General features: G+C 49.1%; 1 protein-coding gene across 4 annotated transcripts; it reads left to right on the forward strand.

The window, feature by feature from the left end:
* Positions 1–18,912: 18,912 nt before the first annotated feature.
* Positions 18,913–51,226, forward strand: FBXO25 (F-box protein 25). 4 transcript variants are annotated; one of them, XM_073576450.1, is made up of 11 exons: positions 18,913–19,055; positions 24,701–24,829; positions 25,338–25,438; positions 27,343–27,392; positions 28,055–28,147; positions 34,771–34,864; positions 36,198–36,382; positions 36,461–36,643; positions 40,350–40,493; positions 41,492–41,518; positions 48,721–51,226. In XM_073576450.1, exons 2-11 carry the CDS (start codon positions 24,708–24,710, stop codon positions 48,808–48,810), a joined length of 1,089 nt encoding a protein of 362 aa, XP_073432551.1. In that variant the 5' UTR covers positions 18,913–19,055; positions 24,701–24,707; the 3' UTR covers positions 48,811–51,226. The 4 variants fall into 4 exon arrangements, with proteins under 4 accessions (XP_073432551.1, XP_073432555.1, XP_073432553.1 ...); XM_073576452.1 differs by having other exon boundaries at positions 18,922–19,055; positions 24,698–24,829; XM_073576453.1 differs by having other exon boundaries at positions 18,972–19,055; positions 24,683–24,829.
* The last annotated feature ends 20,489 nt before the right edge of the window (positions 51,227–71,715 follow it).

Raw genomic sequence — 71,715 nt, forward strand, 5'->3', positions numbered from 1 at the left:
ACGAAGGCCGGATGTGTCCTTTGCTCAGACTCTCCGCGATGTAGTCTTTCAGAGCTTGTCTCTCAAGACCAGAAATATTAAACATCCTGGCCTTAGGTAATTTGGCCCCGGGTTTTAACCTAATCGCACAGTCATAGGCTCTATGTGGAGGCAGTTCTGAGCAACCCTTCTCAGAGAAAACATCCGCGAAATCCTGCAAAGCCTCCGGCAGGCTGGGCGTCACGGCGGACACACATGTGGCCAAGCAATTGTCTTGGCAGAAACCACTCCATTGTACTATGTCCTGAGTTTTCCACTCAATTACCGGGTTGTGCCTGGACAGCCATGGAAAACCCAGGACCATTTGAGCTGGGAGATTACGGAGGACCCTACATGTAACCGACTCAGAATGTAGGACCCCAATGTGGAGTTTCACCTCTGCCACAAACTCAGTAATCTCCCCTTGAGGGAGGGGAACAGCATTAATGGTCACCACCTGTATGGGGTGAGGAAGTTTTTCGATCTTAAACCCGGCGGTGTGTGCAAACTCCTCATCTATGAGATTGGTGGCGGAACCGCTATCCACAAACACTGATATAGGTAGCTCTCTGCCGGCGATAATAACCTTGGCAGGGAGCATACATTGAGATACCATCATGGAGGATATGCATACGCTCAGTTGGGTCTCCTCCATACCCTCTGAGCTTAACAGTTTTCCGCCGGTGAGACCCTCTTAGGTAGTACCGGGCAAACGTTAACATAATGACCTCTTTTACCACAGTAGAAACATGCTCCGGGCTTCCGGAATCCCGGAGCGCGAGGCTGAACCTGTGCCACGCCAGCAATCAGCATAGGTTCAGGGGACTCATCTACTTCAACCACACTTGCATCTCTGCTTTCCCCCAGAGGTAGCGTCTCCTGTGCCCCCTGACGAAAACGGCGATCAATACGTATCACCAAACTCATGGCAGACTCCAATGATGCCGGAGTCTCATACATCAGGAGGGCTTGTTTCACCCTCCCTGATACCCCATGAATAAACTGGCTCCGCATGCTGGGTCATTCCGCTGTGTGTCTACAGCCCAGCGGCGAAATTCCGAACAATAGTCCTCTGCCAAGCGCTCCCCCTGGCGGAGGGCGCGGATTTTAGATTCCGCTAGAGCCAGTCGGTCAGGGTCATCGTAAATGAGCCCGAGGGCAGAAAAAACATTATCGACCGAATGAAATGTAGCAGAGTCAGCTGGTAAGGAAAATGCCCATGCTTGGGGGTCACCACTCAGTAATGACAACACCAGCCCTACTCGCTGGGCCTCATTACCTGAGGATATTGGCCGCATGCGGAAGTATAATTTGCAGGCCTCCCAAAATACGACAAATTTGCTGCGATCGCCTGAAAATCGTTCTGGCAGCGGAAACTTCGGCTCTGCACCGATACCTGCAGATGCCGTTTGCACCTTTGCTACTACCAGGCCCTGCTGCTGAACTGCCCCTTTCAACTCGGAGACCTGTAAGGACAGCGCCGCCAACTGGCGGGTTATGGAATCTAATGGATCCATGGACTCCTGAAAAAATATGGGCCGATTATAATGTCACGGGGGCTTAGTTCAACTAAGGCTGTTATTCCCGGGGCCCCTGTGATGTCCCTACAACTAGGGAAAACCCTGTCTGACCCTCAACCCAGGGTTTTTGCTGAAGGTGCAAATGCCTGAGCCTCCGACCTTTCCTTATCTCCTGCTCAGCCCTGCACTTAACCCTCCACCCAGTGAGAAGTCACCACCAAAGCTCCCACACAAATAAAGACAGACAGGGAGAACTTAAACCGCACTGCGCCGCACACACACAGGAATATACAGTAATGTGAACAGGGCACAACTAAACACAAATATGGGAAGGAGAAAGGATAACAACGGATCATACGCCACCAGATACGAATCTCTCTCTCTGCAACACCTCCACTCCAGACCGGAACCACTTGGTATGAAAACACAAGCTATAATCGGCAACGCCCATATGCCAGTATGACTATTTAAAGACCGTGGGCGTGACTAACCTTCCAAACTGGTCTCCAGCAGGATTAACCCCCGAGAGCCTGAAGATCAAGCCGGCGCCACTGAGGCTATAGTGGCTGGAGGTGGAACTACCTCTGCCTGCCGGACGCTGTGGTGTGAACAACGTCCGACATGACACTGTAGTTGTCAGGGTTCCTTTCAGTGGGGCGCAGCTTCCTGCTGGCGTAGGAGATCACTCTTTCTTTTTCATTCTGTACCTGCGACAGTACTGCTCATAGTCCCACATTGCTGGCATCGGTGTACAGCACAAAGGGTTTCTCATAGTCTGGGTAGGCCAGAACTTCGTCACCTGTGAGAGCCATCTTCAATCTGGTGAAGGACCTTTCCAACTCTTCAGTCCATTCAAAGGTGGAATTTTTCTGTTTGTTCTTTTTGGACTGCCCCACCAGAAGATTTTGCATAGGGGTGGCTATTTCAGTAAAGCCTTTGATGAATCTTCGGTAGTAGCCTACCAGTCCAAGGAATTGGTGTACTTCATGGAGGTTGCTGGGCTTCGTCCAGTCCCGGAAGACTGTGACCTTGTCAGGATCTGGTGCCACACCTTCTGCACTGACCACATGACCGATGTACTGTACCTTGGGCTTCAGGAGGTGGCATTTGGAAGGCTTCACCTTCAGGCCAAAATTGGACAGAGCCTCAAACACTTCAGCCAGGTGTTCCAGATGATCTTCATAGGTCTTGGAGAAAACAATGACATAATCCAGGTACAACAGGACCGTCTCAAAGTTCATGTGTCCCAGGCAGCACTCCATCAGCCGTTGAAATGTTCCTATAGCAGTGCAGAGTCCAAACGGCATATAATTGAACTCACAGAGACCCATTGGAGTGGTAAATGCGGTTTTCTCCTTGTCTGCCTCTGCCACGGGAACCTGCCAATACCCACTAGTGAGATCCAAGGTGGAAAAGTAGTTAACAGTTTTAAGTGCAGCTAAGGACTCTTCAAATCTAGTCAATGGGTAGGCATCTTTATGTGTAATGCTGTTAATTTTCCTGTAATCAACACACATTCTCATGGTACCATCCATTTTCGTTACAAACACTATGGGAGCTGCCCATGGGCTACAACTGTCTCTGATAACCCCTGCTTCCTTCATCTCTTCAGCATACTCTTAGCACATTGGTACTGTGTTGGGGGTATAGGTCTGTACCTCTCCTTTATGGGTGGTCTCCAGTGGGGATGTAGGGAAGGTGACCTGACGGACGGACGGACTAGTCAGAGTGAAGAAAGATAGGTTTGCACAGTGTAGGTAGGAGACAGTGATTACAGTGGGGAAACAACTAGAAAAGTGTAGTGGACGTGCAGTACCTTGGGATGACCATTAGATGGCAGGGTGGAGTGTGAGCAAAGGACTTTACAGCAGCTTAGGGCTTTAGAAACCGTTGGTCATGGGGGGCGTGGTGACAGTTAGTGACAGTTTCAAGGAACCGGGGAAGTTATAAATACTGAGGGAGGGTTCCAGAAGGTTCCAGTCCCCAGGGGGAGCCCAGGTGACAGGAGGACTTCGCCAGTCTGTGTGTCCTGAGGAGAATCCGACCAAGGGGACTGAGGAGAGGGAAACGTCAGGGGGTGGTCCTGACAGAAAGATACCGCAGAAGAGACGAGGCAGTGAGTGCCATATACCGTATTTGACACGACGACTGACCAGTGAAAGCGCTGTTGGTTATTGGGCCTAGGGCGGCCACAGTGGCGGACCTGGCAGGAGCGTCGAACAAGTGAAGGAGGGACAGTACGCATATGTACGTCCTTATTGTAAAAGTACGGTGTGTAAACGGCTCTGGAAACGGAGGGCCGATAAGTGAAGAAACGTGCGGTGTGCTGCGGAGGCCGTCAGGCGGACGGCAAGTAATGAAATAAACTTGGACCTGTTGCACCCAGAATCTGCCTCATCGTGTCTCTGTCATCATCTCTGCGCGGTACAAAAGTAGGACCACCCCCCCCCAGCTCGGCACCCCACCACCGACACTACATTTGGCGTAGTCGGCAGGATCGCCGCCGCTAATACGCTATCTTCTGCGGCAGGCCTGCAACTGAAGGACTGAGGAAAACTTGGACTGCTCTATTTCGGATTATAAACACCTGTGGACTAAAAATTACTGACCTGTGGATTACAAATTGGGACGCTGTGTCGGATCTGTGTTGCTTGCAGAGGATCCAAGGCAGTAGCTGATTCTGCCCAAGATGGCGGTATTACTTCAGCGCAGAGGAGAGGTCCGGGTGTTTGCAGTTGTTCAGAATGGACTGGGACCCCCTCCAACGTACCCCAAAAGGAAGCAATATATGCCCGGAGACCGACGTTTCCATATATTGGACCCTGGCAGATGGATGGAAAGGTCTGCCAACGCCCCACCCAGCAGGAGTGGCACAGAAGAAAAACTTGGCTGCGGCTGTCTGACGCCATTCGAGTGCTGCCCAACGGACGGTATGAGATGCTGTGGGTGTCGGGGCATCGGCCGCCTAGAGTGGCAATGGCGGCGAGAGATGGAGCTGCACCAGAAGTCATCTTCAGATTTACAGGCAGGCAGCGGGATGCTGAGCCGGGGAGCGGAGCCTGAGGGGAGTCAGCGAGAACGGCTGCCACCAATACCAGCAGAGGACTTCTCAGCGGAGCCCCCGAGTCCGGAGGGAAGGCCCGCAGGACAGTGGAGCAAGGAACGGAGGCTGCGGGGGAAACTGCGTGATGATGAAACGGAGGCCGCAGCGCCGGGGAAGGTGAGAGTACCCCCGGCCCTACCAGTGCCTCCGCAAGCGGCCCCCACCATTCTGCTGCAGCACGCGGCCCCCTGCGCACCGGAAGGTCTAGTTACCACGGGCCCCGTGGTGTATGCAGAGCTGAGCGAGGCCCCCGCTCATGTCCCCGAACTACCCCGCCCGGAGTCACCAGTGCAGAGCTCACCCAAAGAAGACGCTGCTGCGCTTTCCCTGCTAATAGCAGCTGCATCGTTGAAATCGGCCGTTACTCCAGCTCCGTTGGAAGTAGTGGATGCGGCCTGTCCTGAGGCCGCGGTTATGCCGCTGCTGGAGTCGGCTGCGACCGATTTAGCGGGCCCTGTGATTCCAGCCCCCGAGGACCCGGTTCTCCCCATTTGCCACCTGACCCCAGCGGCTGCTGGGCCGCAGAAATCTTCGGCCGTTTCTGTCTTGCGGTCTTTTTCAGCGGAGTCCCGCCCACCGGACTCCAGGGCCCGTGCTGTTCCCTCCGTGTGGGAAGCGGAGGTGATCAGGAAGAAAAAGGCCCGGGAGCAGGAAGTGTGGAACCTGCTCCACACTCAAGGAGAGGCCGTCATGGAAAAGAAGAGGACTTGAATGGACACCCTCAGTATCCCCGTGGAGCCCGCACCTCTGTCCATTGAGAGTGGTATAGACTGTCAGGAGTTCGATGCACCGTTGTGCAGATTATAAGGACAGTTGCATTTAGAAAAAAGTTTTGTTGTTGTTTAACTGATGCAACTATTTTCTCTCTCTCTTTCTTTCTTCTTTCTATGTTCTTTATATACGAAAATATGATTACCTGACAGAACGGGGATACGGAAAAGTGGAGGAGTGTCCAGGTCCAAGGAAGGGGGGGAGGAAGAAAGAGGAAATGCAATGTTATGTTATATTTTGGTTTTAAAAGCAAGAGAAAATGAAAAAAAAAAAAATTATAAAAAAATGGGGTACTTGTGCTATTATAAAGTTGTATGATGTATAATATGCAAAGTAAAATGCAACAGGTCCGGGTTAAGGGAAGGTCTGCGGGACCAAAGGAAAGTGTGAGATCCGGTAGGGATCTAAGAGTTGAGGTCTGGGAGACCGGGACGCCGACCATGACATGTAATTGAAAGAAGGAAAATGAATGGGAAGATGTGAGAAAGACAGCCGTCCTAGGTCAGGTCCCCCGACACCACGGACACCCCTGAAGAAGGAAAGGCGGGCGCCGGCAATGATCTGGTAGGTGAGTGGCCTCGATCATGGCGTACCGGATAGTGAAAGGTAACAGTAGGGGAGAGTAGGGGAAAGATACACGCCGTAGAGAGAATACGGGTGTACCTTGCCCAATTTGAAAGACGTTGTCATGTGGCATGCGCGCTGGTGAGTAGCAGTAGGCTGCTCAGAGCATAGTGCTCCCAGTATGGTTCGGCCCCCGCAGATAGTGGGTTTGGCTCAACTTCTGGTCCGACAACAGAATGTAGGTGTAGATTCAGAACGACGAAGGCAGGGATGACGATTGTCGAGGACGACAATGGACAAAGGAAAAGGGAGTGTAGGGAAGGTGACCGGACGGACGGACTAGTCAGAGTGAAGAAAGATAGGTTTGCACAGTGTAGGTAGGAGACAGTGATTACAGTGGGGAAACAACTAGAAAAGTGTAGTGGACGTGCAGTACCTTGGGATGACCATTAGATGGCAGGGTGGAGTGTGAGCAAAGGACTTTACAGCAGCTTAGGGCTTTAGAAACCGTTGGTCATGGGGGGCGTGGTGACAGTTAGTGACAGTTTCAAGGAACCGGGGAAGTTATAAATACTGAGGGAGGGTTCCAGAAGGTTCCAGTCCCCAGGGGGAGCCCAGGTGACAGGAGGACTTCGCCAGTCTGTGTGTCCTGAGGAGAATCCGACCAAGGGGACTGAGGAGAGGGAAACGTCAGGGGGTGGTCCTGACAGAAAGATACCGCAGAAGAGACGAGGCAGTGAGTGCCATATACCGTATTTGACACGACGACTGACCAGTGAAAGCGCTGTTGGTTATTGGGCCTAGGGCGGCCACAGTGGCGGACCTGGCAGGAGCGTCGAACAAGTGAAGGAGGGACAGTACGCATATGTACGTCCTTATTGTAAAAGTACGGTGTGTAAACGGCTCTGGAAACGGAGGGCCGATAAGTGAAGAAACGTGCGGTGTGCTGCGGAGGCCGTCAGGCGGACGGCAAGTAATGAAATAAACTTGGACCTGTTGCACCCAGAATCTGCCTCATCGTGTCTCTGTCATCATCTCTGCGTGGTAAAAAAGTAGGACCACCCCCCCCCAGCTCGGCACCCCACCACCGACACTACAGGGATATGATGTTGGACCCCTTTTGCCTGCCCAAAATATAGTGGGTGTTTGCTGAATACCCGCTCATACTCTTGTGTCATTCTGTAAACCCCATTTCTCTGGTATGAAGGTGTAGAGTCAGTTCCCACCTGCAGTTGCTGACACCACTCCTCTGGCTGCTTCACAGAACCATTGTCCTCCACCTGATCGGATGAGACCAAAGGCTCTGCTGCCTGCAAAGAGTTGTTATTAACGGTGAGCAGCTTAGCAACTATGGCGTACCGAGGTATTGTGGCCTTCTCTTCCCCACAGTTCAAAAGGCGTACAGGTACTCTCCCCTTACGTACATCAACCACCCCTCTGGCTGTCAGGACAGTGGGCCTACTATCAGAATATACTGGTTCTACCAATGCCTGGTAATCTCTTCCTCTGAAACCTATAGCTGCCCAACACCATATCAACATTTCACATCTGGGGGGTATTGCAATGGGGAAAGCATCACTCACTCTGACGCTGCCAATCTCTCCGCCAGAGAGTTCTACCTGCTGTCTTTGCATCAGGGCTCAGATCTCCTTCTGCAGAACTCGTTGTTCTCCGGAACCAGCAGTCTCAGCCATCTGTTGCAACAAGACAATAACCTCGGCCAGTTTTCAATTACAGTACATTGGTACCAAGAGTCATCATGGGATTACATTCACATCGATCAATATCAACTACTATCAGGCCCTGAGATTTCAGCTCTACCCGACCCACTTTAACAGTAACCTCTTTACATCCAATCTGCGGCAAAGTCTGACCATTACTGGCAACTACTGTCAGTTCATCAGTTGGGCCACGGGTGAGTTCAGAATCAGCCCAATATCTCTTATACAAAATATGCAGCATAGTGGTCACCTGGGAGCCAGTGTCCAGCAAAGCGTTCATGGGGACGCCGTCAATCACCACAGGAAGGATCGGTCTCCCTCCCACATACTTGGCTCGCCAGTTCCTTGGGCCTGCTGGTCCTACTCCTGGGGGTTGGCCCTCTGCCCCAGGGGTTGCTCGTTTAAAGGACAGTACCTTGCAAGATGACCTGCCTTGTAACAGCGACGACAGATGGGACGTCCGTCCTGGTCATAGCGATCGTTGTTCCTTCCTCGAAGTGACGGGCTCTCCTCCTCCGGAGCCACGGGACATCCTCTGGACTGGAAGCAAGCTGGATCTTTTTTTTGGAGGACACCTGTAGGGACTGCACGGTTTTGGTAAGTGCAGCCATTCCTTTGGTCAACTCCTGGACCTGAAGACGCAGCTCCCCAGTTGGATCTTTATCCAGAGGCTGGGCATCAGCCTCCACAGGGATGGAAGGGAAAGACGGTGGTAGGTGATCGCTGGGCGCCTCAGGGGCGCTGGACGGCTGTCAGCAGGTTCTTGCAGTGCCCGTATAGCCCTGTCCTTAAAATCAGCAAAGTCCAGATCAGGGTCTTGCAGGGTTAGGCTACTTTCACACATCAGGTTTTCGGCGTCAGGCGCGATCCGGCGTTGTGCCGGAATGCCGGATCCGTCAAATGTTTTGTAAAACCTGATGTGCCGGATCCGGTTTTCTGCCGGATCCGTCTTGTTCTTGACAGACAAAACCGGATCCGTCTCATCCGGTTCATCCGTTTTTCTATCCGTTTTTCGACGGATTACGCCGGATCCGGTTTTTAAAATTGACCCTCAAGGCAGAGTACACTGGCAGGATGACAGAGTGTGAAAGATTTGTGCCCTAACCAAACTTGTGTACCTTCTGGACCAACAGTATATACCTTTGCCAACCAAAGTTGGCTATCTTGTCATGGTCTACTATTTTTAGCTTCAGGCCACAGGTGTGTACCTGGTTGTGTTTTATGCAAAGTATTTCACCTTTTAACAAAAGTTGTGTACATTGTTAGGAAATCACCAACAATAAACACAACTTTTTAGGTGAAATACTTTGCTTCAAACACAACCAGGAACACAACTGTGGCAAAAAGCTAAAATTTACCCACAGTTATATACCTGGTTTTGAATACCTTTTTACCTTTGAAATACCCTGTATTTAACCTTTTTTTTAAACATAGTTCGCCGCAGAAAGAAAAGACAGACAACCATTGTGAAACGATAATTTAACTTTTATTTAAAATTTTTTTTTTTTGTAAAATGTTTTTAAAGTGCAAAAAACTTTTTTAATAAAGGTTTTAAACCCAATGGGCATTTTTATTAAAAAAAAAAAAATTACAAATCTGTGTAGTGTGGGGTGGAAATACTGCTGGAGGGGCTGCGGGACACTTCGACACTGGGTGTGTGGAGAGAGGACTGGGATCGTGGTGGGGAAGGAACAGTGAGAGGTGAAGGTGTGGAAAAAGCTACAGAATGGGTGGACATGTTGGAGGCAGAAGAGGTGGTGGGCGGTGGAGTGGAGGGTTGGGCAGGGACTGTAGGAGCAGATGATGTTGATGGAAAGTTGTATGGGGAAGGAGTTTGGTACGGGGAAGGAGTTTGGTACGGGGCAGGTTGCTGGAAGTGGGGAGATGTCTGGTACTGGGGAGGTTGCTGGTACTGGTGAGGTTGCTGGTATGTAATAGGAGGGGAAGGATGGAAAGTGGCTGGAGGGGGTGCAGATGTAATAGGAGGGGGAGGATGGAAAGTGGCTGGAGGGGGTGCAGATGTAATAGGAGGGGGAGGATGGAAAGTGGCTGGAGGGGGTGCAGATGTAATAGGAGGGGGAGGATGGAAAGTGGCTGGAGGGGGTGCAGGTGGAGGAACTACAGTGGTGGGAGGTGGAGGTTGGGAGGTAACCTGCTGTAGAGCACCGTGGCACGAATGCATTACATGCATCTGCTGGGTAGGAGATAGTGTTGCCATGCGCTCCACAACAGACCTGAAAAAGGTGTGGTTTGGCGAAGATCTTGCTTCTGAATGCATGGTTTGCAGAAGTGTCTTCACCTCCAGAATGCTGGAGTTGATCTGCTGAAAGCCTGCGGAGATTTGCTCTGACAAGACTTTTAGACAGTTCTGGAAAGATGCATTCAGATGCAAGAACTCTTGCGCATAACTCTTTTCCTGACCCCTCTGCCGCTGCCGCCCAGTACCCGCAGGTGTACTAGAGGTGGCAGGGGCAGAAGGGTGGGGTAAAGGGAAGGCGATCTCCTCACCAGCAGCTTCATGTAATGTAGGCGGCCACGATGCTCCTGTGCTGGTGGATGGGACAGATGGGTCGAATGTGTGGGAAGGCTGGGAAGGTGCAGATGTACTGGGGCGGTCGAAGTGTCCCTCGGTGCCGGTCTCCTCAGGGATCGCCTCAGAAGGGTCCAATCGTGCAGGCTCCCGAGTGCTGCTCACCGTGCTGTGGAATAAAGAGAAAAAAAAACAATTAAAATACTGACATGGTATGGCCCTGGCTGAAAAAAAAAAGTTACATCTAACATTTTTTTTCACATGTGGTGTGTAATATTTACCTTCTGGTGAGCATTGTTTCCCGGAGGAACGACAGGGCTTGTGCGTACTTGTACTTGCTCCTGCGTCCTCCAGATCCACTCGGGGCCCGCATCTCTTTATTGAACTCCTTCTTGAAACGATCCCTCACAGTCCGCCACCGATTCACAATTCTGTTCCCTGAAACGAGAAAGGAGTGGTTAGTATACAACATCAGTGTTTCCCAAACTCCAGTCCTCATGGTCCCCAGGGGTCATGTTTTCAGGATTTCCATAGTAAATAGAAATCCTGAACACATGATCCGTGGGGACCACGAGGACTGGAGTTCGGGAAACACTGGTTTACATCAAGCAACCGGTACTGTATATACTTACGCTCTTTAATCTGGGCCCGAACATCGAGGTCCTCCCAGCGGCCCACAAGGAGCAAACAGATTTCCTCCCAGAGTCGTCGGGTAACGATAAGGTCAGCGTGGCGGCGGTCAGCCATATTCCAGAGCGGCTCCCTTTGTCTGACGAGATCGATGAGGTGGTCCACATCGAGTCCTCCATCCTCACCGTCAGAGTCGGGAGCACGCTGTGAAGGCTGTTAAAGAAAAAGACAAAAATAACATTAGCCTCCACAAAAGAAATGAAATAAAAAGTGCAAAAAAACAAAGCAAAAATATTTATACTTACACGCTGGTGACCGCCGCGTTGCTGTCGCCGACGACCCTGGGAGGCACTGCGAGGACCTCTTGGCCGAGCACCAGATTGGGAAGACTAGAGAAGAAAACAAAAAATGTTATGTCTTTGGATGTAGGCATTTGTTTGCTGTGTGTGGTCTGCAGAACATTGTTTTCTATGTGTTGTGTGTAGTGTGATGTTGTGTTTCTGCGTTTGATGCAAAAAACTTACCAATTGTGAGCCCACTCCAAGTGTCTGTCCACCCCTTCCTTCTTCTTCTGGGAGCTCCTCTTCATCTTGTGATTCCTGTTTTGAAATAAAAGGCAATGAATAGACATATATTACAGAGATGATGGATTTTGGAAATAAAAACTTACCGTCAAACGCTGACGATGCGAGGGAGGGCTCCCAGAAGAAGATGTGCTGTCCTGTTGATGGCCAGACTCCATGGCTGTGGGTATTGCTGCTGCTGTTGCTGCTGCCAGTGATGCCATTTCTGCTGCTGCTGCTGCTGCATCTCTTTGGCGGCTGTTGAATAAAGAGAAACAAAGGGCCAATGAATATCTTGATATTCCATGGCCCTAGTTTGGAGGAATGGGGGATTTGATAATTATCGTCTCTCATCTGCTGCTGGACTCCCCTCCTCAGCATGTTCCATTTGCTGCTCCATTTGGGGTGGTGCTGATGGTGCTGCTGCAGATGTCTGCTGCCTTCTCCTGCTCCTGGTTCTTGGCTTGGGTGGCATGTTGGGTGTGGCTGAGGGTCCCATTGTCTTGCTTTTATATATCTCCTGTGGGCAGAGCTACTGAGCATGCTCAGACCAAAAAACCGGATCCGGCGCATTGCGGCGCTCATAGGCTTTCATTGTGTGAAAAAGCCGGACGCGCCGGATCCGGCGTGTCCGGCTTTTTCACCGGAGACAAAAAACGTTACAGTAGCCGTTTTTTCCAGACGCCGGATCGTGACACATTGCCGGATCCGGCGAAAACCGGATGAAACGCATGGCCATCCGGCGCGATCCGGCGCAAATGCAAGTCAATGGGGGGGAAACCGGATCCGGCATTGCATTTCGCCGGATCCGGTTTCTGTCAAAAGCGCCGGATCGCGCCTGACGGCGAAAACCTGATGTGTGAAAGAGGCCTTAGGATGCGCAAATGTCCTCTGTGTGTACTGGATAGAAGTCCTTCAATGAACTGCTCCTTTAACAGTTTATCTTCTTCCTTTACACTCTCAGGATCAACTTGCTTAACTGCTCGCAGCGCCTCCTGCAGGTTGAGAGCATAGTCCCTGATACTGTCTTGTGCCCTCTGTTTACAGCCAAAGAACCTCATCTTGATTTCAGCTGCAGTGTGAGTGTCAAAGCTGCTTCTCAGCTTGGCCAGGATCTTTACAACAGTCTCTTTATCAGTGTCCTGCCAGGCTTTCACTTCTCTCTGTGCTGCACCCATTAGCTGTCCAATCAGGATATTCACCTTCTGGCTTTCAGACAGGGGGTAAACTTTAAACAAACTGCACTGTCTCTCTTTAAATTCACTCAGGGTATGTGACCCACCCGAGTACTGCGGTAGCCAGGCCGCTCCCGGTATGTAGGGCATGGACAGCGGCATTATGGAGACCGCTGCTGCAGGCGCTCCTCCTTGCGGTGCTGCGGGGTTGGCGGCGGCGTCCGCCGCTGCATCTCCTTGTGGCGCGGAAATTCTCTCCCCCCCTAGTTAACGTTAGCCAGGGCCGGGAGTTGTGTGAGCTCACCGGCGGCCGCTTCGCAGGCCCGATGCTCCTGGCTGTAGGCCTCAGCTCCTCCTCTTCTCGCGCGTTGTCCTCTCTTCCCGCGCGGCACTTCACTTCTTCGTGCTCTGCGGCAAGCTCCGCCCAGAAAGGCCTGCCCCTTCCTATTCCCGCACGCGCCAAGCAGCGCGGCAACGGCGGCGATTGGCGCCAAATTTCACACACAGTCTTTTTTCACAAACACAGTCTATGGCACACAGGCCCCGGGGGGGGTACCGGGCTCCGTAATCCTGTTCGTGACGCCAAATTGGGTCACCCTCCCAGGGCTGTGGGGTACTCGGTACCGGGCCGGTGTCAGGGGGATGTATCACAGCAACGGTGACCAGGTCCGTGGCCCTGGGCGCCCAAATCAAGGGTGGTTTTTGTGGTTAATGGAATAGTTTGTGACGCCACCTGTGGTGTTCGGCAAGGGAGGTGTTAAGCAGACGCTGCATGCAGATCCGCTGGGACTGATAGTGTGGTGCAGGAAAGATGGTGTAGCTCCCCACAGGTGGAGCTGTAGTCCCAGGGCAGTGTAAATTGGTTGGCACGGGGATGTAGCACTGCCGACAGGGTAGGAAGCAGACAAGACACAGCGGAGTGCAATTTCTGTACCTTTACTTGATAACTGCAGTCCAGGGTCCTGATTACAGATGGTAACAGAGCAGGCTAGCCTGGAAGCAACTCAGGAATTCTCTCTCACAGGCGGGCTGTGCAGTCTCCTTCCTAGCGCCTTGTGGTGTGAAGCACTCCAGTACTTAGTTACTCTAGAGTTCCTCCTGTCAGATGTTCTCAAGAACCTCACTTGCACGGCAGACAGCTGTAGCCTATCTCAGGGGCTCTTCTCTTTTGAGTCCCGGCTCTCTATCCAAGCTGCTGTTGTGCCTCAAGTCTTAGATGGGAGTAGGGCATTTACAGCCTCCTACCCCTCTGGTATCTGTTGCAGGACCTTTAGTATCCGTACAACCATGGAGACCAGGCTCCAGTTCATGCGCTCTTCAAGCTGAGGGAGCTCTCCTTCCTGGCTCAACCTCCAGCTTCTCTCTTCACGTCTGTACACTTCACCCTCCGCAAACTAACTGACCACTCCTTTCTCCTGGCCCACAGAGAGCACTCCTCACCTTAATCCTGGTTCAGAGTTCCCCCTGCTGGCCTGGAGTGGAACTGTGTTGCATGTATGGATTGACTGTGAGAGAGACCCATCATTGCCTCCAAGCCTGGCATTACCCTCCCCTGGAGGAAGGCAAAGCCAGTGTGGCGACCATACTCCTGGGGGTGCCACAGGAGCTCATGTGGGGTCAGGATGGGAGCTCATATGGGGGCAGGATGGATGGGAGCTCATATGGGGGCAGGTTGGGAGCTCATATGGGGGCAGGATGGGAGTTCATATGCAGCAGGATGCGAGCTCATATGGGGGCAGGATGGATGGGAGCTCATATGGGGGCAGTTTGGATGGCAGCTCATATGGGGGCAGGATGGATGGGAGCTCATATGGGGGCAGGATGGATGGGAGCTCATATGGGGGCAGGTTGGGAGCTCATATGGGGGCAGGATGGGAGTTCATATGCAGCAGGATGTGAGCTCATATGGGGGCAGGATGGATGGGAGCTCATATGGGGGCAGGATGGATAGGAGCTCATGTGGGGGCAGGTTGGGAGCTCATATGGGGGTAGAATGGGAGCTCATATGGGGGCAGGATGGATGGGAGCTCATATGGGGGCAGGTTGGGAGCTCATATGGGGGCAGGATGGGAGTTCATATGCAGCAGGATGCGAGCTCATATGGGGGCAGGATGGATGGGAGCTCATATGGGGGCAGGTTGGGAGCTCATATGGGGGCAGGATGGGAGTTCATATGCAGCAGGATGGATGGGAGCTCATATGGGGGCAGGATGGATGGCAGCTCATATGGAGGCAGGATGGATGGGAGCTCATATGGGGGCAGGATGGGAGCTCATATGAGGGCAGAATGGATGGGAGCTCATATGGGGGCACGATGGATGGGAGTTCATATGGGGGCAGGATGGATGGGAGCTCATATGGGGGGAGGTTGGGAGCTCATATGGGGGCAGGATGGGAGCTCATATGGGGGCAGGATGGATGGGAGTTCATATGGGGGCAGGATGGATGGGAGCTCATGTGGGGGCAGGTTGGGAGCTCATATGGGGGCAGGATGGATGGGAGCTCATATGGCGGCAGGTTGGGAGCTCATATGGGGGCAGGTTGGGAGCTCATATGGGGGCAGGATGGGAGTTCATATGCAGCAGGATGCAAGCTCATATGAGGGCAGGATGGATGGGAGCTCATATGGGGGCAGGATGGATGGGAGCTCATATGGGGGCAGGATGGATGGCAGCTCATATGGGGGCAGGATGGATGGGAGCTCATATGGGGGCAGGATGGATGGGAGCTCATATGGGGGCAGGTTGGGAGCTCATATGGGGCCAGGATGGGAGTTCATATGCAGCAGGATGCGAGCTCATATGGGGGCAGGATGGATGGGAGCTCATATGGGGGCCGGATGGATGGCAGCTCATATGGGGACAGGATGGGAGGTCATATGGGGGCAGGATGGGAGCTCATATGAGGGCAGGATGGGAGCTCATATGAGGGATGGATGGGAGCTCATATGGGGGCAGAATGGGAGCTCATATGCAGCAGGAGCTCATATGGGAGAAGGAATGGAGCTCATAAGGGAGAAGACTGGGAGATCATATGGGGGCAGGATGGAAGCTCATATGGGGACAGGATGGGCGCTCATATGCAGCAGGATGGGAGCTCGTATGGGAGAAGGATGGGAGCTTGTATGTGGGCAGGATGGGAGCTCATATGGGGGCAGGATGGGAGAAGGATGGGAGCTCATATGGGGGCAGGATGGGAGCTCATATGGGGCAGGATGGGAGCTCATATGGGGCAGGATGGGAGTTCAGATAGGGGAAGATGGCAGCTCATATGGGGGCAAGATGGCAGCTCATATGGAGGCAGGATGGGAGCTCATATGGGGCAGGATGGGAGTTCAGATAGGGGAAGATGGCAGCTCATATGGGGGCAAGATGGCAGCTCATATGGAGGCAGGATGGGATTTCATATGGGAGGATTGGAGCTCATATTGGGGCAGGATGGCAGCTCATATGGGGACAGAATGGCAGCTCATATGGGGGCAGGATTATATGAGTGGGGAATATGTGGGGAATATCATTACTGTAGGGGCAAATTAAGGGATATATTATTACTGCAGTGATGTATTTTATATTTGGAGGATACTGTTTTCAATGAAGGGGGTCCTGTTACTGTACTGAGCGACACTATGTCGACTTTTTTCCTTCATCTGGTGTACTGTAGAAGTCGGGAAAAATTAATGTGCTCTGCAAGTGGTGCTCTATATAACTGTGTTATTTCCTGCAAAGATGAGTCCTGGCTGGAAGAAGTGATGACGGTCTGTGCTGGATGAAAATGAAAAGTAAAGTTGGAGGACTTAATCTCGAGACGTCACTGGTGAGTCAGTGTATTACATGTACACACACAGTATACACTGTATATTATATACAGTGATTCTGTGTACAATGTCACCAGTGACCACTGTATTACCTGTGTTAGGGACGGTGGAACGCACTATATATAAATATTAGGAAGTGCGTTCGCCGCCCGGGGTCCACCGTGCAGTAGGTGCAACAATCGCTGCTGAGTAATGGCGGACTCGCTTATATGGCGGTATACTGCGCTCGGGTTAAACGTCTCCCGGGGTGCGCAGAGCGGACTCTGTTAAACTCACAGAGGCCCTAAAGCATAAACGCCGAGGCTGTTAGCTTCACAGGTCTCAGCTGGCGTGCACACACGGTATATGGTCATAGGACACGGCCCAAGATAGAGGTCGATGTCCGTCTTGACCTACCGTGCGTGCGGCGTCGCAACCGCGGACGCCGGTAAGTGCTGCTAACTGCAGCACGGTGGTAACTACTGCCGCTATACGATAGTACCGTGAGGCGTGACACCATCGGACGCTAGTGTAGCGGTGCGGTATGCACTGTGGCCTATAGCTTGCCACTGACTGGCGCTGACTATCTCTCTAGTTCCCTATCCACATGCGTAATATCAGAGGGAAGGGGTTTTATAATGAGTCAGTCACCAGAATCATACATCCGTCACCATTCACACATAGCAAGTATAGTCTATACTAGCGCATGGGCGAGCGGCCATTTGGGCCTTTTATAGCCATGCGCTTCCGGGACCTTCCAGACCTCTGAGATGGGCCAATCAGATCAGGACAAGGACCTGAGAATATGACCCCCGATCTCCACTGGGAGAGCGTCTCATGGGCATGCCCAGTAGTGCGGCGAGAGGACTTAGCCTCTGGAGTGGTTTCCTGCAAAGCAGGTTGCGCTACCATTGCTGGTCCAGAGGTGGCAGCAACATCCAGACCCAGAGAGCTGGTCTGAGTAAGGCACCTGGATCGCTGAGATTGCTGTGCAGGTCCCTGAGCAGTTGGAAAGGAATGGGAGACCACTGGATGTATGGTTCTGGAATCCCGCTGTGCAGCTGCAGGAATCTGACGCCTAACAACCTGTACGCTATATACAGAACTCCTGTGTATAGTGTCACTGGTGATCACTGTATTATCTGTACACTGACGCTATATACAGAGCTCCTGTGTATAATGTCACTAGGGATCCTTGTGCACTGACAATATAGACAGAGTTCTGTAAAGATCCCTGTATACTGAGTACAGATCTCCTGTGTATAATGGCACTTATGGTGATATTAGTATAGCTTTTTTTTACTGATGGTTAGTATTGTAGTAATTGGTCACTGTGGTGGTAACATGTGGTCTGGTCATGTTCGATAATATTTGTCCCTTGTATGTGATATTATTGGTTATTATAAAGATTAAAAAGTAATTAAAAATATACCTGAATTGTATTGAATATTTTAACAAATGTTTAATAAGTTACAGTAGAGTAGAGCCCAGCCAAAAGAGTCTACAAAAGCTGCTGGCTATGGATGTGATTTTGTGATGGGAACTGCTAATGTGTGATTGGTGAGGATGTGGTGCAGAAGTGGAGATTTTCCAAGAAAGGGACTATGGGACTATGGAAGGTTCATGGAATGGAGGCGGTGCTGGGGTTAACCCTAAAAGGAGTCTCAAGGGGGCCCCGAAATTCCTAGTGGCAGCCCTCTCCTCCGATCACACTGCCCTCTCCTCCGATCACACTGTCCTCTCCTCCGATAACACTGTCCTCTCCTCCGATCACTGTGCCCTCTCCTCCGATCACACTGCCCTCTCCTCCGATCACTGTGCCCTCTCCTCCGATCACACTGCCCTCTCCTCCGATCACACTGTCCTCTCCTCCGATCACACTGTCCTCTCCTCCGATCACACTGTCCTCTCCTCCGATCACTCTGCCCTCTCCTCCGATCACACTGTCCTCTCCTCCGATCACTGTGCCCTCTCCTCCGATCACACTGCCCTCTCCTCCGATCACACTGTCCTCTCCTCCGATCACACTGTCCTCTCCTCCGATCACTCTGCCCTCTCCTCCGATCACACTGTCCTCTCCTCCGATCACTGTGCCCTCTCCTCCGATCACTGTGCCCTCTCCTCCGATCACTGTGCCCTCTCCTCCGATCACACTGTCCTCTCCTCCGATCACTCTGCCCTCTCCTCCGATCACACTGTCCTCTCCTCCGATCACACTGTCCTCTCCTCCGATCACACTGCCCTCTCCTCCGATCACACTGTCCTCTCCTCCGATCACACTGCCCTCTCCTCCGATCACACTGTCCTCCTCCGATCACACTGTCCTCTCCTCCGATCACTGCCCTCTCCTCCGATCACTGCCCTCTCCTCCGATCACACTGCCCTCTCCTCCGATCACTGCCCTCTCCTCCGATCACTGCCCTCTCCTCCGATCACACTGCACAGCACAGACCACAGCAAAAAGAAAACAGAAACATGTGGTAAACGTCACGTGATCATCACTCCGTGGCCAATAACAGCAGAGTCTGGGGGCGGAGTTAGAGATTCAACCAATAAGCACCCTAGAGGGCGGGGCTGACGGCGCCATTGCCATAAGAAGACAGATCAGAGACTTCCGTCAACAAGTCCTGGTTCTTCCATGTAGAGCGGACGGCGGCTGCTGCTCAGGTAGCGGGTGTGGGGAAGGCGGCGCATGCTGGGAGTGGTAGTTCTCCGGCGGTAGAAGTAGCTGTGGTTTAGTAGTGTGACTGCAGTGTGTGCCGCGCTCCAGACTGTCTCCTGTACCGCTCATCTGAGGTCACTACAGAGCGGCCGGAACAGTGCCCTGACCAGGGGGTGCCAGACGTCCTGTAGAGCCCTCGCACCCCCCCCCCCCCACCCGTGCAGAGCCCCCTCCCCACTTCCCCATTTAGGTCCCTCTTGTAGTACCACCACTCTTGAGCACCCACCCTTTCCTGTCCATGCTCCCTGTAAAGACCCCCCTCACCCATCCGGGTTCTCTGTTCGGCAATAGCCCCTGCAGATCTCCCCCCCCCTTGCAGGCCTCCTGTACAGCACCCCACCCTTTTGCCCATTCAGGCCCCCCTTGCCTGTTAGACCCCCTGTGCTGCGCCCACTTCCCCTTCTCACCCTTCCCTATTCAGCTCTCCCTCCCATGTTCGGGCCGTGACGTCCAGTAGTAGTACCCCTGCCCCCTCTGTTTGGGTCCCACCCCTTCTGCTATATAGAATCTGCCGCGCTTGTTTTGAACAACAACGTTCTCTGTGTCAGGCCATGTGCACACGTTGCGGAATTCCTGCGGAAGTTACCGTGGGAATTCCATTCCGTGGGAAAATCGCTTTTTCCCGCGGGAAAACTAGCGATTTGCAAGTGTAATCAGCTTTCAGGATGCTAGCGTTTTCCAAGCGATCTGTAGCATCGCTTTGAGAACTGACAGGTTGGTCACACTTTTCAAACATAGTGTTTGATGTGTGACCAACTTTTTACTATAGAGGCCGCCTATGCAGCATCAGTAGTAAAAAGATCTAATGTTAAAAATAATTTAAAAAAATGGTGTTTTTCTCACCTGCTGATGTCCCGCGCAGCGTCCCCAGGCTTCCGCGATGCTCCGACAGGTCCCGTTCCCAGCGATGCCTTGCAACAATGACCTTTGACGTAGTGGTGTCGTGAGACCGCGACGTTATCAAAGGTCATTGTCGCAGTGCATCACGGGGAGCGGGACTTGCCGGGAGCATCGCTGAAACCTGGGGACGCTGCGCGGGACATCGGAAGGTGAGAATATGACTATTTTTTTTTATTTTAATTCTATTTTTTTACAGGGTTATGGTACACAGAGCCCGGAGGACCGTCTCCTCTCCTCCAGACCATGGGTACCATCTGCAAATGTTCTGTTTACTTTTCGCATGGTGGGCGGAATCGCCGCGATTCCGCAAAATTAATGAGCATGCTGCGTATTTTTCTGCGATGCGATTCTGCCGCGGGAAAATCCGCAGCATTGCAGAATCCCATAGGAATGCATGGGATACTGTTTTTTTTCCTTCCCCCATGAGAGCACCGCAGACATGAGAGTAGGTATCCGCCCCCAGGAAACAGGAAACCTGTAGCAGAGACATAAGAAGGGGGCGGCACCTCTCTCCCCAGTTTGGTTTCCTGTTTCCCGCAGGCATGGGGCAGAGCCTGTACCTCCGGAGGGATCCCCCTCTGATGACGTCCGGTCAGGAGGCCAAGGTCCGCGGGGAGAGGATGGCAGCGGGGCGTGGTGGTGCGCTCCTGTCAGCTCAGCTCGGTGGGCGCTGTGAGCGGTGTCCTCGTGTGACTCCCCGGCGGCTGCTCCAGTGGGAGGCACGGCTGGGGGAGGCGTGGCCACCATGACGCTGGCGCCAACTGAGTGGCGACGGCTTCCGGGGTCACACCGGAAGTGACGTCACACACCGGGGGAGCGGTGTACTGGGCACTTCCGGGCGGGAGCAGTCCCAGAAGCGCGCACCGCTCCTCCATAAAAAGGGAGACGAGGCAGGCGCCACTGGTCCCTGAGAGGCTGCACACAGGCTCCAGTGTTATAGAGCCAGACCAGCAGCAGAATGCAAATGGATCCTGAAGTCGAGGGGCACGCGCAGGAGGAAGAGTCACCGGCTACCGGGGTACCCAGAAAAGGGGCCGGGTGAGTGCCTTTGTAAGGCAGCACAATATATTAACAATTGCCCTATGTATGTCTTCTGTAGGGAAAGGCCACATCCAAACAAAAGAACAAGGAATGTGCATTATGCAAAAAGGCCCTAGCTAAAACGTATGAGAAGCGACTCTGTCTCTCGTGCATTAAAAAGACAGTGGCCGAAGAGTCACCATCCCTGCTCCAAAGCATTAAAGCTATGATCCGGGATCAAGTAAAATCGACGGTAAAAGATTAATTAAAAGAGCAGACACCTAGCTCCGATATAACACCTGCCTCACTCCCGCCCCCACCTCCTCCGCTCCCTCCCACAGAGATAACTACTGATATAGAGCCTGAGGAAGAGCAAGATAGGGGACTCGGACCTGGACTCCTCGGACGAGGAAAAGGGTCGTCCATATTTCCTATCTGAGGACATTGGGAAATTACTAAAGCTTGTAAGGTCCACAATGGGACTTGAGACACCAAAAGAGCCAAAAATCAATTCAAGATGCTATGTTTAGCAATCTTGAGGGGAAAAAACGAAGGGTTTTTACCTTCCATGATTGCCTGTTAAATTTAATCAAGAGAGAATGGAAGAAACCCAACAAAAAAATTATTATGCAATAAATGGGGAAAAAGCTCCCAGACTAGATGCCGCCATTGCTAGTACATCCAGGGGAATAGCATTGCCATCCCCTTGACAAGAAAGCGGACGCAAAATCTGCTTGGGAAGCATCGGCTTGTTCGTTTAAACCGGGGGTGGCCGCCACTTGTACAGCACATGCTATGGTCAAGTGGTTAGACGAATTAAGTGACCAAATTAAGAATAAATGCCCAAGGGAGACACTGCTGAAGGCAATACCTTCCCTACAGAAGGCAGCGGGATTCCTGGCGGACGCCGCAGTAGATTCCGTCCGCGGTGCCGTCCGTGCATGCACCCTTTCAAATTCAGGCCTCAGAGCACTTTGGTTAAAAAAACTGGTCAGCATACTTCCAGTCAAAGGTTAAACTCTGTGCCGTCCCTTGTGAGGGTCAATACTTGTTTGGGAAAGCATTGGACGAAATTTTAGAAAGGCGTCAGATAAGAAAAAACGGTTTCCACCCTAGGCGTCGGTGGACTGAAGCTCGCTCGTCCTTTCGTGGAGCAGGGAACAGAGGGAGCCGAGGGCGGCAGACGATAGAACCACGCGGGGTAGACCCTGGAGGGAAAGAAAAGAGAGAGGATTCCTCTTTAGTAAAACCACCCCGAGACACGATACTAAGCAATGACGCCAGGGCAGTTGGGGGAAGGCTTCGGTTCTTTGTCCATCAGTGGGTAGCATTGCCCGCCTCAAAGTGGGTAACTGACCTGTTAGCCGGGGGCCTACGACTAAGTTTTCTAAGCCTTCCACCTCAAAGACTAAAAGTGACCCGGGTAGCCAAAATGAATCAGGCTACGCTAGAAAAGGAGATCCAGCTCCTCATTCAAAAAGAGGTACTAATAAAAGTACCGTGTCATCAAGAAGGGAAAAGGTCTTACAGCACTCTGTTCCTCATGCCAAAACCAGATGTGTCACTAAGAACAATATTCAATCTCAAAGCCCTGAACCAATACATCAGAACAGAGAAATTCAAAATGGGAGACCTTGGGGTCAGCAGTGAAGCTACTCGACCCGGGTTGCTACATGGCAGTAATAGATCTTACCGACGCCTATTACCATGTCCCAATATGGGGAGAACACAAACAATAGCTAAGACTGATGGTAGAGATTGCTCAAGTCCCCACTCATCTAGAGTACCAGTGCCTACCCTTCGGGGTATCAGTGGCCCCTCGTATATTTACAAAAATCATCGGGGAAGTAGCGTCGTTTATAAGAATGGAGAATATCCTGCTAGTACCCTATCTAGACGATTTCCTGGTCATAGCAAACGACAAGCAAAATTGCGCAAATGCAGTTACAAAGGTCCTGGAAATATTAACCAGGTTAGGCTGGATGATCAATCTGAAAAAATCCTAATTAACTCCAGTGCAGTCACAAGAATTCCTTGGAATTCAATTGGACTCATTAAAACAGCAGTGCATTCTTCCAGAAAGAAAAATTGGGGCTATCCAACAAAAAATACAACGGATACAATCCGGTCGAGCCATATCAGTAAGAGAGGCAATGTCACTCCTGGGCACGTTAACAGCAACAATCCCAGCGGTCCGGTGGGCACAAGCCCTTACGAGAGAACTACAGTGGCAGATCCTATCCGAGCAGGAGAAGGGTCCTTCCAATTTAAACCAGGAGATCATTCTCTCCCCTCAAATGCAGGAGTCGCTAAAATAGTGGCTGAGCACCGAAAACTTAACCAGATCAGTGCCCTGGACTACTCAAAACTCTGTGGTACTGACCACGGACGCAAGTCCGAGTGGTTGGGGGGCACACATAGAGAAACGAACCCTACAGGGCCAGTGGGAACCTGGAATGAGGGATGCATCCTCAAATCTAAAAGAACTGACGGCTGTAAGGCGAGCCCTTCCCCTAGTAAAGCGAGAAGTGCAAGGGAGACATGTCACCATATTATCCAACAACAACACGGTCATAGCATACATAAACAGACAAGGGGGTACAAGATCGGCAACCCTTATGGCAGAGGCCAGGGAATTATTCGCATGGGCGGAAAACAATCTTCTGTCCTTATCGGGTACATTTAAAGGGGGCAGACAACTATCTGGCCGATTATTTAAGCCGTTATGTACTACACCAGGGAGAATGGTCCCTAAGTCAAAAAATAACTGGGGAAATCTGCGCTGCCTTGGGCACACCAGAAGTAGAACTGTTGCCACCAGGGAAAATCAGAAAGTGGAAAGGTACTACTCCCTAAATCCAAGAGAGCAACCAGAGGGGGTGGATTCGCTACTACACCGGTGGAAATTTCGTCTGGCCTATGCGCTACAGGTTTCCTGTTTCCTGGGGGCGGATACCTACTCTCATGTCTGCGGTGCTGTCATGGCTCTGGAAAATCAAATTACCGGTAAGTAATTATCATTTTTGCATTTTCGCGGCAAAGTCGCGCGTTTAAAATCGCCGCGGAAACGCAAAAAAAAGTTACGTGTGAACACAGCCTCACTGTCAGCCAATAACAATGTCTGGTGCACAGGTTGGTGTTAAAGGGCCAGGTGAGCGGCGGAGCACAGAACATTTCTTGCTCCCATAGAAGTTTTCTGAATGTTGCCGTTCTGTGGCACAGGAGCCATGAGACCCCCACTCACTTGGACGCAATGACCTGAGATACCACCGATCCTGGAGACTGTGGGACAACCTGTGGGGGGTCTTCACCTGTAGTGTAAAGTATAGGGGCAAACATCTGAACGTTTTCACACTCTGAACCAATATCTCAAGACTCTGCAAATGTGTCAGGCTACAGACGCTGTGTACGTATGACCATTACCCGTTCCAAACGGGACGTCATAGCCCTGTTTTCAGATTCTGTAGAGGTTCTGGTGTTTTATGTCAAGTCTGATAAACTCTTACCTTGGTGTCTTCCACTTTGTGACGATGCAGTAGAATTGGGGTAAGGTCACGTTGAGAATTAAGCTGTGTGGTAACAAGTCATGAATCCTGGCTTGTGTGAACAAAGCCTAATGCATGCATCAAATGACTAATATATGACCTAACAGGAGTACAACTCCCAGCAGGATAATCATGCCGTTTCTGGGTCAAGATTGGCGTTCTCCAGGTTGGAGCTGGATGAAAACAGAGGATGGATGGAAGCGATGTGAATTCCACTGTGATGACTTTGAAAGGAACAACTTCAATCTCCACCTGTGAGTTCGGCAGCCACGTCGGCTTCGCCGTCCGCGTCGGCTCCTCCTTCGCCGTCCGCGTCGGTCCTCGCGGCTCCTCCTTCGCTGTTGATATTGGTGCTCATCCATTCATTCTCTATAGGGCTGTGCTCAGCTTTTCTGGCAGTCCCATAAAGAGTGAATGGAGCGGTGGTTGGGCGTTTTTACCTACCACTCCATTTTATAATGGGGATAATCAGGAATGAAGTTTCCTTGTTCTGCCCATCGGTGCGGGTCCCAGCAGTCAGACACCCTCTGATCAGCAATTTACCACCCTTCTCAGGGCTTCACTGACTTCCACACACCTTCCCCTAACAAGCATTGCCCATTGTATACAGTGGGCTTAAAAAAAAAAGTATACTGACTGCACAACAGTACTTTTATACGGCTCGAGCCTAATAACACCGGCAAGAATCTTGGAATCCTTTTGATCAGTTTGTATATTATACCCAGAATAAACAAGACTTATCTTCATTTTTTTCTATCTCAGGTTAAATATTAATGATGGTGAAACCTTTGAGACTGAAAGCTGCTCTCTACCCCCGACGAAAAGTGAAAAGGAGCAATTCAACAACACTACAAAGTCACAGTGTAAGAACAGCATGAGGTCATTTATGGTGCGGCAAGTTCCTCTTATCGACTTTCCTTCTTAAATGGACTCTGTTAGCAAAAATGACTGTATAAACCTCAGCACCACAGAAAACGGATGAGACGATAGGTCTTGCTGCAAATATAATTTATTTTGATCCAGCAAAGAGTCAAAACAGATAAGGTCCCGGCATTTTCGGTCAACACATTGGACCATATCTGTTTTGACTCTTTGCCGGATCAAAATAAATGATACTTGCAGCAAGACCTATCGTCTCATCCGTTTTCTGTGGTGCTGAGGTTTCCACTCTGACTAGTCTGGAGCACAGCTCCTTTCCTCAACACACTGTAGTCAATGACCTTGTTGTCTGCCTTTCTCCTTCTATCCAGTTCAGGGACATTCACATGCAGTGCCTGCAGATCGCTGCTGCAGATTTTCTGGTCTCCAGTCTATTGTGGGGTGATGAGCCCATTATCTGTACTGGACGGGCATTATGTGCACTTTCTGTACCCTGGAAGTATAGGACATGCACCAAGTTAAGGTCCATTTTATACGGCATAATTCTCATGAATGAGTAATCCTGGGAACGCTCATGTCACGATAATTAAGGAGTGTAATGTGGCTGCTGATCGCCCGACAAACAAGCAAAGCGTTCATTGTTCTTCGGGTGAAATGATCTTTTGGTTTGTACAAATGATCATCGTCCTCGGCAGCGCATCGTCTAGTGTAAACGGGACCCTTGCTGCTGGGAACTATGGCAGCCTGTGCTCACTCATTGATCTTCCAAAGAGAAGCAGATAGCACTCACCGGTCTTTTGAAGAACTTCCGCTCTCTATTAGCAATAAAAAAGCATGTTGGGTGGGGGAGTGAGGACAGGAGTGGGCAGAAACGATCATTGATCTATTACCGATTGATGTTCATCGAATATCCTGCTTGGCCCGGCAGGCAGCTCTTCAGATGTGCACTAAGCAATAGTTAATTGTTTACCGATCAGCAGTGGTGTAATTGCTCCTTTAGGCTGTATGCCGACGTTGCAGCTTTTCCAAACTCCTGCCACGGGTAAAACGCATACAGAATTCGCATGTTTTTTCCCGCAAAACACAAGTGTTTTGCAAGCGTTTTTAGCTTGCAGAAAGCTTGCACTTTCCAAGTGATATGAAGCATCGCTTGGAAAACTGATTGACAGGTTGGTCACAATTGTCAAGCATAGCGCTTGGCAAGTGTGACCAACTTTTTACTACTGAGGCTGCATATACAGCATCAATAGTAAAAGATAGAATGTAAAAGAAAAAATGGGGATATACTCACCCTCTGTCGGCCCTCGAGTCCTCCTGGCGCTGCCAGCAAGTTCCATTCCCAGGGATGCATTGCATAAATGACCTCTGATAATCTAGCGGTTATGCGACGGCTACGTTAGAGGTCATTCACGCAATGCATCCCTGGGAATGGAACTTGCTGGCAGCGCCAGGAGGACTCGAGGGCCGACAGAGGGTGAGTATATCTCTATTTTTTATTTGAATTCTATTTTTTACAGGAATATGGTACCCAGGGCATGGAGGACAGTCTCCTCTCCTCCAGATCCTGGGTACCATCTGCACATGAAGCGCTCACTTTACGCATGGGGGGGCATAGCCATGTGCATAAAGTGAGCGTTTCAATGCATTCCTATGGCGGCAGAATCGCCGCGATTCCGCAAAATTAATGGACATGCTGCGGATTTTACCACTATGAGATTGCGCAGCAGCAAAATCCGCAGCATTGGCACAGCAACTGCGGAATCCCATAGGATTGCATGTGGATGCGTTTTGTTAGCGTTTCTTAAGAGTTTACGCAGCTGTGGAAACGCTTATAAAACGCAACGTGGGCATTCACATTATTACATGTTCTATTTTTTCCCCGTTACAGACTTTTACCAAGAGAAGTGGATATATGTGCACAAAGAAAGTACGAGAGAAGTAAGTACCTGTGTGGGTGCAATTTGGTTACTTGTCATATCTAATATGCCCTTTATACATGAGGTATGGGGTAATGAATGAATATATACAAATTATAAATTTTTTTTTTTTTTTTTTGGCTAAAAGTAAATGGATTTTCAGGGCTAATGATATTTATGACCGATCCTCAGGATAGGTAATTTATATCAGATAGGTGGTGGTCCAACTGATTAGCCATTATCAGCTCCAGTGGTGGCCCAATAGAAAAAGTGAACAGGGCTGCACCTCGGCTCCATTCGTTATGTAGTGTCTGCTGCCGAGAGCTGCAGCTCGGCTCCTGTGTAGTCATTACACTGGGTACAGTGCTATGCATCTGGCTTCTGCTTGAGCTGATAAAGGTGCGCAAAACAAACACCGGATGCCAAACGGAGCTGGAGTATAGCATCCCTTTTTTTTTTTTTTTTTTTTTTTTTTTTTTTTTTTTTTTTTTTGGGAGACATTGCAATTCTGTAATGTAGGAAGCCGGAAATGGTTAATAACTGGTTTTATTAAAAAATGGATTGCACATGGATGACAGGTGAGAAAACCATCCCAGTTTTCTGGATGAAACGGAACGATCTATATATGCTAGTGTGAACCTGCCCTTTGCAGCTGATGATGTGAAACCTCTTGTTTTGCTGCAGAGACACGGGTACTGTACCTTGGGTGAAGCCTTTAATCGTTTAGACTTTTCAAGTGCAATCCAGGACATCCGAAGGTTCAATTATGTTGCTACAGTAAGTTATGTGGTTTTATTACTGTGTAAGTGGGAAGTGTTATCGGTGACCTGTCTTCCGTGACTCTACGTGCGCTGTAAGGTGGATGCACCTCAGAATGGTGTCGGCAAAGTGTAATAACCTGTTTGGGCCCAACTCTCCAGATATCTGCATTGTGGGAAGATGGCATATTGGATTTCGGCAGTCTTTATCCTTTTGTTCTCTCTGGAGAATGAGCTGCTGCCAAAGTCATCATTTAGTACCTTCTCCTCTGCAGCAGACGTACAGTCAGTATGAGCGTGCATGTTTATTTGGAGGATTCAGCCTACGAATATTCATCTTCACCCCCTAGAGTGTTGCGGTGGTCATTTATGCTAGACGAATGTCAGCCTGTCTGTGGGGGTGTTGGAACAATTTACCCCAATGGGTTTGTTTACTATTTTTATCACCCCCTTTGGTAAAAATAATATAAAAAAAAAATGTATTTATTTCCATTTTTCTGCTAGGATTGGGGTCAGGGTTGGGGTTGTGTTTGTATTAGGGTGGTGGTGGTGTTAGGGTTAGGATTAGGGGTGTGATGGGGTTAGGCTTGGGTTACAATTGGGGGTTCCACTCTTTAGGCACATCAGAGGGTCAACAATCGCGACATGGCGCCACCATTGATTCCAGCCAATTTTGCGTTCAAAAAGTCAAACGGTGCTCCCTCCCTTCTGAGCCCTGACATGCACCCAAACAGTGGTTTACCCCCACCTGTAGGGTATCGGCGTACTCAGGAGAAATTGCACAACAAATTTTGTGGTCGATTTCTCCCGATACCCTTGTGAAAATAAAAAAAAGTTTGGTTCCAAAGTAAAAAATTTTTGTGAAAAAGTTAGAAGTTCATTTTTTTCATTCCACATTGACATAGTTCTTGTGAAGGTTCTGAAGGGTTAATAAACTTCTTGAATATGGTTTTGTGCACCTTGAGGGGTGCAGTTTTTAGAATGGTGTCACTTTTGGGTACTTTCTGTTATATTGACCCCCCCCCCCCCCAAAAAAAAAAAAAACTCCCTTCAAATATGATGTGGTCCCTAGAAGAAAATGGTTTTGTAAATTTTGTTGGAAAACTGGTAAATCGCAGGTCAACACTTGACCCTTATAAGGTCGTAACAAAAATGATGTTTCCAAAATTGTGCTGATGTACAGTAGGCATGTGGGAAATGTTATTTATTAGCTATTTTGTGCGATATGACTGATTTAACCCCTTCATGACCAAGCCTATTTTGACCTTAATGACCAGGCCATTTTTTGCAATTCTGACCAGTGTCCCTTTATGAGGTAATAACTCAGGAACGCTTCAACGGATCCTAGCGATTCTGAGATTATTTTTTTCGTGACATATTGGGCTTCATGTTAGTGGTAAATTTAGGTTGATAATTTTTGCGTTTATTTGTCAAAAATCAGAAATTTGGTGAAAATTTTGAATTTTTATTCTGTTAAACCAGAGAGTTATGTGACACAAACTAGTTACTAAATAACATTTCCCACATGTCTACTTTACATCAGCACAATTTTGGAAACAAAAAATTTTTTTTTTAGGAAGTTATAAGGGTTAAAAGTTGACCAGCTATTTCTCATTTTTACAATAAAATTTACAAAACCATTTTTTTTTTTTTTTTTTTTTTTTTTAGGGACCACCTCACATTTGAAGTCACTTTGAGGGGTCTATATGGCAGAAAATACCCAAAAGTTACACCATTCTAAAAACTGCACCCCTCAAGCTACTGAAAACTACATTCAAGAAGATTATTAACCCTTCAGGTGTTTCACAGGAACTAAAGCAATGTGGAAAGGAAAAAATGGACATTTTAATTTTTCCAACAAAAATTTTCTTTTAGCATCAATTTTTTCATTTTCACATGGGAAACAGGATAAAATGGATCCTAAAATTTGTTGGGCCATTTCTTCTGAGTACAACAATACCTCATACGTGGTCATAAACCACTGTTTGGGCGCACGGCAGGGCTCAGAAGGGAAGGAGCGCCATTTGACTTTTTGAATGGAAAATATGCAGGAATATTTAGCGGTTGCCATGTCGTGTTTGGAGAGCCCCTGTGTGCATAAACATTGGAGCTCCTCCACAAGTGACCCCATTTTGGAAACTAGACCCCCCAAGGAACTTATCTAGATGCATAGTGATCACTTTGAACCCCCAGGTACTTCACAAATTGATCTGTAAAAAAAAAAAAAATACATTTTTTTTTCACATAAATTTTTTTTTTTTTAGCCTCAGTTTTTTCATTTTCACATGGGCAACAGGATAAAATGGATCCTAAAATTTGTTGACCAATTTCTCCTGAGTGCACAGATACCTCATATGTGGTCATAAACCACTGTTTGGGTGCATGGCAGGGCCCGGAAGGGAAGGAGCGCCATTTGACTTTTTGAAATGCAAATTACTTCCAATCGTTAGCGGACACCATGTCGTGTTTGGAGAGCCCCTGTGTGCCTAAACATTGGAGCTCCCCACAAATGACCCCATTTTGGAAACTAGACCCCCTAAGGAACTTATCTAGATGTGTGGTGAGCACCTTGAACCCTCAAGTGCTTCACAAAAGTTTATGACGCAGAGCCATGAAAATTAAAAAAAAAAAAATTTTTTCCCTCAAAAAATTATTTTTTAGTGCGCAATTTTTTATTTTCACAAGGGTACCAGGATAAATTGGACCCCAAAAGTTGTTGTCCAGTTTGTCCTGAGTACGCTGATACCCCATATGTGGGGGATGTCCACTGTATGGGCACACGTCGGGGCTCAGAAGGGAAGTAGTGACATTATGAAATGCTGACTTTGATGGAATGGTCTGCGGGCATCATGTTATATTTGCAGAACCCCTGATGTACCTAAACTGTGGAACCCCCCCACAAGTGACCCCATTTTGGAAACTAGACCCCCCCCCCCCCCCCAAGGAACTTATCTAGATGTGTGGTGAGCACCTTGAACCCCCAAGTGCTTAACAGAAGTTTATAACGCAGAGACGTGAAAATAAAAAATATTTTTTTTTCCTCAAAAAAAAAATGTTTTTAGCCAGCAATTTTTTTTTTTTTTTTTTTTCACAAGGGTAGCAGGAGAAATTGGACCCCAAAAGTTGTTGTACAGTTTGTCCTGAGTACGCTGGTGCCCCATATATGGGGGGGAACTATTGTTTGGGCACACGTAAGGGCTCGGAATGGAAGTAGTGGCGTTTTGAAATGCAGACTTTGATGGAATGGTCTGCGGTCGTCATTACGTTTGCAGAGTCCCTGATGTGCCTAAACAATAGAAACCCCCCACAAGTGACCCCATTTTGGAAACTAGACCTCCCAAGTAACTTATCTAGATGCCTGGTGAGCACTTTGGACCCCCAAGTGCTTCACAGAAGTTTATAACGCAGAGACATGAAAATAAAAAAAAAAAAAATTTTCCACAGAAATATTTTTTTAGCCCCCAATTTTTTATTTTCCCAAGGGTACCAGGAGAAATTAGACCCACAAAGTTGTTGTGCAATTTTTTCTCCTGAGTACGCTGATACCCCATATGTTGGGGTAAACCACTGTTTGGGCACACGTCGGGGCTTGGAGGGGAGGAAGCACCGTTTAACTTTTTGAACGCAAAATTGGCTGGAATCAATGGTTGCACCATGTCGCGTTTGGAGACCCCCTGATGTGCCTAAACAGTGGAAACCCCTCAATTCTAACTCCAGCCCTAATCCCAACACAGCCCTAACCCCAACACATCCCTAACCCTAATTCCAACATACCCCTAACCCTAATCCCAACCCTAACCACAACCCTAACCCTCTTTCCAACCCTAATCCTAATGGAAAAATAAAAATATTTTCTTTATTTTATTAGTTCTGCCTACCTATGGGGGGTGATAATCGGGGGGGTTTATCTACTTTTTCTTTCATTTTGATCACTGTGAGAGTGATCAAAATGAAAGAATGGAATCTGCAGCCGGCAGATTCGGGCGGGCGCACTGCGCATGCACCCGCCATTTTCCAAAATGGCGGCGCCCATCATCCGGACCCGAGGGACACCGGGAGGGATGGGGTGACTCAGGAGGTACCGGGGGGGGGTGAGGGGGGGATCGGAGGCTGGCGGGGAGCAGAGGGAATGGGAGGGGGGCAGATGATGACAGCGGCGGCAGATCGCCGCTGTCATTCAGTTGCGGGGGGGGGCGATCGCCGGTGGTGGGGGGGGGGGGGGGGGGGGTGGAATCAGTGTCTCCAGCTATGTCCGATGCTACAGCAGCGTCGGACATGGCATGGATCAATTTTCATTGTTGAAATATTACTATTGCTCTGATTGGCTGTTTCACTTTTAACAGCCAATCAGAGCGATCGTAGCGAAGCCATGCCCCCTGTGGTGAATTACAAAGCCCCCTGTATCTGCGGGTCGGGTGACCTTTCAGTGACCCCGGTCACCTGACCCGCAGGGGGGCTTTAAAGTCATGACGCGCCACAGGCGTCACTGGTCAGATTTGAACCAGGTTTCATGACGCCTATGTGGCGTCATTGGTCGTGAAGGGGTTAAGGTACACAAATTAAGTTTGAAAATTACAAAATTTTCAAAATTTTTGCCAAATTTCCGTTGTGTTTTTTTTTTTTTGTTTTTTTTTTTTTTTTTCATAAACGCAAGTTATATCAAAGAAATTTTACCACTAACATGAAGTACAATATGTCATGAAAACAACAGTCTCAGAATTAGTGGATACGTTGAAGAGTTCCAGAGCTATAACCTCATAACGTGACTGTGGTCAGAATTGAAAAAATTGGCCTGGTTATTAAGTACAAAATTGGCTCTGTCACTAAGGATTTAATCTTTTGTCTTTAGGCATAGTAAATTTTAAATACATTGTCCAGGATTAATTGAGTATAGCTATGCAAAAGTGTAAAACAACAAACCTCACTATGGCGTTCTACTTCTCATGTTTTTGTGGCCAGCTGCAGCTCATGGACCGCTGCAGCCAATCTCTACTCAGTAGCCCATGCCGACTACAGCGGCTGTAGCGGTCACATTTGCTGGAGTCAGTTACATCACTGCTTAGCTTGTTAACAAAGGCCGGGGCGGCGCTGGACTGGGGTAGGATAAGTTGTAGCGGTGTTTGTACTAGATGGAGGCTATCGCATCAGGAAGGCAGTGGTTTCCCGATGGGGGCAGGCTTTGCAGCACTGAGAATCTCTCCTCCCCAAGTGCTCACCCACCTAGGTTCTCAAAGTATTTCTCTGCATCTTCCACGTCCTCCGGGAACAGCACGATCTGACGGCCGCCCTCCTGTATGGCGCCGCCCAGATACCGCTCCAGGGTCCGGCACACCGCGTCCACCTCCCCCGAGCTGCCCTCCCAGGACGGAGCATTGGGTAACAGCAGCGCCCACCGGCTGACGGCGGGGAGCTGGGCCGGGAGGTGGGGGAAGTGTGGCTGCACATGGAGCTCAGCTGCCGGTGGATGTGCTCCAGGTCCTGCACGGTGTACAGCCTAGCTGCTCTGCTCCTTGTCCTCACCCTCCCGCTGCTTCCTCCACTGCGCGGTCCAGTTGTGGCAGGTCACCGCGAACTTGCTGTTCATCTGATTTCAGGCCACGATGAAGCCCATCTTATACTGCTCCGGCTCCTGGAGCCCTCCAGACTGTCCATCCGCTCCCCTTCCATAGCCCACGTTTGTGACATCCACCTCGTCAGGTGTGAGCTCCCCAGTGGGGTCCTTGCGGCGGGGGGTCAGGCGGTGACCTGCTGGTGGTACTGTGCAAGGGGCAGGTACCACCAGCGGGTGCCATATTGGAACATCCATTTCTTGGGTGTTCCAATATGGCGGTCGGCGTACTTCCGGTTGGCGTGGTGAATTATGGGATTCGAGAACGTCCGGACGGAAGTGGGTGACGGACAATTTTAGGTAAGTATATATTAGATGGCTATGCTGAAGGGGATCCTGGACAGCCCCTGTAAAGGAACTTATTCGGCACAGAATAACTGCTCCAACCAAATACAGGCGCTCGGTGCGCCAAACATTTCAGTGCATCTTCACACCTACTTGTTTTCCCTTTATCTCCATCCTTTATCTGGCTATATAAAGCCAGAGCTGTCAATCAAAGACAGAGGAGGTCCACAGTGAGGAATAACAAGTAGGTGGGAAGCTGCACTTAGAGTAACCGTTGTTTTCATTTTTATTTCCGAAATCAACTGTACACATGGAAATAATTAAACTTTGTGATATATCTCATCAGAGAAATCTGCTTCTTTCTCTGCCAAAATTGATCCGTCATTATCAACATTCTCAATCCTGAGATGGGAGATGGCGACTGCTATGGATACAATTCTATCTGGATGGGAGGAGCTCAGCTTCTAGCTCCTCCCTCCTACCGCGTACATAACCTCTGATCAGTAGCAGCCACAATCTCCTATCTCGGTAATGGGAAAGGCTGCACCGCGACCGCTGTGGAGGAGATCGCTTCCATGTGCCGGCTCCATCTTGAAGCAGGTCACGTGTCGTCACCCAAGCAAGTACGTTCGCTGTGATTGGCTGTTCAATTCTGAACAGCCAATCACAGCATTTTCAGTATTTCAGGCTGTTTGCCTACAGAAAATAGCATTGTCTCCTTGCACCTGATTTCTGTCTTTATATTCTAGTTGCTTCATCTAATTGCTAAATCTCAGCTCACGTCCCTGAGCGGTGCGGCTCAGAAGAATTACTTTAACATCCTGGAAACCATTGTAAGAAAAGGTAAAGTTCTGAAGTCTTCCCATGTGAGGTCTGATCTATTGTAGTCTGGTTCCCGTCATTTGACTTTCATCTATCTGCTACTTAAAGGCAACCTGTTATGTTAAAAACCAATGTTAACCTGCAGCTGTGGGGTTATTCTGCAGGTTAACGGCGTTCTGAACCTGCCCGGCACTTAGACCCCCCCGCTGCCGGAAGGAAAGGAGCTTTATTCCCCGCCGATAGCGTTCAGTCACCATTCTGTGTATAGAGAGTGTCGCCAGAACTGACAGCAGCTCAGCATTCGTGCTGGCTGTCAGTCGGTGTCGGGGCACGATTACAGTGGTGGCTTCCTATACACAGCAGTGACTGAATTCATGCCAGCACCGCCACTATGACTGAGCACCTAATCCTGCCAGGGGGAATAAAGTTAGTTTCTTCCCTTCAACGAGGGTCTAAGTGCAGGCACCAGGCAAGTTCAGGCAGGAAGCTATTAACTCCATATCTGCAGGTTACTAGTGTTGTGTGTGTTTGTTTTTTTAACTTTATTCTGTATGGGACTAGTGCACATTTCCCAAGCAGAAGCCGCCTGAAGAATGCACGGGTCACTTCTTTTAATAGCTTCAGACTTCCTAAGACAAAACCTATGCACAGCAAGTCTTTTTTACATTGCGGTATGTTTTGATCACTCTTTTTAGGGATTATTTAGCGACATGGTGGGCAGAGACCCTGAGGATTACCTATCAAATGTGTTAGGGAACAGCAGGGTCAGACTACAGGGGCCGTTGTTTATTGTTAGGTGCGGGGTTTTTTTATAAGTGACTTTTAACGTTAAGCAACTTTGCATAAAGTATTAGTACAGGTAAAGATAAGAAACTTAAGTGACCTTTTTCTGTTAAAAGATATTATCAGACTCGTAACTACCAATACACAGCTGCTACAGCTTCTAGTTAATGCTCCTCCTCTTATCCCAGGGCTGAGCTCACAGCAACACTGTTCACTTCTGCTGTGTATCCATGGTGAACCTGATATATACTGTACACATAGAGAAAAGTAGATCCTGCTTTTCTCTATCTATTCCTCGCATACAACTTAATAGCAGCTATTGAGCATGATTGCTGTGAGTCCAGCACTGAAGTGATAGAGAACACTTGTAGAAGCAGCAGTGTCTGTGTCCTTCTGCATTTGATCTCTCCTATTCTCCACTTGCTTCCCCATAGACCTCCATAGGCAGCTTCTGTAACATGAATTCTTTAAGCTGATAATCTCCTTTCATCGCATGTCATATCATGCTAGAAGGTATTTACTTCACACTGGATTTCATGTTTTATCAGGGATCTTTCACACTTTGTTTCAGTTCTTGAGGATCAGTACAATCCACAATTAATTCGGGATCTTCTTAATGACCTGAGCTCCACCCTGTGTATCCTGATCAGGGAAGGTGGCAGATGTGTTCTAATCGGAAATATGAACATCTGGATTTCTCGTCTGGAGACTATTCTTTCATGGCAAGAACAGCTGATGACCCTTCAGATCAGTCCGGTATCACCACGTCCTTTCTCGCTTTGCTGTAGTATTTTATTCTAAGTGACAGTTCATCATTCTTTCTTTTTATTTTAGCAACTTGGCAATGGTCCGACCTTGTGTGATCTGCCACAACAGATGAAAAGCAACATCCTCTTCAGATTTTCTGATGCCTGGGACATAATCAACTTGGGTCAGATGACGCAATCCTGGCATATTCTCAGCGAAGACCACCATCTCTGGAAAGAGCTTTGCAAATATCACTTTTCAGAAAAAATGGTAACTATTCTAACACCAGAACAGTTTTAATGCATATTTCAAGTGATACAAAACTACCACCAGCCTTATCTGACTTCCGCTCTGTGGCAATTCTACTGTGCGCTGACAAATATATTATACTTTCCATACAGAAAATTATCAGTCATGGAGAAAATGACACCAAGGGTGTAATTGCAAGATATTATAAAGTTGCAGCCTAACTTATGCCCAAGTTCCTTAGACTTGTGATTTTGCGGCTAATATAAATTTTGTATAAAAAAAACAGCTGCTAAATGTGCCTGTTGGAGGTTGTCCCCGTCCAGCTTAAAATTAAAATAAAAAAAATAACTTGAATTACCCCTTCACGACCTTGGACAAATAGGTATATCCATGGTCATGTCCCTGCAATTCAAATCAGCTGTCGTGTGCAGGGAAAGATGCAGGCTCAGCCCCAAAGCCCGCATCTTTTGCTTTGCACATAACAGCTGATTTGATCAGCTGTTGTGCCTCTAACAGCCGTGGGTGGATCAGAGATCGTCCCGCAGCTGTTAAGTTGAATGCCACTTTCAATCTCTTACAGCGGCATTTAACACTCACTGGGCAGAAGCATATCATAAGGACCCGCCCACCGGTGCCTCTGTCACATAATCATGGGCACCGATTGGCTGTTATGATCTCCTATGAACGCCGGCAATGGGCCGGTATTCATATATGGAAATCATGATTTATGCTACTCATAGCAGAGCCGTAGCCCTGCTATGTATAGCACAGGTGATCGGATGATCGCAGCTTCAGGTCTCCTAAGGCTATGTGCACACGGTGCGGTTTCACCCGTGGATTTTGCACAATTCGCAGGTAAAGCCGCAGGTCAAAAGACCGGTTTACCTGTGGATTACCCTGCGGTTTTGCCCTGCGGTTTCTCACATCCACAATGGAGTAGATGGCAAACCGCAGCGGAATCCGCAGAAAAGAATGACATGTCAATTCTTTCTGCGGATTTCAAACTGCAGGCAAAACCACGCGGAAAAATCTGCACCTTCTGCATAGCAGTTTCATTTTTCTGTAGGCTAGAATGGTACTGTACATCACCTGCAGTTCTTCTGCAGATCCCCAGGGCCAAATCCGCTGTGGATCCACAGCAGAATCTCCGCACCGTGTGCACATAGCCTTAGGAGACTATTGAAGCCAGTAAAAAAAAAAAAAAAAAAAAAAAAAACGTTCAAATCACCCCCCATTTGCCCCATTCAAATTATAAACCAAAAAAGTACAAATTTGATATTCCTGCATTTAGAAATGTCTGATCTATCAAAATCTAAAGTAAATTAGTCCGATCAGTAAATGGCGTAACTAGAAAAAAAACTCCTGAATTACGTGTGTGTTTTTTGGTCTTTGCAACACTGCAATAACTGTCGCTCAAAACATGGTATCTTCCCCAAAACAGTATCAATAAAAACATTAGCTCGGCGCAGAAAAAAAAAAAAAAACATCACCCACATCCTGAAAAATGGAGAAGCTACAAGTCTCAGAAAATAGGGAAAGTTGTTTTTATTTTATTCTTAACTTTTTTTTTTCCCCACTTAAATACAACCCTAGACATGTTTGGTATCTGTGCACTTGTACTGACCTGGAGAATCACAATGTCAGGTCAGTTTTTTAGCTTTTAGTAAATATGGTGTAAAAAAAAAAAAAACTCCAAAAAAACATTTGTGGAATTGCACTTTTTTTCTGCAGTTTCACCGCACTTTTCACCAAATTTTTTTCCAGTTTTCCTCCAAACTATAAGGAAACTATTAGCACCGTTGATAATACCTCTATGATCCCATAAGAGGAGCACAAGGAGAAAGTTCAGGTTGCAGTAGTCTCACCTTAGTTTCTTTAGGTCCTGTAAAATAAAGAGGGGTCTATATTAATTTTTCTAAACCCCTTTTTTTTTTTTTTTTTTTTTGTGAAAATCCATTTTTAAATACCATACTATTAAATTCCATGGGAAGGTGGACCCTCCTTTTTTTGGCCCAAAGTGAAGAGCAGTTACATAGATCGTCCCCATTCTGAATGTCCTGTCTTTATCTTCATTAATCAGCCAACCCAATGAGGCGTGGTCACGGTGTAATGCCTTTTTTCACCTTCGGAGGCAGTGCAGGGAAATGGGACACTTGCAGCCCAGCTTCCCTTGACCACTAGGTAACCAGCAAGGACATTCTGTGATCAGTTTATGGTCAAGGGATCTTTTTAACACTGTCTGAAGCAGAGACACTGACGTTATTAGATAGGATGTAAACAACCCTTCGTGGCGGCTGTTAAGGGCCTGTCACACTAAGCAATATCGCTAACAATATCGATATAACTGGTGACGTTATAGCGATATTGCTAGCGATATCGCTGTGTGTGATACTTACCTACGACCCGCTCCCCCGCTGGTTATTGCTTATTGCGTGAGAACTTCCAGGACTGTTTCTCGTCAGCTTCCTGTGGAGCGACGAGCATGGAGCTGGGCGGGAGGACGTCAGGATCGCCTCGTCTGACAGGTAAGTAGCGACCGCCGACTGCTACTATGTCGCTGGTGAGATCTGCCTGTGTGGCAGCTCACTAGCCACCACTTAGCGATCCTGACCGCGTCATATCGCTGGTCGGGATCGCTGGTGCATCGCTAAGTGTGACAATACCTTTTACACAGCCAGTCATTTATTTGCTATATTAGGAGATTACGGACGTTCTCCACCAACCTTTGGTTCATAAGCAATCAAGGTTGTGTTAAGGGCCCGTTACACACAGCGATCTCGCTGGTGAGATCGCTGATTTTGTGACACATCAGCGATCTCTCCAGCGAGATCACTGTGTGACATCCAGCAGCGATCGGCCCCCCCGCGGGGTATCGCTGATCGTGCTGGATCGTCCTGGCCTGTTTTTTCATCGCTGGTCTCCCGCTGGCCAGCGCGCATCGCTGCGTGTGGCAGCGGGAGCCAGCGATGAGCGACGCTGCACGCTGGTTACCAATGTAAACATCGGGTTTCTAAGGGCCGCGGGGCCCTTAGAGACCCGATGTTTACCCTAGATACCAGCGTGCACTGCAGGCAGGGCGGGAGGTGGAGGCAGAGTGGCACAGACAGACCGGCGTAGCTCTGCTATCTGCTACTCCAGTCTGTCAGACTGGAGTATCTGTCAGACTGGAGTAGCAGATAGCAGAGCTACGCCGGTCTGTCTGTGCCACTCTGCCTCCACCTCCCGCCCTGCCTGCAGTGCACGCTGGTATCTAGGGTAAACATCGGGTTTCTAAGGGCCCCGCGGTCCTTAGAAACCTGATGTTTACGTTGGTAAACAGTGTGCTCGCTGGTCCTGATCGCTGGAGGGGCTGTCTATATGACAGCTCACCAGCGATCAGCTAACAATGTCCCAGCAATCCCATCCACGTCAGGTCGTTGGTGGGATCGCTGGGACATCGTTATGTGTAACGGTACCCTTACACATGATCTCGTCTCATTAGTTATCTGTCTACAGAATACCTGGCCTTTCTATGCCCATTTATGTTCAGCAAGTCTTAATTACATGTTCACACTGCAAACCAAGGTTACCTTGTCCTCGCAGTCGCGTAACTTCTTGCGTAACCATCGTTTCACCCAAAACATAATGACAATTCTGTACGTTTTGTAGTTTTTCTTGTTGCACCGACCATTTTGTCTATGGCTTTATTAACATTTTTTTTGCATTGCTGTTATCCCTTCTCTTGTAGTTTTGTAAAGATTTGATCTTTACAGAAAATGGTCATATTGACTGGAAACTAATGTTCTTCACACTGGAGAAATACTACCCAAAAAGGGAACAGTACGGGGATACGCTGCACTTCTGCCGGCACTGCAGCATCCTGTTTTGGAAGGTAAATGTTCTTATAGGAGATATTCAGCACCCCCATTGCTGGGGGGCTTTGGCCGTGGAAAAGGGTAAAGATATCTTTGTTCTTCTGTAAACTTGAAATATGGAATGTGTTCTCCCCCCCCCCCCCCCCATACAGATAGATGGCCAGGGCCCATCAGCATCAGATACCCTACCCTTCTCCCATCTTGTACCCCAGTGATTGATGGGCACATAACATAGGGTAGAATATTTGTGTAATATGTTTGGGACATAAGATGAAAAACATTGTATGTGTGTATAAAATAATATTGCATGAGATTTCTCCTCCCCCCCCCCCCCCCAAAAAAAAAAAAAAAAAGGCAGTGAGTGGTAGAGGGTAGTGCCACGTAAGACTTGTAGTGCCCTGGTACATCCTCTGTGGACATAGTTCAGATTACCATTCTCATCCGACAGATCCTACTAACTTACAGTGGGATCATCAGGGTGTGAAAGGTGCACTGAACTGCTCTGCTACGTCAAGGATGCACCTAAATGCCTGCACTGATATGTATAATTTTTTTTTTTTTTTTTGTCCTTGGACTGAGTCTAAGAAAAAAAATCGCACTCGGCCATGCAAGTCAATGGGTCTGTCAAAAAAAAATTGGACTGTGCTCGGATAAAATCCGAGTGCTGTCTGATTTCAATGGACTAGAGAAAATGGAGAAATGGGAAAAAAATATATATCTTCTACACATCCAAGAAAATCTGATTGCGCTTTTGACCGCCATAATCAGCATGAGAGGAAACTTGGTGGTGTGACCCCGGCTTGCTCTGGAGATTTTATCAGGCACACTGCTGTAGTAGAGTGGTGATGCCGCCTATGTGCAGTAGCCCCCAACGTATATATTTATTCCTTTCATTACATGTCCTATTACTCTGTTTTATATAGTAAATGTTTTGTAATACTCAAAAATCTGTTGGCCTGACATAGATCTGCTGGTTCTTATTAGTCTGCTTCTTTTCTTCATTCCTCTTGTAAAGGACTATCAACTCGCTCTATTATTTAAGGTATTTTCTGCATGTTTTATACATATAATGTTCCCTGTGAGAATACTTGTACTGGACTGTGTGTCCTGAGTCCCATCCACTTATCTCTGATCCTTGTCCAGTCATTTCATGGCTTCCATAATGCCTGTGTTATTAGCCCTATTTCCATGTGCCCATGGTTGTCTCAGAGTGGACATTTCTGTGTGGCATGTGTGGACCCCGCTCCCCTCTGGCGTGTGTGTGTGGACCCCGCTCCCCTCTGGCGTGTGTGTGTGTGTGTGGACCCCGCTCCCCTCTGGCGTGTGTGTGTGTGTGGACCCCGCTCCCCTCTGGCGTGTGTGTGTGTGTGTGTGGACCCCGCTCCCCTCTGGCGTGTGTGTGTGTGTGGACCCCGCTCCCCTCTGGCGTGTGTGTGTGTGTGTGGACCCCGCTCCCCTCTGGCGTGTGTGTGTGTGTGGACCCCGCTCCCCTCTGGCGTGTGTGTGTGTGTGTGGACCCCGCTCCCCTCTGGCGTGTGTGTGGACCCCGCTCCCCTCTGGCGTGTGTGTGTGGGTGGACCCCGCTCCCCTCTGGCGTGTGTGTGTGGGTGGACCCCGCTCCCCTCTGGCGTGTGTGTGTGGGTGGACCCCGCTCCCCTCTGGCGTGTGTGTGTGGGTGGACCCCGCTCCCCTCTGGCGTGTGTGTGTGTGGGTGGACCCCGCTCCCCTCTGGCGTGTGTGTGTGTGGGTGGACCCCGCTCCCCTCTGGCGTGTGTGTGTGTGTGTGTGTGTGGACCCCGCTCCCCTCTGGCGTGTGTGTGTGGACCCCGCTCCCCTCTGGCGTGTGTGTGTGTGGACCCCGCTCCCCTCTGGCGTGTGTGTGTGTGGACCCCGCTCCCCTCTGGCGTGTGTGTGTGTGTGTGTGTGTGTGTGTGGACCCCGCTCCCCTCTGGCGTGTGTGTGTGGACCCCGCTCCCCTCTGGCGTGTGTGTGTGTGGACCCCGCTCCCCTCTGGCGTGTGTGTGTGTGTGTGTGTGTGTGTGGACCCCGCTCCCCTCTGGTGTGTGTGTGTGTGTGTGTGGACCCCGCTCCCCTCTGGTGTGTGTGTGTGTGTGTGGACCCCGCTCCCCTCTGGCGTGTGTGTGTGTGTGTGTGTGTGTGTGTGTGTGTGTGTGTGTGGACCCCGCTCCCCTCTGGCGTGTGTGTGTGTGTGTGTGTGTGTGTGTGTGTGTGTGTGTGTGTGTGGACCCCGCTCCCCTCTGGTGTGTGTGTGTGTGGACCCCGCTCCCCTCTGGCGTGCGTGTGTGTGTGTGGACCCCGCTCCCCTCTGGCGTGTGTGTGTGTGTGTGTGTGTGTGGACCCCGCTCCCCTCTGGCGTGTGTGTGTGTGTGGACCCCGCTCCCCTCTGGCGTGTGTGTGTGGGTGGACCCCGCTCCCCTCTGGCGTGTGTGGACCCCGCTCCCCTCTGGCGTGTGTGTGTGGACCCCGCTCCCCTCTGGCGTGTGTGTGTGGACCCCGCTCCCCTCTGGCGTGTGTGTGTGGACCCCGCTCCCCTCTGGCGTGTGTGTGTGGACCCCGCTCCCCTCTGGCGTGTGTGTGTGGACCCCGCTCCCCTCTGGCGTGTGTGTGTGTGGACCCCGCTCCCCTCTGGCGTGTGTGTGTGTGGACCCCGCTCCCCTCTGGCGTGTGTGTGTGTGGACCCCGCTCCCCTCTGGCGTGTGTGTGTGTGGACCCCGCTCCCCTCTGGCGTGTGTGTGTGTGGACCCCGCTCCCCTCTGGCGTGTGTGTGTGTGTGTGGACCCCGCTCCCCTCTGGCGTGTGTGTGTGTGTGTGGACCCCGCTCCCCTCTGGCGTGTGTGTGTGTGTGTGGACCCCGCTCCCCTCTGGCGTGTGTGTGTGTGTGTGGACCCCGCTCCCCTCTGGCGTGTGTGTGTGTGTGTGGACCCCGCTCCCCTCTGGCGTGTGTGTGTGTGTGGACCCCGCTCCCCTCTGGCGTGTGTGTGTGTGGACCCCGCTCCCCTCTGGCGTGTGTGTGTGTGTGGACCCCGCTCCCCTCTGGCGTGTGTGTGTGTGTGGACCCCGCTCCCCTCTGGCGTGTGTGTGTGTGTGTGGACCCCGCTCCCCTCTGGCGTGTGTGTGTGTGTGGACCCCGCTCCCCTCTGGCGTGTGTGTGTGTGTGGACCCCGCTCCCCTCTGGCGTGTGTGTGTGTGTGGACCCCGCTCCCCTCTGGCGTGTGTGTGTGTGGACCCCGCTCCCCTCTGGCGTGTGTGTGTGTGGACCCCGCTCCCCTCTGGCGTGTGTGTGTGTGGACCCCGCTCCCCTCTGGCGTGTGTGTGTGTGGACCCCGCTCCCCTCTGGCGTGTGTGTGTGTGGACCCCGCTCCCCTCTGGCGTGTGTGTGTGTGGACCCCGCTCCCCTCTGGCGTGTGTGTGTGTGGACCCCGCTCCCCTCTGGCGTGTGTGTGTGTGGACCCCGCTCCCCTCTGGCGTGTGTGTGTGTGGACCCCGCTCCCCTCTGGCGTGTGTGTGTGTGGACCCCGCTCCCCTCTGGCGTGTGTGTGTGTGGACCCCGCTCCCCTCTGGCGTGTGTGTGTGTGGACCCCGCTCCCCTCTGGCGTGTGTGTGTGTGGACCCCGCTCCCCTCTGGCGTGTGTGTGTGTGGACCCCGCTCCCCTCTGGCGTGTGTGTGTGGACCCCGCTCCCCTCTGGCGTGTGTGTGTGTGGACCCCGCTCCCCTCTGGCGTGTGTGTGTGTGGACCCCGCTCCCCTCTGGCGTGTGTGTGTGGACCCCGCTCCCCTCTGGCGTGTGTGTGTGGACCCCGCTCCCCTCTGGCGTGTGTGTGTGGACCCCGCTCCCCTCTGGCGTGTGTGTGGACCCCGCTCCCCTCTGGCGTGTGTGTGGACCCCGCTCCCCTCTGGCGTGTGTGTGGACCCCGCTCCCCTCTGGCGTGTGTGGACCCCGCTCCCCTCTGGCGTGTGTGGACCCCGCTCCCCTCTGGCGTGTGTGGACCCCGCTCCCCTCTGGCGTGTGTGGACCCCGCTCCCCTCTGGCGTGTGTGGACCCCGCTCCCCTCTGGTGTGTGTGGGCGTGTGTGTGTGTGTGTGTGGACCCTGCTCCCCTCTGGCGCGTGTGTGTGTGTGTGTGTGTGTGTGTGTGTGTGGACCCTGCTCCCCTCTGGCGTGTGTGTGTGTGTGTGGACCCTGCTCCCCTCTGGCGCGTGTGTGTGTGGACCCTGCTCCCCTCTGGCGCGCGCGCGTGTGTGTGTGTGGACCCTGCTCCCCTCTGGCGCGCGCGCGTGTGTGTGTGTGTGGACCCTGCTCCCCTCTGGCGTGTGTGTGTGTGTGTGTGTGTGTGTGTGTGTGGACCCCGCTCCCCTCTGGCGCGTGTGTGCAGACCCCACCCCCTCTGGCATATACCCCTCATGGGGTCATTATAATCTTTTATAAATGATTATGCATGCACTAACCATTACCCCACACAGCTGATGTTATTTCATGGAATTTTTTAATATGACTTCTGAAAATGATTTCTGTTAACCCCTTAACGACTGCTGATACCCTTAACTGCCACTGTTAAAAGGCGTATTTATTCCCCAGCGCCGCTTTTTAACGGCACAGAGAAATAGGGGTATAGCGCCCCCCCCAGTGTATGAAAATTTCCAGGGGCAACAGACCCTGGAGAACATGATCGGGGACAAATTTTATTATTTTCACTGAATAGAGATGATCGCCAAAAACAAAAGTCAAATTTTAAAATTCATTTCACTCTCCTCTGATAAGTTAGATTCTATCAGAGAAGAGAGAAATGGGGTCCCCCCAGGACCACCCCGATACCAGTGCCATCCCCTGGTCTCCTGCTCTGTCCTCCGGCCCTCCGTGTCATCTTCCTGGAAAAAAATGGCAGACTCATGCGCAGTGCGCCCGACGGGGATCTGCCAGCTGGTACCCGGCAACAATAGGAGATTTTTCCTATTGGTTCCTTTTGATCACTGTGATGGGGTCTATCACCGTGATAAAAAATAGTAAATCAAATCCCCCCTTTTGTCACCCCCTTAGTTAGATTAAAAAAATATATATATTTTATAATTTTTTATTTTTTACATTCTTTGCAATTGGGGTTATTGCAAAAGTAAAAAGACCCCCAAACATTTGGGGCAGGGACTCGGGGATGTCACCAGAGCACCCGCAATATTTAGTGCATGCCCAACCACCCTGGTGCACACTCAAGCAGCGTGCACTTGCGCTCAACACTAATGACGACATATTCAGTATGACAACGTAATGGTATCAAATTCTGTGTCATACCGGTGGGTTCAAGATACTCACTATACCTCTGGGGGTGTGGCTTCCAAAAATGGGGTCACTTGTGGGGGGTTTCCACTGGCAAATCAGGTGCTCTCCAAACGCGACGTGGCGTCCGATCTCCATTCCAGCTAATTTTGCGTTCAAAAAGTCAAACTGTGTTTCCTCCTTTCTGAGCCCTGCCGTGCGCCCAAACAGTAGATTTCCCCCACATATGGGGTATCTGCATACTAGGGAGAAATTACACAAAAATGTTTGGGGTCCATTTTCTGCTGTTCCCCTGGTGAAAATGAAAAAGTTTGGGTTTCAAGTAAACTTTTTGTGAAAAAAAAGTGAAATGTTCATTTTTTTTTTTTTTTTTTTTTTTTTTTTTCCTCCTTCCACATTGCTTCAGTTCTCGTGAACCACCTAAATCGTGTCACTTTTGGGTATTTTCTGTCACTTCAAATATGATGTGGTCCCTAAAAATGGCTTTGTAAATTTTGTTGGAAAAATGAGACCTCTCTGGTCAAGCCTTTCTAACTTCCTAACAAAAAAAAAAAATTTGTCTCCAACATTGTGCTGATGTCAAGTAGATGTGGGAAATGTTATTTTTTAACTATTTTGTGTAACATATTTTTTCTGCCCTTAAATCTGCGAGTTAGGTTTGAAAATTGCAAAATTTTCAACATCTTTGCCAAATCTGAGTTTTTGTTTTTTTTTTGTTTTTTTTCATAAATAAACGCAAATCATATTGAAGAAATGTTACCACTATCGTGACGTACAATGTGTCACGAGAAAACAGTCAGTCACCAGAGTTATTACCTTTATAAAGTGACTGGTCAGAGTTGTAAAATTTGGCCTGGTCACTAAAGGGTTTAAATCCTACATAAAACTTGCAGTAAACATTATTGGGGATCTATAAATGGGGCTCCACACAATGTTTACTCTCCGCTACCCCGCCGGTCAGCTGCATTGTTTACCAGGCACAGTGCCATACGACCAGTAGTGGCCATGCCTGGTATTACAGCTCGGTCATGTTCACTATAGCTGTAGTAAACTGTTATACCAGGTATAGTCTCTACTAAATAGACGGAGCTGTGGCAGGAGAAGTAAGCTGATCGGCAAGCCAATCTTCAAAATTGCTGTCCTCTCTATAAAATAGGCTACCAGTGTAAAAACTGGCACATTTCTATGATAGTATGAGAAACCAAGCTGAACTTGCAGGGTTTCCCTATGGGTGCAGTCAGACTGCTGTATCCTCACGCGAGGATCCACCTCCCTGGGACTGGCCGGCAGCTCTCCTGACCTGATTGTGAAAGCATGTATTTGTATGCCGCTCTGGCCAGGAGAGCAGACTGCCAGTCCGAGGAATGTGATCATCGCGAGTAATATGACCGTCTGACTGCACCCTATGATGGAGCCACAGAAACGGTCTGTTAGGGGGGACTACAATGTTATGTATATCAGACGGAAGTCTATCCCGATGCAGCCAGACACATTATCATTGGGAGAAAGAGGAGCATGGTGGGCGCCGCTCATCCTGCCCAGACATTGAGATTTCAACTTCCCCATCCTTCTCTCCGTCAACATAATTTGTCGGAGAAGTCAAGAGGCCCCATGTACCATCTCGGGTAGTCAAGAGGCCCCATGTACCATCTCGGGAAGTCAAGAGGCCCCATGTACCATCTTGGGTATGGTCATCCATTCCTTCCGGCTTTCATCTAATGTGTATGGGGGGGCTTCTGCCTCATCACTGCTCTGGATGTGACCCCCAGAGCCTCTGTCTTCCCCCTGTGTCTGCCCCTCTCACACAGCCTGCAGGTAAGAGGGGCAGATGGTACAGAGTAACACATGGCAGCAGGATTTAACTACTTACAGGGTGTGTTTGTAGTCTGTTGCCATGGAGACACACACATCTGCATGGGAACTTTGCACACACAAATATGATTTGCAAAGTTGCTTTATTTTCCCATGCACTGAACCAAGATTGCAAAAGAGAAATTAAAAAGTTTTTGCATCAGTAGAAGCGTTTACAAATTCATCCATCCATCCAATGATAGGTTGTTGGGTGGTCTCCATGCCTTTATAGTAAATGTTCACATAGGTCGGAAATTCTGTACAGATATGAAATCCTAATCTATCGTCTTAAGTCGGTTATTAGCCACAGAATGGGAGAATAGTGATCTAAGGGACGGAAGAAATAAAAAATCCCGCTCTAGATCTCAATGGAGATTGTTGCCCGGAGTCCTGTGGAGGCTGCAGCAGCCGTTTATCATCAGGCTAAAGTCGGGAGAGCCCACTTCTTCTCTTTTTTTTTTTTTTTTGCAAGGCTGTAGTGGTGCTATTAATGTAAGACCCCAGCTCCTTGTCTTATACTCGCCTTCCGGTATCTCCACCATGCATCGCCATCAGTTCCTCGTAGTTAGTGACCTGCCGGCTTCTCCGGTGTTTGATGGACCTCGCCGAAGGGATTACCACTTAATGTAAGTCTGTTAGAGCCCCGTGCTGGCCTCCTTATGCCTCTCATAGACTTGCATTGAGATTGTGTGACTTAGCTTCTGACTTCCAGCCAGCGTACAAAGATGGTTCCGTGGGACTGGAGCGTCACCAACTAAAGGTGAAGACACTAAAGGGCGAGTATAATGGCAGGGGACTTAAACTTAAAGCACTACTCCAGCCCTGAAAAAAGAGTTGGGGTCTGACCACTGGAGCCCACAGTCTGGAATCTGAGAACCAGGCGCTGCAGCCCCATATTTAATAGAGCCGAGATGTGTATGCTCGACTTCTGCTCCATTAATTGTCTATGGGACTGTCAAATAGTGGGGCGCTGTACTCTGCTTCCTTTAGTGGAGACACGTGCCATTACGCCTCAGTTATGTGACTGCACTATTACAAATTAACCATGATACTTTGAGTTTCAGGTGACCTCTGCCAATCTAACTCCTGTGTTTGTCTTGCCAGGACTCGGGACACCCCTGCACGGCCAACGATCCGCAGAGCTGCCTCACGCCTGTCTCCCCGCAGCACTTTATCGACCTCTTCAGATTCTGAGGGCACCAGCCACGTTCATGTCATGACGGAAACTTTCTATGTTTTTAATCAGGCAAATGTTAAGTTGTTTTAAGCATTTAGGAAAAAAATGTAAATGTAATATGGAACAAATGGGAAAGGCCAAATGTTTTATATGGTTATTTGTTTTATTTTCTGTACAGTTGGATTGGTCCACACTAATGAATTTAATGAACTTTTCCCTCAAAAAGTACAAAATTCCTAGGGACCCCGCAAAGTCTATCTGTCAAGTTCTTTTTGGCCAATACTGCAGAGCTGATTGGCATCCAATATACCTGATCTTACAGCGGCCATCATCACTGTCAGGTTATTTGTACCATTCTGCATACACATGTATATAACCAGGCAATAGAGCAAAAAGACTTGCAAGATACTGGTTGGGTGGTCAGATCTGTAGATCATCGCTGCTGGACCAGAGCCCTGCGCATCTCATACCTGCTGTCATCGCCAGAGCCTCTTCTGACGGCATGTGTCTCACCGCACCATTGACTGTTCCTGGCCTGCCAATAAGTATCAGCGATGCCTGCCGGTAGGAGGATGCTGGAAGGACTTTGGTCTGGAAGTCATGGATTACTGATGGGGCTGCTGGGTCAGGGCACTGTGATTCTTCTCTACTCGGCAGTAGTGATGAGCGAGCGTGCTCGGATGAGGCGTTATCATGCTTGTGTGCTAACAAGTATCTTTGGCGTGCTCGGACACTATGTCTGTTCAACAGCTGCAACACATGCAGGGATTGTCTGACAAACATGCAATCCCTGCATGTGTTGCGACTGTCAAATGGCCGCAAGACATGCAGCTGCAGGGACACGAACATAGTGTTCGAGCATGCCGAAGACACTATTACCACACAAGCATGCTCGGATAAGGTGTTGTCTGGGCAGCAATACTCTGCTGCATTTCCATAAACTCCACAGTGCAAATCTCCACTGTGGAAGCTGCTTAATGGTAAAGCACTTGACATCAAGGGTGGGTTTACATGAGCAAGCATCGAGGGGTTTCCAAAAACCTATGTAAAACCACTACCCCTGAAAATACTTTTTTTTTTTTTTTTTTTTATTTTAGGGCAAATCCCTTGTTAATTAGTGATAAGGACTAGGACCAAGTATGTAAAAAACATCCGAGACCTAATACGTTATTTTTGCACTTTCAGGAGGACTTTGAAACTGGTCCTTTATTTCTTATTGATGTTTTGTGTTTTTTTCCAATTGATTTATAACTTGATTTATTTCATTTATATTAGTTTAAAAACATAGTCTGTCTGTAAGATGTGAGGCCATTACTGATTCACGCTGTCGGCTACGGGCATCTCTTCTTATAAATACATGCACCTGCTGCTTAAAAAAGAAAAGCCCCCTATTCCTCCCCAGCTAAGGGGTCTGAGCACAGCAATGTCAGGCACTATCTTCGTCTTATATGGGTCCTTTTGAGCCGCTTTTGTCATTTTGGATTTGTGCCGGAATCCGCCTGAAAGTCATGGTGCATTGCCTTATGGGAATGCGTGATCATGGTACAATGATATTGGACCAGTCAATGGGTCACATGTTACTACCATCCGGTGCACTGATGTGGTAGGCTCAGGCATTATTGGAAGTGACCATTATTATGACCAAAAACTTTTCTTCTTAAGACATATGTTATGTTTATTGATATGAGTTGAAGAGGTATTCCCATCTCCAAGATCCTACCCCAATATGTAGTAGATGTGTTAATATTAATAGCAAATACCTTCAATTAGAAATGTAGTATAGTTCTTCTGATTCACTATGTCGCCTATCCCATATGCAGGGCATTGCAATAGCTTAGGTTTCCATAGTTACGACCACTAACAACGAACTGTCACTATGTGAGTGGTCGTAACCATGGAGTAAGCGTCTTAGCGAATTAGAAGAACTATACTGCATTTCTAATTGACGATATTTGTTATTATTACACCTACTACATATTGGGAGAGGAACTTGGAGATGGGAATACCCCTTTTTCCCTTTTTTTTTTTTTTTTTTTTTCCTTCTTCCCATAAACTAGTTTTGTAACATTAAAGAAAAAAAAAAAAGCAGACTGTGTCACTGTAGTCGCCGTTAAAATGTGACCGACATGCTAAAACCAACGTTGTTGGGTTTTGGTTTTTTTTTTTCCATTCTTTGTGGGAAGGCCCACTTTTATTTTATTACTACAGTGAGATTATAATTACATTTCTTAAATTAGCGAAATATTTGGTATAAGCGTGAGCTGTGTTTACTTGGCGGTTCTAGAAATGTGTTCACGAAGGGACCAGATCTAAATCTATAACGTGATGCAGGGTAATATTGGTAGTGTCTCGTAGTTTAATGTGTGATTTAGGAATGTAAACCGTACATGTAATGATTCCGGAAAGTAATAAAGCTTCCTAATTATGTGTCAAGATGTTTATCTTTGTTTTTATTGTGGTCGCAGGTAATACAATATGCTTTGAATCAACTAAAGGGCCTGTCACACTAAGCAATATCGCTATAACGTCACTGGTTTTGTGACGTAGCAGCGATATTGCTAGCGATATCGCTATCTATAATAATAAATGCCCTAACCAGCTTCCGGTTGTAACAACTTCCGTCCAGTTGTAACTGGTGACGTCACCACACACACACACACACACACACACACACACACACACACACACACACACACACACACACACACACACACACACACACACACACACACACACACGTTAAGAAGAAGACGTCTGGATCCTGGATCGCGGCGGCGGAGGAAGATGTCGGGGCAGCGACAATGACGGTGTGAGTATGAGAAACTGAGTGAGAGAAAGGAACGTATGTGTAGTGAAAGAGTGAGTGGAAGTGAAAGGTGAGAGGAGTGTGTGAGGCGGTGTGGTGTGTTGAGGATTAACATGGCAAGAGGTGTGAGGCTGTGTGCACACGCTGCGGATTTTACTGCGGTTCCGCAGCGGTTTTGGCCGCTGCGGACCCGCAGCAGTTTTTGCTGCGGTGTACAGTACCATGATTCCCTATGGGAATCAAAAACCGCAGTGCAGACGGTGCGGAATTTTCCACGCGGATTATCTGCGGTTTTCAATCCGCAGAAAGAATTGACATGTCAATTCTTTCTGCGGATTCTCCTGCGGTTTGCCATCTCCTCTATTGAGGAGATGCAAAACCGCAGAGCAATCCGCAGGTAAAACCGCAGGTCTTTTGACCTGCGGTTTCACCTGCGGATTTTACAAAATCCGTGCGGATGAATCCGCGCGGATTTTACAAAATCCGTGCGGATGAATCCGCGCGGATTTTACAAAATCCGTGCGGATGAATCCGCGCGGATTTTACAAAATCCGTGCGGATGAATCCGCGCGGATTTTACAAAATCCGTGCGGATGAATCCGCACCTAATCCGCAGCGTGTGCACACAGCCTTAACGACGTCGGCGAAATCTCGCGAGATTTCGCCGACGCCATCTTGCATTCGTGAAATTGCGTCATTTACCTCACGCCGACTTGCTGTGCGGACGCTTGGCATTGCCTGTACCACCATAACTACTGCAGCCTTGGTCCTATGCCTGTTTACTGCCGGTGTCTAATTACAGGGCCAATTTGCCTATACTGCCATAACTATTGCTACCTTGCTACTCTGCCGGTGTCTAATTACAAGGCCAATTTGCCTCTACCGCCATAACTACTGCTGCCTTGCTCCTCTGCCAGTGTCTAATTACAGGATCAATTTGCCTCTACCGCCATAACTACTGCTGCCTTGCTCCTCTGCCGGTGTCTAATTACAGGGCCATTTTGCCTCTACCGCCATAAGTACTGCTGCCTTGCTCCTCTGACTGTTCACTGCCTGTGTCTAATTACAGGGCCAATTTGCCTCTACCGCCATAACTACTGCTGCCTTGCTCCTCTGCCGGTGTCTAATTACAGGGCCAATTTGCCACTACCACTTCATAACTACTGCTGGGCAATTACAGGGTCAATTAGTATCTGTTTACTCTACAATACTCCAGGACGCCTTCTTCACTGCCAGATAACTGCCAAATAGACTCCTTTACCTGTGCCAACATGAGTCATAACAAAAAGTATGCCAATGCCAGTGAAAGGAAAGCAGCTTTAGCACTATGACAAAAACAACGCCGTGCTAATGAGACTCCTGAGGAAAAACACCATCGCCTTCAGAAGATTAAGGCGTATAAATGCCGTCGCCTCACACACGAATCCCCTAAGGCTAAGTGCACACGTACCGGAATTCTCGCGGAAATTACCGCGAGAATTCCGGAATTCCAGTCCACGGGAAAATCGCATTTTAAATTCCCGCGGAAAAACTAGCATTTTGCAAGCGTAATTAGCTTGCAAAATGCTAGCGTTTTCCAAGCGATCCGGAGCATCGCTTGGAGAACTGATTGACAGATTGGTCACACTCGTCAAACACAGTGTTTGACAAGTGTGACCAACTTTTTACTACTGAGGCTGCCTATGCGGCATCAATAGAAAAAGATAAAATGTAAAAAAAAACAAAAAAAAAAACGGTGTTATTCTCACCCTCCGACGTCCCGCGCATCCGTTCCCAGTAGTCCTTTGCAAAAATGCCCGCGATGACGTCAGTTCTCGCGGGATCGCGACGTCTCGCGGTAATTCGCCATGACGTCGCGCAAATGACCGCGAGACTTCGCGATCCCGCGAGAACGGACGTCATCGCGAGCATTTTCGCAAAGGACTACTGGGACCGAAGCGTGGAGAGAGGCGGGAAGGCTGGGCGGGACGTCGGAGGGTAAGGATAACAATATTTTTTATTTTAAATTCTATTTTTTACAGGGATATGGTACCCAAAGCCCGGAGGACAGTCTCCTCTCCTCCGGACCGTGGGTACCATCCGCCATTGTTCTGCTTACTTTTCGCATGGTGTGCACAGCCACATGCGGGAAGTAAGCGGAACAATGCATTCCTATGGGTGCGGGATCGCCGCGATTCCGCAAATTAATGAGCATGCTGCGGTTTTTACCGCGAAGCGATTCCGCCGCGGTAAAAACCGCAGCATTAGCACAGCATTGCGGAATCCCATAGGAATGCATGGGATGCTTATTTTTCGCGGTTAAAACCGCCGCGGAAACGTGAAAAAAATGCAACGTGTGAACTCAGCCTAACTCTAAATCCATAAGATTGGCTGAAGAAGCCTCTGCACGCCGTCACCGCCGACAACAGACGGCCTCTTCCTCATCATTATTATTAGACTCACAACAGGATGCTTCCACATCAGCATGTGGAACAATTTACTGCTACACTTCATCCCATATGCCGTTCACTGACATAACTAATCAGCAATCTGTTTCTGCCCTATCAATACCACCATTCAATACCGATGCACAGTATGCCAATGCCAGTGAAAGGAAAGCAGCTTTAGCACTACGACAAAAACAAGGCCGTGCTAATGAGACTCCTGAGGAAAAACAGCATCGACTTGACAAGATTAAGGCTTCTAAACGCCGTCGTCTCACACACGAATCCCCTAACTCTAAATCTATTACATTGGCTGAAGAAGCCTCTACACGCCATCACCGCCAACAACAGACGGCTTCTTCCTCATCATCTATAATAATAAATGCCCTAACCAGCTTCCGGTTGTAACAACTTCCGTCCAGTTGTAACCGGTGACGTCACCACACACACACGCATGTTAACCCTCAACACACCACACCGCCTCAACACACACTCCTCTCACCTTTCACCTCCACTCATGTCCACTCACTCTTTCACTCCACATACGTTCCTTTCTCTCACTCCGTTTCTCATACTCACACCGTCATCGTCGCTGCCCCAACATCTTCCTCCGCCGCCGCGATCCAGGATCCAGACGTTCTCCAGGCCGCCGACATCGGGATCCAAAAAGATGGCGTCGGCGTAATCTCGCGAGATTACGCCGACGCCATTTTGGATCCCGATGTCGCCCATGCCAGCGACATGTTGTTGCGGCGACGCCATCTTGAATATCGCGGGACTTCACGAAATCCAAGATGGCGTCCCACAAGAACATGTCGGCGGCCTGGAGAACGTCTGGATCCTGGATCGTGGCGGCGGAGGAAGATGTCGGGGCAGCGACGATGACGGTGTGAGTATGAGAAACGGAGTGAGAGAAAGGAACGTATGTGGAGTGAAAGAGTGAGTGGACATGAGTGGAGGTGAGAGGAGTGTGTGTTGAGGCGGTGTGGTGTGTTGAGGGTTAACATGGCAAGAGGTGTGAGGCTGTGTGCACACGCTGCGGATTTTGCTGCGGTTCTGCAGCGGTTTTGGCCGCTGCGGACCCGCAGCAGTTTTTGCTGCGGTGTACAGTACCATGATTCCCTATGGGAATCAAAAACCGCAGTGCAGACGGTGCGGAATTTTCCGCGCGGATTATCTGCGGTTTTCAATCCGCAGAAAGAATTGACATGTCAATGCTTTCTGCGGATTCTCCTGCGGTTTGCCATCTCCTCTATTGAGGAGATGAAAAACCGCAGGGCAAAACCGCAGAGCAATCCGCAGGTAAAACCGCAGGTCTTTTGACCTGCGGTTTCACCTGCGGATTTTACAAAATCCGTGCGGATGAATCCGCACCTAATCCGCAGCGTGTGCACACAGCCTTAACGACGGCGAAATCTCGTGAGATTTCGCCGACGCCATCTTGCATTCGTGAAATTGCGTCATTTACCTCACGCCGACTTGCTGTGCGGACGCTTGGCATTGCCTGTACCACCATAACTACTGCTGCCTTGGTCCTATGCCTGTTTACTGCCGGTGTCTAATTACAGAGCCAATTTGCCTATACTGCCATAACTATTGCTACCTTGCTACTCTGCCGGTGTCTAATTACAGGGCTAATTTGCCTCTACCGCCATAACTACTGCTGCCTTGCTCCTCTGCTGGTGTCTAATTACAGGGCTAATTTGCCTCTACCGCCATAACTACTGCTGCCTTGTTCCTCTGCCGGTGTCTAATTACAGGGCTAATTTGCCTCTACCGCCATAACTACTGCTGCATTGCTCCTCTGCCGGTGTCTAATTACAGGGCTAATTTGCCTATACCGCCATAACTACTGCTGCCTTGCTCCTCTGCCGGTGTCTAATTACAGGGCCAATTTGCCTATACCGCCATAACTACTGCTGCATTGCTCCTCTGCCGGTGTCTAATTACAGGGCTAATTTGCCTATACCGCCATAACTACTGCTGCCTTGCTCCTCTGCCGGTGTCTAATTACAGTGCTAATTTGCCTCTACCGCCATAACTACTGCTGCCTTGCTCCTCTGCCGGTGTCTAATTACAGGGCCAATTTGCCTATACCGCCATAACTACTGCTGCCTTGCTCCTCTGCCGGTGTCTAATTACAGGGCTAATTTGCCTCTACCGCCATAACTACTGCTGCATTGCTCCTCTGCCGGTGTCTAATTACAGGATCAATTTGCCTCTACCGCCATAACTACTGCTGCCTTGCTCCTCTGCCAGTGTCTAATTACAGGATCAATTTGCCTCTACCGCCATAACTACTGCTGCATTGCTCCTCTGCCGGTGTCTAATTACAGGATCAATTTGCCTCTACCGCCATAACTACTGCTGCCTTGCTCCTCTGCCGGTGTCTAATTACAGGGCTAATTTGCCTCTACCGCCATAACTACTGCTGCCTTGCTCCTCTGCCGGTGTCTAATTACAGGATCAATTTGCCTCTACCGCCATAACTACTGCTGCATTGCTCCTCTGCTGGTGTCTAATTACAGGGCCAATTTGCCAATACCACCATAACTACTGCTGCCTTGCTCCTCTGCTGGTGTCTAATTACAGGATCAATTTGCCTCTACCGCCATAACTACTGCTGCCTTGCTCCTCTGCCGGTGTCTAATTACAGGATCAATTTGCCTCTACCGCCATAACTACTGCTGCATTGCTCCTCTGCTGGTGTCTAATTACAGGGCCAATTTGCCTATACCGCCATAACTACTGCTGCCTTGCTCCTCTGCCGGTGTCTAATTACAGGGCCAATTTGCCTCTACCGCCATAAGTACTGCTGCCTTGCTCCTCTGACTGTTCACTGCCTGTGTCTAATTACAGGGCCAATTTGCCTCTACCGCCATAACTACTGCTGCCTTGCTCCTCTGCCGGTGTCTAATTACAGGGCCAATTTGCCTCTACCACCATAACTACTGCTGCCTTGCTCCTCTGCCGGTGTCTAATTACAGGGCCAATTTGCCTCTACCCCCATAACTACTGCTGCCTTGCTCCTCTGCCGGTGTCTAACTACAGGGCCAATTTGCCACTACCACTTCATAACTACTGCTGGGCAATTACAGGGTCAATTAGTATCTGTTTACTCTACAATACTCCAGGACGCCTTCTTCACTGCCAGATAACTGCCAAATAGACTCCTTTACCTGTGTCAACATGAGTCATAACAAAAAGTATGCCAATGCCAGTGAAAGGAAAGCAGCTTTAGCACTATGACAAAAACAACACCGTGCTAATGAGACTCCTGAGGAAAAACACCATCGCCTTGAGAAGATTAAGGCTTATAAACGCCGTCGCCTCACACACGAATCCCCTAACTCTAAATCCATAAGATTGGCTGAAGAAGCCTCTGCACGCCGTCACCGCCGACAACAGACGGCCTCTTCCTCATCATTATTATTAGACTCACAACAGGATGCTTCCACATCAGCATGTGGAACAATTTACTGCTACACTTCATCCCATATGCCGTTCACTGACATAACTAATCAGCAATCTGTTTCTGCCCTATCAATACCACCATTCAATACCGATGCACAGTATGCCAATGCCAGTGAAAGGAAAGCAGCTTTAGCACTACGACAAAAACAACGCCGTGCTAATGAGACTCCTGAGGAAAAACAGCATCGACTTGACAAGATTAAGGCTTATAAACGCCGTCATCTCACACACGAATCCCCTAACTCTAAATCTATTACATTGGCTGAAGAAGCCTCTACACGCCATCACCGCCAACAACAGACGGCTTCTTCCTCATCATCTATAATAATAAATGCCCTAAGCAGCTTCCGGTTGTAACAACTTCCGTCCAGTTGTAACCGGTGACGTCACCACACACACGCACATGTTAACCCTCAACACACCACACCGCCTCAACACACTCTCCTCTCACCTTTCACCTCCACTCATGTCCACTCACTCTTTCACTCCACATACGTTCCTTTCTCTCACTCCGTTTCTCATACACCATCATCGTCGCTGCCCCGACATCTTCCTCCGCCGCCGCGATCCTGGATCCAGACGTTCTCCAGGCCGCCGACATGTTCTTGCGGCAACGCCATCTTGGATTTCGTGAAATCCCGCAAGATTCAAGATGGCGTCGCCGCAAGAACATGTCGCTGGCGTGGACGACTCGGGATCCAAAAAGATGGCGTCGGCGAAATCTCGCGATAGCATCGGGCCATAATCTAGTGTCTGATACTTACCTCCGACCGCTCCCCCCGCTGGTTATCGCTGATCGGGCGAGAACGTCCTGGACTGTTTCTTGTTGTCAGCTTCCTGCTGGGGCTTGCTGCTGTGGCGACGAGCGACGCGTGGACGCGGGCGGGAGGACGTCAGGATCGCTTCGTCTGCCAGGTAAGTAACGACCCCTGCGATGTCGCTGGTGAGATCTGCCTGTGTGGCAGCTCACTAGCGACCACTTAGTGATGTACCAGCGATCCTGACCGCGTCATGTCTCTGGTCGGGATCGCTGGTACATCGCTAAGTGTGACAGTACCTTAACAATACTCAGTAAGAGTGTGTCATCGCATATGGTGTATATGAATGTGGAATGCTGCACGAGAACATATAGTTAGAGATCATCCGAGGGATGGAAAAGGAGAAAGGGAACATGGTACATCCATAATGCATGATCCATGCCCTAAAGAGCAAGTAGTTTTTTATTTGTGATCCCAAGTGCCTATCGACTGGGTCTTCATTCAGAACTGGAGTTTTAAATATCTACATTATGTACATAGTGTTTTGTTGTTTTTTTTAACGGAATAAGTAAATTATCAGCCTCTTTATAAAAAAATTAGAGGCTTCCATTGTGACTAGTGTTGAGCATTCCGATACTGCAAATATCGGGTATCGGCCGATATTCGCGGTATCGGAATTCCGATACTGAGTTCCGATACTTTTAGCATATCGAATACCGGAATTGGAAGTTCCCATAATGCAATGAGCCAGTTTGATTTGATTTAGCCAATGACAATCCTCAGAAGTGTGGGCACATCCTGTTAGGCATGTAGGCATGTTAACTAATGGCATGGCTGTGATTGGCTGCTGAAATGATGTCATGATGCACTATAAAAGTCGCCGCCATTTTGGGTTCACTTTGCTGTGAATTCAGTTAGGGACAGGACGCTGCACTTCTGACTCTGAGGGACCGTTAGAGATAGCGATTTGCTATATTGTGCTTTACCCAGGCTACTTTAGCAACCCCTGTGTGAAGCTTTCTTTTGCCTTGCAGCGCTGTTCACAGCTTTCTGCAAGGTCTGTGTGTGTGAGTGCAGCTCACGGTGTAGTGTGTTCTGAAGCCACCTCTGGTTGTAGGCCGCTCAGCGTGCGTCACTGCCTCATACATATATATATATATATATTTTTTTTTAATGCTGCTCATTTTTACTGATTTCTATTAGTGTGCATCCATCCGTATCCATCTGCATTGGTTGCAAACACTATATAGGAGTAGATAAAGGCTTCAGAAAGGCTCCGCTAAGTGCTAGTGCCCAGTTCTCTGCACTGTTCACGGCTGTCTGTGAGGTCTCTGTGTGTGAGTGCAGCTCACGCTGTAGTGTGTTCTGCAGCCACCTCTGGTTGTAGTCCGCTCAGCGTGCGTCACTGCCTCATACATTGTTCTTTTTTTTTTTTTTGCTGTAGTGCTGCTTATTTTTCCTGAATTTCTCCTATTAGTGTGCTTCCATCCGTATCCAGCTAGATTGGTTGCAAACACTATATAGGAATAGATAGAGGAGCCTTTCTGCTGGCTTGTGCCCTGCAGCCCCAGCCAGATTAGTATTAGCCTATTTTTTGGAGCCTCATCTATTGCATTGTAGGTTACCTTCTTGCATTGTAATAGCTCCAAAAAGTTTGTGATACTATCGCTTTTACATCTTTAGTCACATCCTTTTTGTTTTTTTGAAAAAAAAAAAAACACGTAAATAAAGTTCACCAAACACACCACTTTACAGTTGTGTAGGCTACATTAGCTCATATTAAAGTGTAGTCCACACACTTTATAAACTTAGTGTTTCTTATACCTGTTAGCAGCTGTTCAGGAATAAGCACACTAAGCACCCCCCCTTTGTACTTTTCTACCTATCTTTATCAGTCTACCAAGATGAAGAAGGCAGGGAGTAAGGCACGTGGGTGTGGAGTTTCAACAGGGAGAGGAAGTGGGGATTCTGTGCCTGCTGCGGTCACCTGTGACTCAGCATCCCCCAGTTTTAACAGGGAACAGTCCTTTATGCGCAGCTTTGTAGGAGCTTGCTGTACCCCACTGCTGCAGGAGGAACAAATTGAAGCCGTTGTTGGATGGATGGCAGATAACGCATCGACTTCAATTACTTCCACATCCTTTCAGGTCCAGAGCACTGAAGAGCAACAATCTGTCTCCACCACCTGCCAAATTGCCCAGGCAGTCAGAGCCCTGGACAGGAGCCATCTCATTCTCTACTTCTGTTCTCTGAATCTGTTTGCTTGGAAAGAGGGGGCCAGCCAAGCAGCATTCTAGAATGTGAAGAAGCGGGAGTATGCAGTGATGCGCAACTGCTTTGTCCCTCTGAATCTGAAGAGGCGGGTGGGCCAGTGCCTATGGTCAGCACACCTCAGTACGCATCTGATGATGATGAGACTCCGGTTCCACTTTCTGGTGCGTACTGTGCTGGCGAGACTACCCAGGAGAAGCAGGTGTTTGAAGATGGTAGTGTAGATGATGAGGTCCTTGACCCAACATGGCGTGAGGAACAGGAAGGTGGTGGGAGCAGCTCTGAGGAAGAGATTCCCCGAACGGCCAAAACAGGAGGGAGAGGGAGGGGGCAGACTTGGTTACCTGTAGCCTCCACTTCAGCACCCATTAGGAGCATTCCTCTTCCAAAACCCAAAACGGGCGCTCCCAGAACTTGCAGGGCGTGGTCCTTTTTTGACACAGTTGCAGATGACATTTGGTTTGTCAAATGCAAGCTGTGTAATCAGAAAGTCAAAAGAGGCAAAAGTGTCAGCAACCTCAATACCACAAATATGTGGAAACGTGCGGACCAAGCATGAGCTGGAGTTACACAGACACACTCAAGACGTAGGCCAACCTACAGCACCACCTCTTCAGCTCGTGTTGTAGCCTCTTCCTCCAGCTCACACACGGCTGGTTCGGCTTCCTCACAGGATCGCCATGGAAGAACCTCTGGCACTGTTGTACAGAGACCCAGTGTAATTACACCCACAGCACCACGTTCCCTGTCATCCTCACACTCCCAGGCCACTCTACAGCCGTCGGTAGCACAGGCATGGGAGAAAAGGCGACCATACTCGGCAAACCATCCCCGAGCACAGGCTCTGAATGCTGGCATTGCAAAACTATTGGCCCTTGAAATGCTCTCATTCAGGCTGGTGGAGACTGACACCTTCCGTAACTTCATGGCATTGGCAGTCCCACAATACAATGTGCCCAGCCGCTTTTATTTCAGTAGGCAAGCCGTCCCTGCCCTGCAAAAGCATGTGGAGGGAAAAATTAAACATGCGCTACTAAACGCCGTCAGTAGCAAGGTCCACCTGACCACCGATGTGTGGACCAGTAACCATGGACAGGGACGATACCTTTCCCTCACTGCCCATTGGGTAAATGTTGTGGAGCCGGGTACAGATCTTGAGAGTGGCGCTGTACGTGTTCTGCCTACTCCAAGGATTGCAGGAATCCAGTCTGTACACATTGACTCCTCCTCATACTCCAGTTCCTCAGAATCAGTGCTGCAGGTGCCGTCACGGTCTACCTCCACATGGACCCGTGAACGCTTACCTGTTACGACCGATATGAGCACAGCCGTGGTCAGACGTCAACAGGCCGTACTGAAATTAATTTCTTTGGGGAATCAAAGCCACACAGCGCAGGAGCTCTGGAGTGCCATCAAGCAGGAGAGTGACGTGTGGTTTGTGCCAGCGAATCTCCAGCCAGGCTTGGTAGTGTGTGACAATGGCCGAAATCTGGTGGCAGCTCAGGGCCTAGGCAACCTCACTCACATCCCATGTCTGGCACATGTGCTCAACTTGGTCGTGCAGAGTTTTTTGAGGCACTATCCGGATCTTGATGCACTGCTGCACTAGGTCCGCATAGAACTCCTCATTTGCAGCTTTCCAGCATGGCAAGATCACGCATTGCAGCTCTGCAGTGCCGATTCCGCCTTTCGGAACATCGCATCATATGTGACCTACCCACCAGGTGGAATTCAATGTTACATATGTAGGAGCGGTTGTGTGAGCAGCAGGCAGCAGTAATAGAGTACCAGCTGCATCAGGCGCAAACAAGTTGCACTGCGCGCCATTCACACTTCACCACCACTGGGTGGGCCTCTATGAAGGACATCTGCCACGTTTTGCGTGCCTTCGATGATTCCACACGGATGGCGAGTGCAGATGATGCACTAGTCAGCATGACTGTCCCCCTTATCTGCCTGATTCAAAAAACACTGCAAGCACTAAGGGAGGAGGTTTTGGAAGAGGTGGAGGATGAGGAGTCAAAAATGCCATCTGCTCCTGGACAGTCTGCGCAACGTGGTTCTTCACAAAGGCCTAGGCAGGGGACACTTTGTGAGGAGGATAAGGAGGAGTCAATGGAGGAAGACATCTCTCCAGAGGAGGGAGGTACACAATGCTCTAGTAGTCAGTATGTGGAGCGAGGGTGGGGTGATGCATAGCAGGCAGAGATGATGCCTTAAGCAGGGGACAGCGCTTCTTGGCCAGTTGGGAGTCTCCAGCACATGGTTGATTTCATGCTGCAGTGCCTGAGAAACGACCGCCGCATCGCCCTCATTCTCAACACGGCTGATTATTGGGTGTACACCCTCCTAGATCCTCGCTACCGGGACAATTTATAAAGCCTCATAAGACCGTTGAACCGGGAGCGTAAAATGCGGGAGTACCAAGACACACTGGTGCATTCCATCATGGTCTCCATTCCACCCGAGAGCAGTGCTGCTAGTGCTTTACAAAGCAGCTCTGTGCGTCGAGGCAGTGGAGGAAGCTCTGCACAAAGAGGGAGCAGAGGTAGCGCCTCAGCACAAGGCAAGACCAGTATAGCCCAAATGTGGCAAAGTTTTGTGTGCCCGCCACAAATGTCTACACCATCACAGACCGCTCCAGTCAGCAGGAGGCAACGTTTCCGTCAGATGGTGACAGACTACATGTCTTGCCCTCTCAGTGCACTCCCAGACGGCCCTTCCCCCTTCAAGTTTTGGGTCTCTAAGCTGGATACATGGCCAGAGCTTAGCCAGTATGTATTGGAGGTGCTGGCTTGCCCTGCTGCAAGTGTATTATCGGAACGCGTCTTTAGTGCCGCAGGTGGTGTACTAACAGACCGTCACACGCGACTATCCGATAACGTTGACCGGCTTACTTTTCTGAAAATGAACAGGCCTGGATCTCGCCGGAATATGCCAGTCCTCTTCCAGAATAAATAATTGGTTGGCAACAGTATTCAGGTCTCCTGTTGTGTTCATGTTTCTACCACCTGAACTGTAATCCCTGGGCTCCAACACCACCAGTTGTTGCTCAGAAGTGCCGTCTGCACAGAGAAAAACACTAGCTCCTGTGTTAGTGGGGTTCAGTAATGTCAGCCGCTCCCCTGCAGTGTGTCCGGCAATATCTCCTGCTCCCTCCACATTCATCCCAACATCAGATATTAAACTTGCTCCAATTAGGCCTCAGCCTACTCCATGATTGACCCTGGGCTCCAAAACCGCCATTTGTTGCTCAGAAGTGCCGTCTGCACAGAGAAAAACACTAGCTCCTGTGTTAGTGGGGTTCAGTAACGTCAGCCGCTCCCCTGCAGTGTGTCCAGCAATATCTCCTGCTCCCTCCACATTCATCCCAACATCAGATATTAAACTTGCTCCAATTAGGCCTCTGCCTACTCCATGATTGACCCTGGGCTCCAAAACCGCCAGTTGTTGCTCAGAAGTGCCGTCTGCACAGAGAAAAACACTAGCTCCTGTGTTAGTGGGGTTCAGTAACGTCAGCTGCTCCCCTGCTTTGTGTCCGGCAATATCGACGGCTCCCTCCACATTCACACTACAACTGATTTTAAACTTGCTACAATTAGGCCTCAGCCTACTCCATTATTGACCCTGGGCTCCAACACCACCAGTTGCTGCTCAGAAGTGCCGTCTGCACAGAGAAAAACACTAGCTCCTGTGTTAGTGGGGTTCAGTAACGCCAGCTGCTCCCCTGCTTTGTGTCCGGCAATATCGCCGGCTCCCTCCACATTCACACTACAACTGATTTTAAACTTGCTACAATTAGGCCTCAGCCTACTCCATTATTGACCCTGGGCTCCAACACCACCAGTTGCTGCTCAGAAGTGCCGTCTGCACAGAGAAAAACACTAGCTCCTGTGTTAGTGGGGTTCAGTAACGCCAGCTGCTCCCCTGCTTTGTGTCCGGCAATATCGCCGGCTCCCTCCACATTCACACTACAACTGATTTTAAACTTGCTCCAATTAGGCCTCAGCCTACTCCATTATTGACCCTGGGCTCCAACACCACCAGTTGCTGCTCAGAAGTGCCGTCTGCACAGAGAAAAACACTAGCTCCTGTGTTATTGGGGTTCAGTAACGCCAGCTGCTCCCCTGCTTTGTGTCCGGCAATATCGCCGGCTCCCTCCACATTCACACTACAACTGATTTTAAACTTGTTACAATTAGGCCTCAGCCTACTCCATGATTGACCCTGGGCTCCAACACCACCAGTTGCTGCTCAGAAGTGCCGTCTGCACAGAGAAAAACACTAGCTCCTGTGTTAGTGGGGTTCAGTAACGCCAGCTGCTCCCCTGCTGTGTGTCCGGCAATATCTCCTGCTCCCTCCACATTCACACTACAACTGATTTTAAACTTGCTCCAATTAGGCCTCAGCCTACTCCATGATTGCCCCTTGGCTCCAACACCGCCAGTTGCTGATCAGAAGTGCCGTCTGCACAGAGAAAAACACATGCTCCACTGCTAGTGGGGTTCAGTAACGTCAGCTGCTCCCCTGCTGTGTGTCCAGCAATTTCGCCTGCTCTGTCCACATTCACACTACTCCAGATATTAAACTTGCTCCAATTAGGCCTCCGGCTACACTCTGTTTCTACTGTAATCCCTGGGCTCCAACACCACCAGTTGCTGCTCAGAAGTGTCTTTGGCACAGGTACTCCCTCCTGCCCAGCCTGGTTCCAGCACGCCAGCTGTTTCCAGGTAGTGTCGTCACTTTGGCACCAATACATTGTTCTGTCGTGTTGCGGTCGGGTTAGCCGACTCTATGGTGCCTGCAGTTTAGGTGCTTCCTATGTGGGCTGCGGGATCTGGCATTAAAGGCTGGTTCCATAGTGCCAATAGGACAAGGACCCCCTGAAGGACTGTGGGTTTTGGTAACTGCGGCCGGCTCGTGGCTTTGCAACTTTGTTTTTCATGGGTACCTTCTGCTACCCATCCGGGTTCCAGTACCGTCAGCTGGGTCTCGGCAGTGCCTTTGACTTAGGTGCCTCCATCTCGGTATCCGAGTTCCAGCAACGTCTGCTGGTCCTTGGTAGTGCTTTCTGGCACAGGTACCTCCTGCTTAGTAACCGGGTTCCAGTACCATCAGCTGGTCCTCGGTAGTGCCATTGGCTCTTGTTCCTTCTGCTGCCCCTCCGGTTTCCAGTACCGTCAGCTGGGTCTCGGCAGTGCCTTTGACTTAGGTGCCTCCATCTCGGTATCCGAGCTCCAGCAACGTCTGCTGGTCCTTGGTAGTGCTTTCAGGCACAGGTACCTCCTGCTTAGTAACCGGGTTCCAGTACCATCAGCTGGTCCTCGGTAGTGCCATTGGCTCTTGTTCCTTCTGCTGCCCCTCCGGTTTCCAGCACCGTCAGCTGGTTCTCGGCAGTGCCTTTGGCTTAGGTGCCTCCATCTCGGTATCCGAGCTCCAGCAACGTCTGCTGGTCCTTGGTAGTGCTTTCAGGCACAGGTACCTCCTGCTTAGTAACCGGGTTCCAGTACCATCAGCTGGTCCTCGGTAGTGCCATTGGCTCTTGTTCCTTCTGCTGCCCCTCCGGGTTCCAGCACCGTCAGCTGGTCCTCGGTAGTTCCATTAGTTCTTGTAGCTTCTGCTACCCATCCGGGTTCCAGTACCATCAGCTGGTTCTTGGCAGTGCCTTTGGCTTAGGTGCCTGCATCTCGGTATCCGAGCTCCAGCAACGTCTGTTGGTCCTTGGTCGTGCTTTCTGGCACAGGTACCTCCTGCTTAGTAACCGGGTTCCAGTACCATCAGCTGGTCCTCGGTAGTGCCATTGGCTCTTGTTCCTTCTGCTGCCCCTCCGGATTCCAGCACCGTCAGCTGGTTCTCGGCCGTGTCTTTGGCACGGGTACTCCCTCCTCCCCAGCCTGGTTCCAGCACGCCAGCTGTTTCTGGGTAGTGTCAACGTCACTTTGCCACCAATACGTTGTCCTGTCGTGTTGCGGTCGTGTTAGCCGACTCTATGGTTCCTGCAGTTTAGGTGCTTCCTATGTGGGATGCGGGATCTGGCAATAAAGGCTGGTTCCGTAGTGCCAATAGGACAAGCACCCCCTGGAGGACTGTGGGTTTCGGTAACTGCGGCCGGCTCGCGGCCTTGCAACTTTGTTTTTCATGGGTACCTTCTGCTACCTATCCGGGTTCCAGTAACGTCAGCTGGTTCCCGGCAGTGCCTTTAGCTTAGGTGCCTCCTTCTCGGTATCCGAGTTCCAGCAACGTCTGCTGGTTCTTGGTAGTGCTTTCTGGCACAGGTACCTCCTGCTTAGTAACCGTGTTCCAGCACCGTCAGCTGGTCCTCGGTAGTGCCATTGGCTCTTGTTCCTTCTGCTGCCCCTCCGGGTTCCAGCATCGTCAGCTGGTTCTCGGCAGTGCCTTTGGCTTAGGTGCCTCCTTCTCGGTATCCGAGTTTCAGCAACGTCTGCTGGTCCTTGGTAGTGCTTTCTGGCACAGGTACCTCCTGCTTAGTAACCGGGTTCCATTATCATCAGCTGGTCCTCGGTAGTGCCATTGGCTCTTGTTCCTTCTGCTGCCCCTCCGGGTTCCAGTACCATCATCTGGTTCTCGGCAGTTCCTCAGCCTTCTTGTACCGTCTGCTACATTTCCAAGTTCAAGTTTTTTTAAATGGTTTTTGGTAATCACTCTAGATCTCCCTGACGACGACCCTGAAGACCACCCTGAAGAAGACGACGACACCTAAGACGATGACACTGAAGACCACCCTGAAGAAAACGACGACCCCAAAGACGACGACCCTGAAGACAACCCAAAGAAGACCAAAAAGATGACCCTGAAGATGACCAAGAGGACACAGAACATGAAGACAACCACCAAGATGCAGAACAACAAGAGACAGAAGACTAAGAAGCAGAAGAGCAAAAAGCAGAAGAACATTAAGAATAAGACTAAAAATCAGAGCAAAAGATATTATCTAAATTATAATCAGAAGAAGACTAGGCAGTGTATGGGGGTAAGTCTGTTCCTCCTCGTGGTGCCCCTGGAAAAGGCCTGCTGCTGCAGGCCAAACTGAACGCGGCCAAATCCTGTTGTAAATCTTTTGTGACAGGCTGAACGGAAGGTGTAATCTTCAAACTTTTATAGATAACAACTACAGGAATGCCTGTCACAAATAAGAATATGATGAAGAAGAAGAATAGGAAGATGAAGAAGTAGAATATGAAGAAGAATAATAGTTGAATAAGAAGAATATGAAGAATGTAAAAAAAAAAGAATAATAGGAAGAAGAATATGAATAAGGTGAAGAAGAAGTTGATGAAAAAGATGCTGCTGCTGAGGATCATGAAGGAGAAAGTGTGGGAGAAGTAAAAATAAGGTGAAGAGCATGGAAGTAGTGAAACATACATATCTGACAAAATATAAAATAGCTTAACATAGTCAATATCTTTGTAACTCCGAACGTCTTAAAAAAAAATGTATTCCTGCTATTCCATTTGATTGGGCTAAACCTCTATGCCTTTAATGTCTCCTCCACCTCCCCCAATACATTCTACATTATTCTTAGTTGTTTTCCTTCATGTAGAATTAACCTACAAGGAAAGAGTTTATTTTAATTCCGATATTTCGGTCCATTTGACTTGCATTGGTTTCCTGTATCGGAATCGGTGATATCCGATACTTTTTGGGTATCGGTCCGATCCAATCCGATCCGATATTTCACGATATTGGAAGGTATCGCTCAACACTAATTGTGACCAGTTCCTAAGGTAGAATATTCCACGGATTAAAGTAGGCTTGTTTCCAATGGAGATTGAACTTTTCTTTCTCCAGATGGAGGAAGTGCCCTTGTTTTTAATTTAAAGGGAACCTGTCACCTATTTTTATTTGTTTATAAGATACGGCCACCGCCATCAGGGGCTTATCTACAGCATTAAGCCCCCGATGTAACCTGAAAGAGAAGAAAAACGAGATATATTATACTCACCCAGGGGCGGTCCTATCTGGCACCACCCATCTTCTAGCGATGAGGGCAGAGCAGAGTACTGAAGTACTGCAGTGCGCAGGCGCCGGGAAAGGTCAGAGAGGTCCGGCACCTGCGAACTGCAGTACTCTGCTCTGCCCTCAACAGGGCAGAGCAGTGCGCCTGCAACGCGACGGGAAGTAAAGAAGAGGACGTCATCGATCGCTAGAAGATGGGAGTCACCGGACTGCGACACCCATCGGACCCGGATCGTCCCCGGGTGAGTATAATATAACTCGTTTTTCTTCTTTCAGGTTACATTGGGGGCTTATCTACACAATTACAGAATGCTGTAGATAAGCCCCTGATGGCGGTGGCCGCATCTTATATACAAAAAAAAATAGGTGACAGATTCCCTATAACCCCCAACCCTGTCACTTTATGAGTTAATAACTCTGGAACGGTTCAACGGATCTCACTGGGATTGTTTTTTGTGACATATTGTACTTTATGATAGTGGGAAAACCTCTTCAATATGAATTGCGTTTATTTGTGAAATAAAAAATGGAAATTTGGAAAAAATTTAACATTTTGCCCTTAAATCAGAGTTATGTCACACATACTAGTTAATAACGTTTCCTATATGTCTACTTTACATCACAATTTCTTACATTTTGAATTTTTGTTCTTAGGTAGTTAAAAGTTCACCAGCGACTTCATTTTTTTTCAACAAAATTTACAAAAAAAATTTTTTTTTTTGGGACCACGTTACTTTTGAAGTAACTTTGAGGGGTCTATATGACAGAAAATACCCAAAAGGGACACCATTCTAAAAATACTACCCCTTCAGGGTGCTCAAATTTACATTCAGGAAGTAGATTAACCCTTCAGGTGGTTCACAGGAATTTTTGGAATGTGGAAGGAAAAAATTTACGAATGGGTGTTGCAGTCCTGTCTGGCACCTCCCATATTCTAGTGATGACGTTCTCCTCCTTACTTCTGCCGCGGCTCCTGCGCAGGTGTACTGCTCTGCCCTGTTGACTTGAGACCCAAATTTGTTTTTACAGTTGTGGCCAAAAGTATTGACACCCCTGCAATTCTGTCAGATAATACTCAGTTTCTTCCTGAAAATGATTGCAAACACAAATTCTTTGTTATTATTATCTTCATTTAATTTGTCTTAAATGAAAAAACACAAAAAGAATTGTCCTAAAGCCAAATTAGATATAATTCCACACCAAACATAAAAAGAGGGTGGACAAAAGTATTGGCACTGTTCGAAAAATCATGTGATGCTTCTCTAATTTGTGTAATTAACAGCATCTGTAACTTACCTGTGGCACCTAACAGGTGTTGGCAATAACTAAATCACACTTGCAGCCAGTTGACATGGATTAAAATTGACTCAACCTCTCTCCTGTGTCCTTGTGTGTACCACATTGAGCATGGAGAAAAGAAAGAAGACCAAAGAACTGTCTGAGGACTTGAGAAACCAAATTGTGAGGAAGCGTGAGCAATCTCAAGGCTACAAGTCCATCTCCAAAGACCTGAATGTTCCTGTGTCTACCGTGCGCAGTGTCATCAAGAAGTTTAAAGCCCATGGCACTGTGGCTAACCTCCCTAGATGTGGACGGAAAAGAAAAATTAACAAGAGATTTCAACGCAAGATTGTGTGGATGTTGGATAAAGAACCTCGACTAACATCCAAAAGTCAAGCTGCCCTGCAGTCCGAGGACACAACAGTGTCAACCCGCACTATCCGTCGGCGTCTGAATGAAAAGGGACGGTATGGTAGGAGACGCAGGAAGACCCCACTTCTTACCCCGAGACATAAAAGAGCCAGGCTGGAGTTTGCCAAAACTTACCTGAAAAAGCCTAAAACGTTTTGGAAGAATGTTCTCTGGTCAGATGAGACAAAAGTAGAGCTTTTTGGGCAAAGGCATCAACATAGAGTTTACAGGAGAAAAAAAGAGGCATTCAAAGAAAAAAACACGGTCCCTACAGTAAAACATGGCGGACGTTCCCTGATGTTTTGGGGTTGCTTTGCTGCCTCTGGCACTGGACTGCTTGACCGTGGGCATGGCATTATGAAGTCTGAAGACTACCAACAAATTTTGCAGCATAATGTAGGGCCTAGTGTGAGAAAGCTGGGTCTCCCTCAGAGGTCATGGGTCTTCCAGCAGGACAATGACCCAAAACACACTTCAAAAAGCACTAGAAAATGGTTTGAGAGAAAGCACTGGAGACTTCTAAGGTGGCCAGCAATGAGTCCAGACCTGAATCCCATAGAACACCTGTGGAGAGATCTAAAAATGGCAGTTTGGAGAAGGCACCCTTCAAATATCAGGGACCTGGAGCAGTTTGCCAAAGAAGAATGGTCTAAAATTCCAGCAGAGCATTGTAAGAAACTCATTGATGGTTACCGGAAGCGGTTGGTCGCAGTTATTTTGGCTAAAGGTTGTGCAACCATGTATTAGGCTGAGGGTGCCAATACTTTTGTCTGGCCCATTTTTGGAGTTTTGTGTGAAATGATCAATGTTTTGCTTTTTGCTTCATTTTCCTTTGTGTTTTTTCATTTAAGACAAATTAAATGAAGATAATAATGCCAAAGAATTTGTGTTTGCAATCATCTTCAGGAAGAAACTGAGTATTATCTGACAGAATTGCAGGGGTGTCAATACTTTTGGCCACAACTGTAACTTAACAAAGATAACAAGAAAAATTGCACCATACAATTTGTTGTGCAATTTCTCTTGAGAACAACTATACCACATTAATGTGGGAAAACTTGGAGCGCACAGCAGGGCTCAGGATGGTAGCAGTGACTTTTGTAACGCAGACTTTGATGGAATTGTGTATGGGTGTAATGTTTTGGGCTCCACAGTATGCTTAAAGGGAATCTGTCACCCTTTTTTTTGGCTTTGCAGCTGCTGGCATAGACTTCAGGGGCTTATCTACAGCATTCTGTCATGCTGTAGATAAGCCCCCGATGTAACCTGAAAGAGAAGAAAAACACGTTATATTATACTCACCGAGGTGGGCGGTCCGGTCCGATGGGTGTCGCCGTCCTGTCCGGCCCCTCCCTTCTTCATGCGATGACGTCCTCTTCTCCCGTCCTGTAATGGCTCCGGCGCAAGCGCAATGCTCTGCCCTGTTGAGGGCAGAGCAGAGTCCTGCAGTGCGCAGGCGTCGGGAGAGGTCTGGCGTCTGTGCACTGCAGAATTCTGCTCTGCCCTCAACATGGCAGAGCA

Source organism: Dendrobates tinctorius, unplaced genomic scaffold (genome assembly GCF_039654945.1).
Source record: "Dendrobates tinctorius isolate UK_male_01 unplaced genomic scaffold, ASM3965494v1 ptg000049l, whole genome shotgun sequence".
In the NCBI taxonomy this organism is placed as follows: domain Eukaryota; kingdom Metazoa; phylum Chordata; class Amphibia; order Anura; family Dendrobatidae; genus Dendrobates; species Dendrobates tinctorius.

Bases quoted from the DNA above. Each gene is read 5' to 3' on its own strand.
- FBXO25 (XM_073576450.1), top strand. From the start codon at position 24,708: ATGCCGTTTCTGGGTCAAGATTGGCGTTCTCCAGGTTGGAGCTGGATG. The intron at 36,383-36,460 runs GTATCACCACGT...TTTTTATTTTAG, and splicing joins TGACCCTTCAGATCAGTCCG to CAACTTGGCAATGGTCCGAC. The intron at 41,519-48,720 runs GTATTTTCTGCA...TTGTCTTGCCAG, and splicing joins AACTCGCTCTATTATTTAAG to GACTCGGGACACCCCTGCAC.